We start from the raw sequence: 72,089 nt of genomic DNA, 5'->3' as shown, positions 1-72,089 counted from the left end.
TGCTGCATTAAGTGCTGCTATGACAATAGTTAAATTTTACTATGGTAGGTCATGCGACGTCAGCATTATTTAATCTATTAAAATAGGTTTTTAACAGAATAAATTCATTACAAGAATTTTTTATAGAGACATTTATTTAAATATTGATGGATAAAATCAACAAAAAAAAAAATTGTAGATATTAAAATTGCATCTTAATTTAGTTCTTTAAATTTCAATTATCTCTATTTAATTTTTAAATTTTACAAATGTGACTCACGTTCATTTTTAAGTTAATTTTTGACGCATAAACAATTAACGGAATGTTGACGTGAATAGTCGAGTGTCATACTAGACTCTGTAAAATGACGTTATTTCTATTTTGGCATTCTAATAATCTAAAAAACATCATAAGTAGTATTTATTGAAATTCTTTCCCTTAAAATAAGTGATCTAGCGTTGTTTTTGAACTATTTAAACTATAATGACATTATTTTATAAGTTCCAACACGATATTTAATTGTCTATATCGGTGTTTCATTAATATTTTTGTGCCGGATATTATCTTAGGAACTAATATGAGTAACGTTTTTAAAGTTTAAAAACGAAAAAAAGATAATTAAAATTTCAAAAACAAAATTAAAGTTCGCGTATAAATTTATATTAGAGACCAATTGAGCATGAACTCGATCAAAACCAAAAGATAAGTATTTTATAAGGACAAAATACTCATTTAAACCTTGTTTCAATAGTAAAATGCAATAGTGTTCACTCTCTACCAAAAAATAGTCATTTAAATCTAAAAAATTTTATGAAATTATTTATGAAAATATTGCAATATGATATATATATATATATATATATATATATATATATATAATAAAAAATATTTAATAACAAAAAATAATTAAAATTTATTTTATTTAATATACATTAATTTTTATAATAATCAATAAATATTAAATAAGATAAATGATCTGATTTTTTTTGTCTTCTTAATATTATCAATAAATAATTTTGTGTTACTACGTCAATATTAAAAACATTATTAAAATCAATGTTACATATACAAAACACAAACGTCTTTATTTAAGTAACCCATTTTACACGGATATAAAAACATATACTTGTAATTATTAACTCCTATGATATGAGTTTGCTAACTCACCACATCAAAATCAAAGATAAGATGGACGATGACAGTGGCATTGTTGCATTATTGCATTACATTACTTTATAACTTTTTTGGGCATGCGAAATTTTTGTTGAGTAATTTTAACTGATTTTCGTTATTTCTCTGGCAGATGGTAATAACCCTTACATCAAACATTAAATTAGTTATTTATCAATTCCATTATGGATCCTCAAGACATCAAGCTGTGATTTTCCCTTTAGCTCTTGGGATAGATATCCTTCCAAGAAATCTCGTACACTAATTTTCTTGAACGTTGCAGGCCTTTCAGGTGTAACAAGGCTTGGTGCCGGACCTATAACACACTCATGTCTAGGATTGAGAAATGTAGCTATGGAAATTCTCTCCTTCTCTGAGTTAACTATTGCTCGATGTTCAATACTCCGATAAATTCCATTGGTCAATACCTACCACCAAAATATCGATCAAAATGGCTTAGGAAGTCAACAAATTTGACTTGTGTAATAATTTTGATAGTGTTCAAACTTAGAAATGATAAAAGGTTTTGTGCATAGTTTTGTGGCGTTTTTTACCTCCAAAAAATCTCCAATGTTGATGACGAAAGAATTAGGGAGAGGTTTAATAGGAATCCACATTCCATTATTTCTTACTTGAAGGCCTACCGTTTCATTGACTTGGAGAAGAATAGTCAAGGTGGAAACGTCAGAATGAGGATTTAGGCCAATTACTTTCTCCGGTTGAGGACATGGAGGATAATAATTCATCCTCATTGCTTCAACTCCTTCTTCGCTGAACTCTAGTAATTCATTGGGTTCAATTTTAAGAGCCTTTGACATAAGCTCAATGATTGTATCACCCAATTTTTTCATTTCCAAAGAATATTTGTCTAACACATCTCTGCGAGATCCAAAACGAGTTAGTGAGTTACCAATAAAATCAGTATTTTGGACATTAATTATGTTATGCGTATACCAATATTAGTTACAAATTAGTTGTTCATATAAAATATATGTTAAAATACTTTTTAAAATATAAACTATATACTAAAATTGAGTTAAAATAACACATATTTATATATAAATACATAATAATTAATTTAGTAAATAATTTGACGTACATATGATGTTTTTGTTTGTAGATAGGAGAGAGCTAATTGTGGCCAAATCAAGCAAACCCCCCTCTAATTTGAAAACTTTGTTATAAATATATGGAATCAATTTAGCATCATAAAAAAATAATTAAAAATATTTAAAAATACATCATAATATTATCAATTATTAAATTTTGTTCCCTTAACAAATTTTTGACCCCCTTTTAAAAATGGTCTAGTTCTGATCTGTTCGTGCTTGTAGATATTTGATGATATAGTAACTTAGCAAGGATGTTCTTCCAAATATATAATTAAAGATATATAAAAATAAGATTGGATAACCTGAATGGTTGCGGAATACGAGGGAATAAGTGAGGCTTTCTTATGTACGATGGAAGAGTCACGATGTGGAATAGATCAGCCCATTCTAACTTGTGTTCTCCTGATACAACAAACATTTGACCAAACCCTTCCATCTCTCCTGGTTTCTGCCAGAATTCCTTCTTCTTTTCTATCGGCAGATTAAAAAACTGTTGAACTTCTTTCTTGAAATTTTCCACCAACGCAGGGTTGACTCCATGGTTGATAAGCTGTCATTAATTTTCATGTTCAGAAACTTTCATGTTGTATATTGATTAATTTTTTTTTTATGAATCGAATGGATCGTAATATTATTTCTCCCAAAAACTAAAATTATGTTCCGTTAACAAAGAATTTTTTTTAAATTTATTTAATTTTTTTTTATATAGATTTTTTTTCTTTTTATTTACTTTATGTTATTTATTTTCTCTTTTTGTAATTTATCAATAACCAAACTGTAAATTATTTAAACATTAAATTTTAATATTATATCATAATACAATTTTTAAAAAAATTTATGTTAATAAAAAAAATAAATAATTATATCTTTCATATCATGCATATAATCATATACAGTCAAGTGAATGCATAACCAATTTAACAGATAGGTTTAATGTTTGAAGATTTAATCACTCTTATTCTAATTTAATATATATATATATAATATGTGGGTTATTCTAATATTTATTAGAGTGATTATAGTATTTTAAAAAATGTTAAAAAAAATATTACTAACATATAAACAAAAAGTGACTCAAATTTTAACAATATTTACAAAATTATCATAATTAGTATAACATAATCATACTAAAATCATATATTGGTGTATTTTTGTGTGTATGCATTATTTTATGTAATCATTGAATATAATAATAATAATAACAATAATAATAATAATAATAATAATAATAATAGGTACGTGTCATATAAACTATGAGAAATATTGACGAAAACTAATTATAACATACATAGAATGCTTTGTATGTTTTGCTAGAGCAGAAGGTAGATCAATTTTATCTATAACAAAAAGACCAACTTTACCACCAATTAATAGAAAGTGACTTTCGATAAATGCTACAAGTGCAAAACCGTAAAAGTGGATATATAATTACGTATTTATTTTTCTAATTAAAGTATATTTTTTTTCTTGGTCTTGAGACTTTTCTTTTTTTCTTTTTAATGTGCAGTAAGAAATTTCTTTAAGGGGATATTTTCCGTTTTTCTAGAGAATTATCTGAAATTGAGTTGTGGCTGTTACCGATTCAGCTGAGAAAGAAGCAGCAGCATAATCATGAGTGATCAGCTTGAAAAGTATAATAAAGGAAAAGAAAACTTCAAACCTGAAAGAAACCCCATTCTTTGCATGCATGGTCAAGCTTCTCTAACTCATCAGATGAATCATGTGACAATAATTTACTAAGGTCTATGACTGGAACTTGTGGCAAAGAGGTTGTGTTTGATACAATTATAGGATCCTGATTTGGACGAACATATCGTTCTGGAACTTCCGTTATTGGCTGCTTTGCCAGTTCCTGCACTGAAGGTACTATGATTGAGGATCCAATGTTCCTGGCCGTTTCGAACTCCATAGCTACAAAATGAGATAATAAACTTGATGTAATTGTAAAGTTTGGTTTGATTTGTCGAGTGTTGCTGAAGTATATATACAGCAAGTTTCTATATGGAATTTGGAACTGCCATATAAGTTTTTAGGAAATTTCTTAGTCAAACAATCAAACTTAATGGAGACATGACTTATTCATTGATAAATGAGTAAGCTTTCAATTAATTAATACTCTCAAACTAGTTGGTTCAAAGTGTTAGGTGTTGAAATACTCCTATAAAAATTTATTTACTCAAGTTTTTCTCTCTAATACAGTTTCACCATAAATATTTACTAGGATCATAATTCTTTGAGTTCTTTGTTTCTTTTTTAGATTTTTTAGTAATTGATACTCAGAGTCTTGGGTCTTAATTTTTTTTTACTTGTGCTATTACTTTTTAGTTGTATAGATATTTGAAAAACTCTGTAACATTTCTCCAAATGTCCTCTGATGCACGAATTCCCACACTTTCGTGCAGCTGTACCAGCAAGAGCATTGGGTCGTCCAAGTAATACCTGAGTGAGTCAGGGTCGATCTCACGAAGATTGTGGTTTGAAGCAAGTTATGGTTATCTTGCAGGTCTTAGTCAAACAGATCAGAAGGTTGATGGATTAAAGGAAACTATTCATAATTTGTATTTGTAAATAAATACAGTTGGATTGAGACAAGGGCAATCAGTAATAGGAATATGGTTGAGGATTGGAGTTGCTTTGTCTTTCTGAATTAACTCTAGTACTACTGCTCTCCTTGCTTGTGAGTGATTTCTTTAATGGCAAGCTGTATGTGATTGACACTGGTTTGAGCAGCTGCCAATACTCCTCCGGATCTGAACCCCAGGTTTAGTGTGGATCAATCTCTACTTGAGGGTGAAGCTGTAACACCCTAACTACCAAAGCTCACGCTTCCGGCTGCGTAACTCTGATAGCTCGGACATTACGACGACACTTATACTATTTAATACTAAAATATGAGCCTGTTTAAAACTTTAAACCGCAATACCGCTCCCAAAGATACTTTCGTTCGATAACGTACATCCATAAATACCATACAACTTACAAAAACTCATAAAGAGTACATCCATATATATACATACATATATATATAAATAATATTACAAACATAATCCAATACAATTCCTATCCCTCTTACAGATTATATCAAGATAAAGGCGAGGGTACAAATAACCATAACTAAAACAATATAGAGCATCACAACAACAATTAAATAAGCTCTTCGTAACTTCTGCGCCCATAACCTGAAAGGGGAAAAATGTAGGGGGGTGAGAACATCATCCTCGAAAGGGTTCTCAGTAGAGGGTTTTTGGGAATTACTGTAATAGGATACATGAAGATAATCGCACCAGTGATTCATAACCGTCTTATGCCTCTTTTCAAAAACAACGATTTACGATGAAAGTAAAGTCGGAAATCTTTTCGGAAAGAGAACGGTTCAATTTTCAAAAAACTCAAAAGCCTTTCAAAACGGTTTATCTATGCGGAACCAAAATAGTCTCTCATAATTTATTCCAAACCAGAAACACAAAAGTGAAATCAACCATCGGTTCACCTCATTCCAACCACGGCCCTAGGCCCAAACAATCCAACCAGCAACCAATCACCACAGTCCAACAGAGTCCCAGTAGCAAACACAAATAGAAGGATGCAAGCACAAACAAACAGTTATTACAAGTAGAGCAGTTAGCAATTAATCACATAGGCAAACCAAGTATAATATGCACACCCAACCAATGTCACACAAATGCATATGATGCATGCCTGTCCCTAGTGGCTGATGATATCATCTGTCGGTTATAGAGCCAACCCGACAAGTCCTGGTAGCTAACCATTGGACTGTCCCTCTGTCGTGCATCCCCAACTCGAGTTATACTCATCATAAACTTGATCATAATCATGATCCATATCCATCACCCTCACTGGTGAATATTTACGGGGGCGAGCTCATCCGGGACTTTCACAGTGCCCGGCCACACTTACGACATAGGGTCAACAGAGTATCAAGTCTCAACCTGGAGCACGTGGTGGCTAGCCACTGCTACTACCCAGGGAAACTCGTATCTCAGATAGTGGAAGTGCAACATTTACATTTATCAATGATTCAGCATAAACATGCATTCAATCTCATCCATGGATCAACATCCATCTCAGCCATCCGGCTCACGGTTCAGTCCAGAACCAGCCAATACTCATATCATACACAGCCATTCCGGCTCACGGTTCAATCCAGAACCAACCAATATGTATAATCATACACAGCCATTCCGGCTCACAACAAAACAGCACTTCCACCATTCAACATCATTAAATTCATAAAGTCGGCATTTAAGCCATAAATCATTTTCTCAATTCATTTCACTTTGAAATCGAGTTTCAACTCTTTTCAGCCCTGGCTTCAGAAATCTCATTTCTCAAATCATCTCGGGCTCATAAGCCGAATTTACTCAAAGTGAGTTCCCTTTTTAAAACAAAGCCACTATCGGCATTCTCTTTCCAAAACTTCCAAAACCATGGCAAGTTAAGGATTTGTTTCACAGTATTCAAAATCATCCATCCAACGATGGGATTTTATAACAAAAGTTTTTCGGCAGAGTCCCAAGTCTTTAGGGAAGGTCATCTTACATCAATTCTTTAAAATTCATTGAAACTCTTAAAATCATAGATTCTCGGTTCAAGTAAATAAAACTGAATTTATTATGAAACTGAACCATACGAAATCACAAGTTCCAACCCGGTCCAAAAATCAACTCATTTGCAACGGAACCAGTTTATTTGAATCAAACCGCTTTCAGATTTCTTTTTGGAACCCATTTTTCCAACTCTTTTAAAATGCCTCAAACTTGATTACTCAATCAAAAATCTAGGTTCCTTTAAAATCACTAAAAAAACTCCTTTTTATATTGAAATCGATATTATAGCATCATTCTTTCCTTCAGTGATTCAAACGGTAAACATAGTTCAGTTCTAAATAAACCGAACTCGACGTATAAGGTTCATCAAATAAATTAAGCTGGAAAGCATAATTATCCTCTTAATAAATAAAATAATATAATTTCTCAAATCCAAATCTTTTAAATAACCTTTCAAACAAGACTTAGATTTTATAGAAATTTCGGCAGCACCTCCCCTAAAACTTGGACTTTTGCCACCCGGTTCGGGTCCTAACTAAACCGTTTTCTCATTCCTTTTTAACAGCTCAAACCAGAAATCAATTCAACAGCAAGCTAAATCCAACAGTTGCCTCAGTGGCATATCTCAAGGAAACCATTTCAAAATCAACTCAATATCAACCAATTTAACTCATTTCCAAATCTTTAAAGAATCGGTTCACTAACAAATCATTTATCAAAACCAAATTAATTAAAGTAACCCAGGCTGGATTTCAAGAGTATTCTATCTTTCACATCATCAAATAATTGACTCAATTCAAACCAATCCTCAACGGATTAAACTCATTTCAAATATTTAAAGAATCAACTCCAAACATTACATTTCACAAGCCACACAACAATTCAGCCAAGCCAACATCCATAATCGTTCGAGTCAATCAAATAATACATAAGGCAGATACAATCACTAATTACACCATATCTCACATCAGTACCCATATGTAATAATTCCAACAATAAACTGTAGTTTTTGGAAAGCGCCCCTACCTCAAAATGCAAATCCATAATCCAAACGCCTCACAGGGTCCTTTCCGCCTCAACCCGAAATCATTGGCAGCTTGAACCACAGCGTTGCTCACTTTTGCAGTAACCACATCAACTCTAATCGCAACACGTAACAAACGAGATCAACCCTCATAACAACGAATGCTACAACACCTCAACGTTTAACAGGGCAGCGACTAAAGGGGCTACCGGAACGTAAACGCTTACCGCAAATAAGAAGTGATTGAACCATGAAGCGGCAGCCCTGGTAGTGATTCCGGCAACGGCAACTTGCAGCAACTCCTAGCACACAGCCGCATCACAACTCTCATGGTAAGGATGAACTTTAATGGAGAAGGAAACTGAAGACGAGTTAAAGCTTACCAAACGACACCGATTCCAGTGGCAGTTTCCAGTGGCAGCAGTGGTGGCGTTTCTCGGCGACCAGAGGCACAGCGGCCATGGCTGACGGCGATGCGAGCTCCATCACTAGTGATCGAGAAACACAGCAGAGGCGTTTACCCCACCCATGAGCTCTTCTCTCGGCGGGCAAGAGAAACAGAAGCGGAGCGCCACCGTGACTTTCTCTCGGAAGCTGGTGAGGACGACGACAGCCCTAATAGCAGCGACGGCGGGAGCGACTTCATCAGTAGCAACCAGGAGCGGCAACGGTATGGTGGTGACGCAGCAGAGACACGCGATGGTGACAGGCGGCAATGGCTTCCCCTGTCGTGCTCCCTCTGCCCTCGATCCCCTGTTCCTGCCCGATCTCTTTCTCCCTCTCTCTTTGTGCTCGCCGACGGTGGCACAAGTGGCGGTGACAAAACCCTTGTGGTGGTGGCGGCGGTTCAACAGGGACGAGCTTCTCCGGCTCGTGTGCAGCAGCGCCGTCGGGGAACACAGAAACAGCGGCGGCGCCAAGTCCTTCTCCCTCTCTTCCTCTTCTCCGCGGTCCCTTCCCTTGTTTCCCCCTTTCTGCCCGATCGCTTCCTCTGGCGGCACGGCTGGCAACGACGCCAGTGATGGCATCGACGGTGATCAGCTGGCGGCGACAACAACCCTCCTGGCCGGCGCACTCTCCTCTGTGGGTGTGTGTTTGCGTTTTAGGGGGAGAAAGGGGTTGGAGGCTTCTGCTGCAGCTCGAGTGTGTTGCTAGGCTGAGGGAGGATGAGGCTGCTGCCTCATTTGGGGGAATGGGCTGCGACGGCTAGGTTTGGGGAAGGCTTAGGGTTTTCTTTTTTTCAAAAATTAGGGTTAGGGGCATTTTAGTAATTTTACATAAAATTGGGAATAATATAGTAATTGAAACCCCAAATTAAATCCAACACTATTTGTACATAGAAAATACTATTTGCTGATCAATTTCACAAATTATTTTCAATAAAATGCCCAAATCTAAAAATTAGAAATAGTATACTTAATTTCTTCATTTTCCAAAATAGCAGTAATAATATTTAAAATATTATTTTATCTAATCCAAATCATATAAAATCCTTATTATTTTCATAACTATCAACCTTATACTTTAAATATAGAAAATAATCTAATAGTTATAAAATTGGATAATAATCATAACTTATCTCAAGTTCAATAAATCAAACTTGCCTTAATTGTCCTTAATAAAATAATCTCTGAAATTAAGGCTATAAATAACTATATGATTTGAGACTTGATCATAAAAAGACTTTTCAAAGATTCTGGGTCTTACATTCTACCCACCTTATAAAAATTTTCGCCCTCGAAAATTGATACAGAATGAAAGTAATTCCATAATAGTTCACCCTTGAACACATTTAAAGAAGAAGCAAAAGTATCTCAAAATATAATCATATATATGATTTTCAAATACTTTGATTATCATAAGCATAAGGATGCAAAGGTAGGAGTGTAACTGCCAGGCAAACGTCACAAGATAGGCTCAATGCAAAAGATAACATGGGTCAATCATGTGATAGAAGGGCAAGGCATCAAAGGCTATCAAACAGGATGGAGTTAAAACGACGTGCTCAACATCCGCACACTAATCTCACACCAACCTCAAAGCTTTAACTTTCCAACTCCATCAAGCACTTTACAAACCCCAAATTTGATCACAAGCCTGACAACCACAAACCCGTTCGCAAGGAACAAAATGCTCACAACTCATAACGTTGCACACCTACCGCTTCAACTTCCGCATACACATATAACGTCTTAAAGAACTAACGCATCGCGTTACTACGTCTACAAGTCGCACGTGATATCAAAATAATTCTCGAGTCTACTCAGAAGGATACAAGACTTTAGAAAGGAGAGTCAAATGTCAAGGATAATACTCAAAGATTTGGGAGAATGTATCTAGGTCCAGATAAACAAGGACTCTCAAGCAATGAAGTTTGCTAGACTCAACTCAAATAACAACTTCAAAGATAACCCTTAGATCAAAGAAGTTCAATAGGATCAATAAGAAGAAAATCATTGCATCAGTTTGAACAAATTCAAGCTGAGTCGAAGAAGTATGAGGTTCACAAAAGAGAATATCTCAAACCCAAGGCAAAGCTCACAAAACTCAAGAGCATAATTAAAAGTACTTCTGAATACATTGTTCTTTAAAGAATTGAAAACTTGCAGAAAAACCACTTCGCAGTCTGAAAGAGAAGTTAAGCAACAACATCCTTCAAAAGAGTAACAAAAGCATAAATGTGGCTTTGCTTTAATACAAGTTTATGTGGAAGTATATCATGTAGAGTTTTAAAAACAAAATGCACACAAGTTTGGCAAAGAGCTAAAATATTTCCTCAAATATTTTAGATAGTTAGGTGCACAATGTAACCAAAAGCAGTTCATAAAAACTCAGAAGTGATCAAATGCTTGTTCAAAAATTCCCAAAGTCCATATTCAAACAAGCGTGTATAACATTTATAGTAAGGACGAAAGAGGAAGTTAAACTCTTTTTAGAAAAGAAACTCCGAAGTAAAAATTTGCTTACAATCTGGTAAAGGAAATAAGTAGTGCATTACAAACGAACCGATTTTCACTAAACAAGGAAGCTCTCCAAAACCTTATTTAAAATAGCGCATGCCAACTTTAAGAACAATTTTGTCAAAATCGAATAATGGTTTCACTCTCAATCAAGCAACAGAAAGTAAATTCCGTTTAAAACTTCTTACAAGAGAATTCGAAACTTCTTTAAAAGATTCAAAACAAGACTCCAAAAGTGTTCTTGGAATCACCATCTCAGAAGAATATTCAAGAAAATTAGCATTATACTTAAAAGGAGTCAAGCCATGCAAGAAAGAATCTTAAATCAATGTAGTTCAAGCAAGATCCAATAGGTATGAGAAATCAAACAAGCTTTCAATTGATCCAAAAGAATACAAAAGTTATAGGAAAAGGCAACTCAATCATTAGTAGTTTTTTCAAGAATACATCTTTGACTAAAAACTCTGGTAGAGATAATGAGAGGATAAACGATGCACTATTTTGAAACGAATTAAATTGACCCACATAAGGATGAGATTCACAAGAGAGGACAAACCAAGATCAGTGGTAATGTTCACAAGATGTAAAAGATTAGTTAAAAACAGGGTCACGTATGACATTCATAGAGGTGAAAAGCTTAAGAAGGAACGAGTCCGTTCATAAGAAGAAAGCTATGAGTCCAACATTTTCAAAAGAACAACAATGGCATAAACCATGTAGTATGCTAAATCAGGGTCAAATCAAAATAAATTAAGTAAGGTTTATCAAATGAAACTCAACTGGGATAAAAGCGAGAAATTCCCTTTCTTTCCAGAATTTTGAAAAATACCCCAAATACACAATCAAATGAAGATGTGCGTTGGCACTATAGTAAAATTACTAGAAAGTCAAATTGTATTTGAAGTAAATGCAGTTCCGCAAACCAGTAAAAGTACAGGTGATGTATTAGAAATAAATAGTTGTTAAACTGTATAAGAAATCTCCAAAGTTCCACATATAGATAAGTGTATATCTAGTCAACATCAATTTTTTATAAAAATCTTAAAATTAGCTGTAATCACTATCCAATAAGAGGAAAACTGAATCAACAAGTTCTCTAAGAATGAACTCAGAACCCAGAGTTAAAAGTCACAGCACATTAAGACAAGTTCAAGACTATATCAAAGAATACTTGAATCAAGAAGAACTCAAACAGAGGAAGACAGATGCATCAAGGATTCTAAACAAGCATATGCACTTAAGATCATTCAAGAATGCATATGAATAGAAGAATAGAGTGGAAACATCAAATTACTTTTCAAGAGGAGTACCAAACAAGAACTTCAAGTTAGGATATAAAAGAACAGGTCGACTTGAACAGAATTCAAGACACATAACTGAATAGCCTCGAGAAAAAGTTTCTAACGTTCCCAACACCCGCGATTCGCTTTACTCAAAACTCGTATATCATCTATGATAACCCATTAGTGCTCTCATATACATAATTCACTAGTATTAAGCCGGCCGAACTTAATATCAGGAATTATGCAATGCAAGACTAACAGCGTTAATCAATAGATCATCATGTGCATAAAGCTCTAATTCTCGTCATTCGACAAGACCTAATACATGACAAACGCTCAGAGTATGCAACTGAAGCATAGTCAGTCCATTCCTCAGGCTCTACAGGAAGAACTGCTCTGATACCATAATGTAACACCCTAACTACCAAAGCTCACGCTTCCGGCTGCGTAACTCTGATAGCTCGGACATTACGACGACACTTATACTATTTAATACTAAAATATGAGCCTGTTTAAAACTTTAAACCGCAATACCGCTCCCAAAGATACTTTCGTTCGATAACGTACATCCATAAATACCATACAACTTACAAAAACTCATAAAAAGTACATCCATATATATACATACATATATATATAAATAATATTACAAACATAATCCAATACAATTCCTATCCCTCTTACAGATTATATCAAGATAAAGGCGAGGGTACAAATAACCATAACTAAAACAATATAGAGCATCACAACAACAATTAAATAAGCTCTTCGTAACTTCTGCGCCCATAACCTGAAAGGGGAAAAATGTAGGGGGGTGAGAACATCATCCTCGAAAGGGTTCTCAGTAGAGGGTTTTTGGGAATTACTGTAATAGGATACATGAAGATAATCGCACCAGTGATTCATAACCGTCTTATGCCTCTTTTCAAAAACAACGATTTACGATGAAAGTAAAGTCGGAAATCTTTTCGGAAAGAGAACGGTTCAATTTTCAAAAAACTCAAAAGCCTTTCAAAACGGTTTATCTATGCGGAACCAAAATAGTCTCTCATAATTTATTCCAAACCAGAAACACAAAAGTGAAATCAACCATCGGTTCACCTCATTCCAACCACGGCCCTAGGCCCAAACAATCCAACCAGCAACCAATCACCACAGTCCAACAGAGTCCCAGTAGCACACACAAATAGAAGGATGCAAGCACAAACAAACAGTTATTACAAGTAGAGCAGTTAGCAATTAATCACATAGGCAAACCAAGTATAATATGCACACCCAACCAATGTCACACAAATGCATATGATGCATGCCTGTCCCTAGTGGCTGATGATATCATCTGTCGGTTATAGAGCCAACCCGACAAGTCCTGGTAGCTAACCATTGGACTGTCCCTCTGTCGTGCATCCCCAACTCGAGTTATACTCATCATAAACTTGATCATAATCATGATCCATATCCATCACCCTCACTGGTGAATATTTACGGGGGCGAGCTCATCCGGGACTTTCACAGTGCCCGGCCACACTTACGACATAGGGTCAACAGAGTATCAAGTCTCAACCTGGAGCACGTGGTGGCTAGCCACTGCTACTACCCAGGGAAACTCGTATCTCAGATAGTGGAAGTGCAACATTTACATTTATCAATGATTCAGCATAAACATGCATTCAATCTCATCCATGGATCAACATCCATCTCAGCCATCCGGCTCACGGTTCAGTCCAGAACCAGCCAATACTCATATCATACACAGCCATTCCGGCTCACGGTTCAATCCAGAACCAACCAATATGTATAATCATACACAGCCATTCCGGCTCACAACAAAACAGCACTTCCACCATTCAACATCATTAAATTCATAAAGTCGGCATTTAAGCCATAAATCATTTTCTCAATTCATTTCACTTTGAAATCGAGTTTCAACTCTTTTCAGCCCTGGCTTCAGAAATCTCATTTCTCAAATCATCTCGGGCTCATAAGCCGAATTTACTCAAAGTGAGTTCCCTTTTTAAAACAAAGCCACTATCGGCATTCTCTTTCCAAAACTTCCAAAACCATGGCAAGTTAAGGATTTGTTTCACAGTATTCAAAATCATCCATCCAACGATGGGATTTTATAACAAAAGTTTTTCGGCAGAGTCCCAAGTCTTTAGGGAAGGTCATCTTACATCAATTCTTTAAAATTCATTGAAACTCTTAAAATCATAGATTCTCGGTTCAAGTAAATAAAACTGAATTTATTATGAAACTGAACCATACGAAATCACAAGTTCCAACCCGGTCCAAAAATCAACTCATTTGCAACGGAACCAGTTTATTTGAATCAAACCGCTTTCAGATTTCTTTTTGGAACCCATTTTTCCAACTCTTTTAAAATGCCTCAAACTTGATTACTCAATCAAAAATCTAGGTTCCTTTAAAATCACTAAAAAAACTCCTTTTTATATTGAAATCGATATTATAGCATCATTCTTTCCTTCAGTGATTCAAACGGTAAACATAGTTCAGTTCTAAATAAACCGAACTCGACGTATAAGGTTCATCAAATAAATTAAGCTGGAAAGCATAATTATCCTGTTAATAAATCAAATAATACAATTTCTCAAATCCAAATCTTTTAAATAACCTTTCAAACAAGACTTAGATTTTATAGAAATTTCGGCAGCACCTCCCCTAAAACTTGGACTTTTGCCACCCGGTTCGGGTCCCAACTAAACCGTTTTCTCATTCCTTTTTAACAGCTGAAACCAGAAATCAATTCAACAGCAAGCTAAATCCAACAGTTGCCTCAGTGGCATATCTCAAGGAAACCATTTCAAAATCAACTCAATATCAACCAATTTAACTCATTTCCAAATCTTTAAAGAATCGGTTCACTAACAAATCATTTATCAAAACCAAATTAATTAAAGTAACCCAGGCTGGATTTCAAGAGTATTCTATCTTTCACATCATCAAATAATTGACTCAATTCAAACCAATCCTCAACGGATTAAACTCATTTCAAATATTTAAAGAATCAACTCCAAACATTACATTTCACAAGCCACACAACAATTCAGCCAAGCCAACATCCATAATCGTTCGAGTCAATCAAATAATACATAAGGCAGATACAATCACTAATTACACCATATCTCACATCAGTACCCATATGTAATAATTCCAACAATAAACTGTAGTTTTTGGAAAGCGCCCCTACCTCAAAATGCAAATCCATAATCCAAACGCCTCACAGGGTCCTTTCCGCCTCAACCCGAAATCATTGGCAGCTTGAACCACAGCGTTGCTCACTTTTGCAGTAACCACATCAACTCTAATCGCAACACGTAACAAACGAGATCAACCCTCATAACAACGAATGCTACAACACCTCAACGTTTAACAGGGCAGCGACTAAAGGGGCTACCGGAACGTAAACGCTTACCGCAAATAAGAAGTGATTGAACCATGAAGCGGCAGCCCTGGTAGTGATTCCGGCAACGGCAACTTGCAGCAACTCCTAGCACACAGCCGCATCACAACTCTCATGGTAAGGATGAACTTTAATGGAGAAGGAAACTGAAGACGAGTTAAAGCTTACCAAACGACACCGATTCCAGTGGCAGCAGTGGTGGCGTTTCTCGGCGACCAGAGGCACAGCGGCCATGGCTGACGGCGATGCGAGCTCCATCACTAGTGATCGAGAAACACAGCAGAGGCGTTTACCCCACCCATGAGCTCTTCTCTCGGCGGGCAAGAGAAACAGAAGCGGAGCGCCACCGTGACTTTCTCTCGGAAGCTGGTGAGGACGACGACAGCCCTAATAGCAGCGACGGCGGGAGCGACTTCATCAGTAGCAACCAGGAGCGGCAACGGTATGGTGGTGACGCAGCAGAGACACGCGATGGTGACAGGCGGCAATGGCTTCCCCTGTCGTGCTCCCTCTGCCCTCGATCCCCTGTTCCTGCCCGATCTCTTTCTCCCTCTCTCTTTGTGCTCGCCGACGGTGGCACAAGTGGCGGCGACAAAACCCTTGTGGTGGTGGCGGCGGTTCAACAGGGACGAGCTTCTCCGGCTCGTGTGCAGCAGCGCCGTCGGGGAACACAGAAACAGCGGCGGCGCCAAGTCCTTCTCCCTCTCTTCCTCTTCTCCGCGGTCCCTTCCCTTGTTTCCCCCTTTCTGCCCGATCGCTTCCTCTGGCGGCACGGCTGGCAACGACGCCAGTGATGGCATCGACGGTGATCAGCTGGCGGCGACAACAACCCTCCTGGCCGGCGCACTCTCCTCTGTGGGTGTGTGTTTGCATTTTAGGGGGAGAAAGGGGTTGGAGGCTTCTGCTGCAGCTCGAGTGTGTTGCTAGGCTGAGGGAGGATGAGGCTGCTGCCTCATTTGGGGGAATGGGCTGCGACGGCTAGGTTTGGGGAAGGCTTAGGGTTTTCTTTTTTTCAAAAATTAGGGTTAGGGGCATTTTAGTAATTTTACATAAAATTGGGAATAATATAGTAATTGAAACCCCAAATTAAATCCAACACTATTTGTACATAGAAAATACTATTTGCTGATCAATTTCACAAATTATTTTCAATAAAATGCCCAAATCTAAAAATTAGAAATAGTATACTTAATTTCTTCATTTTCCAAAATAGCAGTAATAATATTTAAAATATTATTTTATCTAATCCAAATCATATAAAATCCTTATTATTTTCATAACTATCAACCTTATACTTTAAATATAGAAAATAATCTAATAGTTATAAAATTAGATAATAATCATAACTTATCTCAAGTTCAATAAATCAAACTTGCCTTAATTGTCCTTAATAAAATAATCTCTGAAATTAAGGCTATAAATAACTATATGATTTGAGATTTGATCATAAAAAGACTTTTCAAAGATTCTGGGTCTTACAGAAGCGCATACAGTCCATTCTCCTTCATGATCCCACTCAAAATGCCACAGAAAAGTTCGGATCTTCCGGATTAGAGAATACTGCATCTTTGGTTCTAGCCTCTACCACAGAGACCCTAATCTCCCCAGAAATCGGCTGAACTGAAGACTCGAGAAGTTTCCAATGAAATCGTGGATTAGCCGTCTGAGAAACGTATATTTGACGTGGCGAAAAATTGCCAATTAAGAATTTATAATAAGAACAGCGTTGCAAGTACAGTTCTTAATTGACGAAAGTTCCGCTTATCAATTTAAAAAGGGTTGTCACAAATTTAGAATAAAAATACTGGGAGTAGGAATCCCAGGTCGTCTCCCAACGAGTTGACAAAAGAGTGCTATTTTATTGATCAGGAATTTTTTCGAGAAATTTTAAGAGTTAGAGAATGAAAAAATAAACGATTGTAAATTAAAACAATGAAAATTAGCAAGGGAATTTATATAATCAAAATAAAAAGCCTTGATCGGGAGAAGATTAAGTGAAAGTTCTATCCTTGCTGGATTTTCCCAAGTGTAATAGCAAGAGGTTGTTGTTTTCACTTAGTTAACCCTTACCGAATAAAGGAAAGTCAAGTGATTGAGCTAACTCTGATTCGCAAGTCCTAGTCCTCTCCTACGGAAGGATTAGCGTTAGTAAATAGAAAGTTAGCCAACAACTTACAATTAAAATTAACACTTGAGTATTCCAACTCAAGGGTCTCCTTTTAATCAACTCCCAAGTCAAGTTGGGAGTCTACTCCATTGACATGAATACAACCTTCACTGACATATAAAGGGAATAAAAAGAAGACATGATAAACTAAATAAAATAATAACTGAAAATTAATTAAAGGTAAAAGTAGTTCTTTGCATTAATAAATCCCAAAAATGGAAAATATCCATACTTATATCTGAACAGGGTTAATGGGTGATTAAAAGAGTAAATGAATAAGAAAACAAACTAGAATAATGGAAACTTCAACGGAGGTAGTGACTCTTCTCAATATCCAAATCAAAGCATAAAACTCTAAAACTATGAATGTGAAGAAAACCTAGAGGAAGTAGTGTTTCTCTCTAAGATTCAAATCCAAAAACTAAAAACTATGCGAATGAGAATGTCTCCTGAGTCTCTGCCTGCCCCTGGCTCTAGTCTGTGTTACTGGGCCGAAGACTGGGTCCAAACTCAGCCCAAAATCGCCCGGCCCTCAGCGTCTTCTGCGTTTTCTGCACGTGGCGTATGTCACGCGTACGCATCAGTCAAGCGTACGTGTCGATGGTCATTTTTGTGTGTCACGCGTACGCGTCAGGTACGCGCACGCGTCGCTGTGCGAATCTCCAAATCACGCGCACGCGTGAGCCATACCTGCGCGTCGCTCATCGCTGCTTATCTCCTTTATTTCTTGTGCTCCTTCCATTTTTGCAGGCTTCCTCTCCATCCTCTAAGCCATTCTTGCCCTATTCAGCCTGAAAACACTTAACGCACAGATCACGGCATCAAATGGTATAAAGGGGGATTAAAAATACACAAATTAAAGGCTTAGGAAGCAAGTTTTCAACCATAGAACAAAATTGGGAAGGGATTGTAAAATCATGCAAATTGTATGAATAAGTGTGCAAAGACTTGATAAAAACACTCAATCGAGCACAAGATAAACCATAAAATAGTGGTTTATCAATCTCCCCACAGTTAAATATTAGCATGTCTTCATGCTAAGTTCAAGGAGACAAAAGGAATGAATGGAAAAAAGTAAGACTCATGAGATGCAACCTATGTGTGTGAATGCAACTACATGCTAGGATGTTTCTATTTACTTGGTTAAAAGTATACAAGTTCTCCAAGACAAATATAAATTAGATTCCACTAATTCAAATTACACAATAAAAGACAAGTAAACTTGTATGAAGATAGCTCATAAAAGCAGGGAACATAGAATCAAGCATTGAACCCTCACCGGTAGTGTATATGCACTCTAATCGCTCAAGTGTCTAGGGTTAATCACTCTACTCTTCTCTAGTCATGCTTTCTAAAACTTTGTTCTTTATCTAACCAATCAACAAATATTTAGTATACCAATGTAGACATCATGAGGTATTTTCAAGGTTGTAATGGGGCTAAGGTAAGGGTGAGGATATATGTATGGCCAAGTGAGCTATAATATGAATCTTTGACTAACCTAAGCTCTCACCTCACACACACATACTCTATGTAATTCTAAAATCATGCCTAGCTATCCAAAATTCCCACTTTTGTATATTTCACATACTCATATACCAAATTTTCTTTAATTTCACCATATATGCATTGATCTTTTTATTAAACTAAACATTAGAGTAGTTTTGTCCCCTTATTTATTTATTTATATTGTAATAGAATTGTTTGTTTTTTTTTAACATGAAAGCAAACATAACTTATCAATGCACATGGTTTTTCTGGTCTCACATGAGTATGCACCCAAATTCCCAATACTTTTGTCAATAAAACACAGCACAATTTCATCAACCCAAGTTCCCACAGTTTCCAACACTTAATTGATACACAATCTCTATCTTAAGCTAACCAAAGATTCAATTGGGGTAATTAATTATTTTTCCGCTTAAGGCTAGTGATGTGGTAAGATATAGAACAAAGGGGGATTAAAACGCTCAAAGTGGCAAACGAAGGTAATTGAAATGGTAGGCTATTTGGGATAAGTGAGTGGTGCACGAAATTGTGATCATCAATGGCGCCAACAGCTTGGTACGCACAATTGTGATCTCAACTCTTTGTCACAACTCCGCACAACTAACCAGCAAGTGCACTAGGTCGTCCAAGTAATAAACCTTACGTGAGTAAGGGTCGATCACACAGAGATTGTCGGCTTGAAGCAAGCTATGGTCATCTTGTAAATCTCAGTCAGGCGGATTCAAATGGTTATGGAGAATTGATAATTAAAAGATGAATAAAATATAAAATAAGATAGAGATACTTATGTAATTCATTGGTGAGAATTTCAGATAAGCGTATGAAGATGCTTTGTTCCTCCTGAACTTCTGCTTTCCTATTGTCTTCATCCAATCATTCATACTCCTTTCCATGGCAAGCTTTATGTTGGGTTTCACCGTTGTCAATGGCTACCTCCCGTCCTCTCAGTGAAAATGGTTCAAATGCGCTGTCATCGCACGGCTAATCATCTGTCGGTTCTCGATCATGTTGGAATAGGATCCATTGATCCTTTTGTGTCTGTCACTACGCCCAACACTCGCGAGTTTGAAGCTCGTCACAGTCATCCCTTCCCAGATCCTACTCGGAATACCACAGACAAGGTTTAGACTTTCCAGATCTCAGGAATGGCCGCCAATTGATTCTCGCCTATACCACGAAGACTCTGATCTCATGGAATGGAAGGCTCGGTTGTTAGGCGAGGCAACCATGCATCATGAACCAGGAGGATAAGAGATACACACTCAATCGAAGGTAGAACGGACGTGGTTGTCAGGCACGCGTTCATAGGTGAGAATGATGATGAGTGTCACGGATCATCACATTCATCAGGTTGAAGTGCGAGTGAATATCTTGGAATAAGAATAAGCTTGAATTGAATAGAAAAACAATAGTACTTTCCATTAATTCATGAAGAACAGCAGAGCTCCACACCTTAATATATGGTGTGTAGAAACTCCACCGTTGAAAATACATAAGAACAAAAGGTTTAGGCATGGCCGAATGGCCAGCCTCCCAAAAGCATCTAAGATAGCATAAGGCTAATCAAAGATTAAAGTATGAAAATACAATAGCAAAAGGTCCTATTTATAGAAAACTAGTAGCCTAGGGTTATAGAAATAAGTAATTAATGCAGAAATCTTCTTCCGGGCCCACATGGTGTGTGCTTGGGCTGAGCATTGAAGCTTTCACATGTAGAGACTTTTTTTGGAGTTAAACGCCAGCTTTTGTGCCAGTTTGGACGTTTAACTCCAGCTTTTATGCCAGTTCTGGCGTTTTGACGCCATAATTTTTATGCTGACTTGGAACGCCGGTTTGGGCCATCAAATCTCGGGTAAAGTGTGGACTATTATATATTGCTGGAAAGCCCAGGATATCTACTTTCCAACTCAGTTGAGAGTGCACCAATTAGGCTTTTGTAACTCCAGAAAATCCACTTCGAGTGCAGGGAGGTCAGAATCCAACAGCATCTACGGTCCTTTTTCAGCCTCTGAATCAGATTTTTGCTCAGGTCCCTCAATTTCAGCCAGAAAATACCTGAAATCACAGAAAAATACAAAAACTCATAGTAAAGTCCAGAAATGTGATTTTTATTTAAAAACTAATAAAAACATAATAAAAACTAACTAAAATATACTAAAAACATACTAAAAACAATGCCAAAAAGCGTATAAATTATCCGCTCATCACAACACCAAACATAAATTGTTGCTTGTCCCCAAGCAACTAAAAACAAAGTAGGATAAAAAGAAGAGAATATACAATAAATTCCGAAAACATCTACGAAGATCAGTCTTAATTAGATGAGCGGGGCTCTTAGCTTTTTGCTTCTGAACAGTTTTGGTATCTCACTTTATCCTTTGAAGTTCGGAATGATTGGCATCTATAGGAACTCATAATTCAGATAGTGTTATTGATTCTCCTAGTTCAGTATGTTGATTCTTGAACACAGTTACTTTATGAGTCTTGGCCGTGACCCTAAGTATTTTGTTTTCCAGTATTACCACCGGATACATAAATGCCACAGACACATAACTGGGTGAACCTTTTCAGATTGTGACTCAGCTTTGCTAGAGTCCCCAATTAGAGGTGTCCAGAGCTCTTAAGCACACTCTTTTGCTTTGGACCACGACTTTAACCGCTCAGTCTTAAGCTTTTCACTTGACACCTTCATGCCATAAGCACATGGTTAGGGACAGCTTATTTTAGCCGCTTAGGCCAGGATTTTATTCCTGTGGGCCCTCCTATCCACTGATGCTCAAAGCCTTGGATCATTTTTATTTTACCCTTGCCTTTTAGTTTAAAGGGTTATTGGCTTTTTCTGCTTGGTCTTTCTTTTTCTTTCTTTTTTCTTTTCTTCTTTTTTTTCGCCATTTTTTTCGCAAGCTTTTCACTGCTTTTTCTTGCTTCAAGAATCAATTTTATGATTTTTTTAGATTATCAAATAACATTTCTCCTTTTTCATCATTCTTTCAAGAGCCAAAAATTTTAACATTCATAAAAAAAATTCAAAAATATGCACTGTTCAACCATTCATTCAGAAAACAAAAAGTATTGCCACCACATCAAAATAATTAATCTGTTTTAAAATTCGAAATTCATGTACTTCTTTTTCTTTTTGCAATTAAAAACACTTTTTATTTAAGAAAGGTGATGGATTCATAGGACATTCATAGCTTTAAGGCATAGACACTTAGACACTAGTAATCATGTAATAAGACACAAACATAAATAAAAATAAAGCATAAAAATTCAAAAAACAGAAAATAAAGAACAAGGAAATTAAAGATCAGGTCCACCTTAGTGATGACGGCTTGTTCTTCCTCTTGAAGATCTTATGGAGTGCTTGAGCTCCTCAATGTCTCTTCCTTGCCTTTGTTGCTCCTCCCTCATGACTCTTTGGTCTTCTCTAATTTCATGGAGGAGGATAGAATGCTCTTGGTGCTCCACCCTTAGTTGTCCCATATTGGAACTTAATTCTTCTAGGGAGGTGTTGATTTGCTCCCTATAGTTTTGTGGAGGAAAATGCATCCCTTGAGGCATCTCAGGGATTTCATGATGAGGAATTTCCTCACGTTCTTGTCCATGAATGGGATCTCTTGTTTGCTCCATCCTTTTCTTAGTGATGGGCTTGTCCTCATCAATGAGGATGTCTTCCTCTATGTCAATTCCAGCTGAATTGCAGAGGTGACAAATGAGATGAGGGAAGGCTAACCTTGCCAAAGTAGAGGACTTTTCCGCCACCTTGTAGAGTTCTAGGGATATAACCTCATGAACTTCTACTTCCTCTCCAATCATGATGCTATGGATCATGATAGCCCGATCTATAGTAACTTAAGACTGGTTGCTAGTGGGAATGATTGAGCGTTGGATGAACTCCAACCATCCCCTAGCCATAGGCTTGAGGTCATGCCTTCTTAGTTGAACCGGCTTCCCTCTTGAATCTCTCTTCCATAAGATCCCAACTTGTTGAATGGGGTTGGTGAGAATTTCCCAACCTCTTCTTCGAATTTCATGTCGGATCTCTGGATATTCACCCTTTTTGAGCTTGAAAGGGACCTCGGGGATCACCTTCTTCTTGGCCACAACTTCATAGAAGTGGTCTTGATGCACCCTTGAGATGAATCTCTCCATCTCCCATGACTCGGAGGTGGAAGCTTTTGCCTTCCCTTTCCTCTTTCTAGAAATTTCTCCAGCCTTTGGTGCCATAAATGGTTATGGAAAAACAAAAAGTAATGCTTTTACCACACCAAACTTAGAAGGTTTGCTCGTCCTCAAGCAAAAGAAGAAAGAAAAGAGTAGAAGAGGAAGAAATAGAGGAGATGGAAGGGGTTTAGTGGTTCGGCCAGGGGGAAAAGTAGTGTGTATGATGTGTGAAAATGAAGGAGTGAAGATGGGTTTATATAGGAGTGGAGAGCGGGGTAAGGTCGGCCATGTATGGGTGGGTTTGGGAGGAAAAGTGGTTTGAATTTAAATGGTGAGGTAGGTGGGGTTTTATGATGGATGGATGTGGATTGGTGAAGAGAAGATGGTAGGATTTGATAGGTGAGGGGTTTTGGGGGAAGAGATATTAAGGTGATTGGTGAAGGGTATTTGGGGAAGAGTGTTATAGGAAGATGTGAAGAAGAGAGAGAGATGAGGTAGGTGGGGATCCTGTGGGGTCCACAGATCCTGAGGTGTCAAGGATTTCTCATCCCTGCACCATGTTGGCGTGTAAACGCCTCTTCCTGTGCCAATCTTGGCGTTAAACACCAGGTTGCTGCCCATTTCTGACGTTTAACGCCAGCTTTTCTCCCCTTTCTAGCGTTTAACGCCAGCTCTGTGCCCTTTTCTGGCGTCAAACGCGTGTTTGGTGCCTATTTCTGGCGTTAAACGCCCAGAATGGTGCCAGACTGGGAGTTTAACACCCATTCTGCTACCCTTACTGGCGTTTAAATGTCAGTAAGCTTCTCCTCCAGGGTGTACTGTTTTTAATACTATTTTTTCATTATGTTTTTGCTTTTTTAGTTATTTTTGTGACTTCACATGATCATCAACCTACAGAGAACATAAAATAACAATGGAAAATAAATAGATATAATAAAATTGGGTTGCCTCCCAACAAGTGCTTCTTTAATATCAATAGCTTGACAGTGGGCTCTCATGGAGCCTCACAAATACTCAGAGCATGATGATGGCCTCCCAACACCAAACTTAGAGTTTGAATATGGGGGTTCTATTTGACTCTGCATTGAGAGAAGCTTTTCATGCTTTCTCTCCATGACTACAAAGGGAGATCCTTGAGCTTTAAACACAAGGGAGTCCTCATTCACTTGAAGGACCAATTCTCCTTTGTCAACATCAATCACAGCTTTTGCTGTGGCTAGGAAGGGTCTGCCAAGGATGATGGATTCATCCATACACTTTTCAGCGTCTAGGATTATGAAATCAGCAGGGATGTAGTGGCCTTCAACCATTACCAAGACATCCTCTACAAGTCCATAAGCCTGTTTCCTTGAATTGTCTGCCATCTCCAGTGAGATTCTTGTAGCTTGTACCTCAAGGATCCGTAGCTTCTCCATTACCGAGAGTGGCATTAGGTTTATACTTGACCCTAGGTCACACAGAGCCTTCTCAAAGGTCATAATGCCTATGGTACAAGGTATTGAGAACTTTCCAGGATCCTGTCTCTTCTGAGGTAATCTCTGCCTAGTCAAGTCATCTAGTTCTTTGGTGAGCAAAGGGGGTTCATCCTCCCAAGTCTCATTACCAAATAACTTGGCATTTAGCTTCATGATTGCTCCAAGGTACTTAACAACTTGCTCTTTAGTAACATCTTCATCCTCTTCAGAGGAAGAACACTCATCAGAGCTCATGAATGGCAGAAGTAAATTCAATGGAATCTCTATGGTCTCTGTATGAGCCTCAAATTCCCATGGTTCCTCATTAGGGAACTCCTTGGAGGCCAGTGGACGTCCATTGAGGTCTTCCTTAGTGGAGATCACTGCCTCTTCCTCCTCTCCAGGTTCGGCCGTGTGGGTTATACTGATGGCCTTGCACTCTCTTTTTGGATTCTCTTCTGTATTGCTTGGAAGAGTACTAGGAGGGAGTTCAGTAACTTTCTTACTCAGCTGACCCACTTGTGCCTCCAAATTTCTAATGGAGGACCTTGTTTCAGTCATGAAACTTTGAGTGGTCTTAATTAAATCAGAGACTATGGTTGCTAAGTCAGAGTGGCTCTGCTTAAAATTCTCTGTCTGTTGCTGAGAAGATGATGGAAAAGGCTTGCTATTGCTAAACCTATTTCTTCCACCATTACTGTTGTTGAAGCTTTGTTGAGGCCTCTGTTGGTCCTTCCATGAGAGATTTGGATGATTTCTCCATGAAGGATTATAGGTGTCTCCATAGGGTTCTCCCATGTAATTCACCTCTTCCATTGCTAGATTCTCAGAATCATAAGCTTCTTCTTCAGATGAAGCTTCTTTGGTACTGCCTGTTGCTGCTTGCATGCCAGACAGACTCTGAGAAATCATATTGACTTGCTGAGTTAATATTTTATTCTGAGCCAATATGGTATTCAGAGTATCAATCTCAAGAACTCCTTTCTTCTGATTTGTCCCATTATTCACAGGGTTCCTTTCAGAAGTGTACATGAATTGGTTATTTGCAACCATTTCAATGAGTTTCTGAGCTTCTGCAGGTGTCTTTTTCAGATGAAGAGATCCTCCAGCAGAGCTGTCCAATGACATCTTGGACAGTTCAGACAGACCATCATAGAAGATACCTATGATGCTCCATTCAGAAAGCATGTCAGAAGGACACCTTCTGATTAATTGTTTGTATCTTTCCTAAGCTTCATAGAGGGATTCACCTTCCTTCTGTCTGAAGGTCTGGACTTCCACTCTAAGCTTACTCAATTTTTGAGGTGGAAAGAACTTTGCCAAGAAGGCATTGACTAGCTTTTCCCAAGAGTTCAGGCTTTCTTTAGGTTGTGAGTCCAACCATGTCCTAGCTCTGTCTCTTATAGCAAAAGGGAAGAGCATAAGTCTCTAGACCTCAGGGTCAACTCCATTGGTCTTAACAGTATCACAGATTTGCAAGAATTCAGCTAAGAACTGATGAGGATCTTCTAATGGAAGTCAATGAAACTTACAATTCTGTTGCATTAGAGAAACTAATTGAGGCTTAAGCTCAAAATTATTTGCTCCAATGGCAAGGATTGAGATGCTTCTCCCATAGAAGTTGGGAGTAGGTGCAGTAAAGTCACCAAGCACCTTCCTTGCATTGTTGGCATTGTTGTTGTTTTCGGCTGCCATGGCTTCTTCTTGTTTGAAAATTTCTGTTAGGTCCTCTACAGAGAATTGTGCTTTAGCTTCTCTTAGCTTTCTCTTCAAGGTCCTTTCAGGTTCAGGATCAGCTTCAACAAGAATGCCTTTGTCCTTGCTCCTGCTCATATGAAAGAGAGGAGAAGAAAGTATGGAATCCTCTATGTCACAGTATAGAGATTCCGTGAGGTGTCAGAGGAAAAGATGAATGGAAGGAGGAGGTAGAGAGGAGATAATTTTAACTTATCAAGAGGGATAGGGTTCAAATTGCACATTGAGGAGGAGTGTTAGTCCTTTAAATAGAAAATATTAGAAGGGGGATGAATTTTTGAAAATAATAAAAAAAAATTTTGAAATAATTAAAAGAAATTTTGAAAAAATTGATTGGTGATTTTCGAAAATTAAAATTGAGAAAGTAGTTAAGTGATTTTGAAAAAGATTTTAAAATCAGAAATAAAATAGATATGATTAAAAATTATTTTTGAGAAAGATGTGGTTGAGAAGATATGATTGAGAAAATCTGGTTTTAAAAAGATATGATTGACAAACAATTAAAAAGATTTGATTTTTAAAATTAATGCCTTGGCTAACAAGAAATTTGAAAGATATGATTCTAACATTCAATTATTGAACCTTTCTTAACAAGGAAGAAATTTTTGAATCACATCTCTAATTGTTAGCAAGGATTTTTAAAAATAGTAAAAAAATAAAAAAATGGAAAGAAATTGATTTTGAAAAGATATGATTGAAAATATATGATTTGAAAAAGATTTGATTTTGAAAAATTATGAAAATTTGAAAAAGATTTGAATTAAAAACAAAATCTTCCCTCTTATGCCATCCTGTACTCAAACAAGAAACATAAATTATTTTTGGTTTTATGATTTTATTAATTTTTTTGCAATTTTTCAAAAATTATTTTGGAAAGAGAGAAAGATAAGGAGATTTAAAATTTTTAATAAGAATTTTAGGAATCATGCAATGTTAGTCTAAAACTCCGGTCCAGGAATTAGACATGGCTTACTAGCCAGCCAAGCCTTCAATGAAAGCTTCGGTCCAAAACACTAGACATGGCCAATTGCCAGCCAAGCTTTAGCAGATCGTTACTTTCAATAGCAAAATTGATAGAAATCAACAAGCTCTTGTGATGATAAGTTGAAAACTCGGTCCAAAAGATTAGACATGGCTTCACAACCAGCCAGACTTCAACAAATCATCATGAAACTCTAGAATTCATTCCTAAAAACTCCGAAGAAGAGAATAAAAATATTAATTTTTTTTCTTTTTTTTTTGAAATTTTTCGAAAATAAAAAGAAAAAAGCTTAAACATAAAATAAAATTACCTAATCTGAGCAACAAGATGAACCATCAGTTGTCCAAACTCGAACAATCCCCGGCAACGGTGCCAAAAACTTGGTGCACAAAATTGTGATCATCAATGGCGCCAACAGCTTGGTACGCACAATTGTGATCTCAACTCTTTGTCACAACTCTGCACAACTAACCAGCAAGTGCACTGGATCGTCCAAGTAATAAACCTTACGTGAGTAAGGGTCGATCCCGCGGAGATTGTCGGCTTGAAGCAAGCTATGGTCATCTTGTAAATCTCAGTCAGGCGGATTCAAATAGTTATGGAGAATTGATAATTAAAAGATGAATAAAATATAAAATAAGATAGAGATACTTATCTAATTCATTGGTGAGAATTTCAGATAAGCGTATGAAGATGCTTTGTTCCTCCTGAACTTCTGCTTTCCTATTGTCTTCATTCAATCATTCATACTCCTTTCCATGGCAAGCTTTATGTTAGGTTTCACCGTTGTCAATGGCTACCTCCCGTCCTCTCAGTGAAAATGGTCCAAATACGCTGTCACCGCACGGCTAATCATCTGTCGGTTCTCGATCATGTTGGAATAGGATCCATTGATCCTTTTGCGTCTATCACTACGCCCAACACTCGGGAGTTTGAAGCTCGTCATAGTCATCCCTTCCCAGATCCTACTCGGAATACCACAGACAAGGTTTAGACTTTCCGGATCTCAGGAATGGCTGCCAATTGATTCTCACCTATACCACGAAGACTCTGATCTCATGGAATGAAAGGCTCGGTTGTCAGGCGAGGCAACCATGCATCATGAACCAGGAGGCTAAGAGATACACACTCAATCGAAGGTAGAACGGAGGTGGTTGTCAGGCACGCGTTCTTAGGTAAAAATGATGATGAGTGTCACGGATCATCACATTCATCAGGTTGAAGTGCGAGTGAATATCTTGGAATAAGAATAAGCTTGAATTGAATAGAAAAAAAATAGTACTTTGCATTAATTCATGAAGAACAGCAGAGCTCCACACCTTAATCTATGGTGTGTAGAAACTCCACCGTTAAAAATACATAAGAACAAAAGGTTTAGGCATGGCCGAATGGCCAGCCTCCCAAAAGCGTCTAAGATAGCATAAGGCTAATCAAAGATTAAAGTATGAAAATACAATAGCAAAAGGTCCTATTTATAGAAAACTAGTAGCCTAGGGTTACAGAAACAAGTAATTAATGCAGAAATCTTCTTCCGGGCCCACTTGGTGTGTGCTTGGGCTGAGCATTGAAGCTTTCACATGTAGAGACTTTTCTTGGAGTTAAACGCCAGCTTTTGTGCCAGTTTGGGCGTTTAACTCCAGCTTTTATGCTGGTTCTGGCGTTTTGACGCCAGAATTTTTATGCTGACTTGGAACGCCGATTTGGGCCATCAAATCTCGGAAAAAGTATAGACTATTATATATTGCTGGAAAGCCCAGGATGTCTACTTTCCAACACAATTAAGAGCACGCTAATTGGGCTTCTATAGCTCTAGAAAATCTACTTTGAGTGCAGAGAGGTCAGAATCCAACAACATCTGTAGTCCTTTTTCAGCCTCTGAATTAGATTTTTGCTCAGGTCCCTCAATTTCAGCCAGAAAATACCTGAAATCACAGAAAAACACATAAACTCATAGTAAAGTCTAGAAATGTGATTTTTATTTAAAAACTAATAAAAATATAATAAAAACTAACTAAAATATACTAAAAATAATGCCAAAAAGCGTATAAATTATCCGCTCATCAGTGAGCTAATAACAAATGATGGCTTCAATCGTATGTATGCATGCAAATATACTAAACAATGGACATATAGAATGGAACAAACTATAGATTACAATCATAGAGAAGAAAATACACAAGAATAAAATATTATAGTTAAATAATGTAACCATAGAATTAAGCTCAAATCTCACAGGTTGTGTGTTCTTAGCTATAATTTATGTTCCAAATTACAATCTGCAAATAAGTTTAACACAAAAGTTTTAATTTAAATTAGTAAAATGCTATAAAAAGGGTCTTGAAAAAGAACTCATTACTTCAACCAAGCAAAACATACATGCAAATAATTATTATCATGCAATCTATCCTGTCTAAAAGAAAAAGTCAAATGTTGGTGTTAAGAGAGAGAAGTTACCTCCGAAAGTCAAGGACTGACCTCCCCACACTTAAGGCTTGGCACGGTCCTCCGTGCCGTCAGTAAGGAGTAAGGTAGGGCTGGAAGCGTCGCCTCCACTTTCTGGTTTGCCATGGCTCCCTGTGCTACTGGATGAAGGGGAATTCGGGGTGTCCTTCTGTTCCGGAGGTGGGTGAGCACCAACTATGAGTTCTTTCAGATAGTTGTATCGGCGCTTGTGATGGCGCTCCATTTTCTCCATCTACCGATCTTGCCGGTCGAACCTCTCAAGGATCTGTAGAAACATCTGATGGGTGGATGGTGCTTGTGTTGTGGATGATGGTAGGGTAGAAGAAGGAGGAGTATCCAAAGATGGGCCTGCAGGCCGGCTCGCAGAGGGAACTGGTGGCCTGATGTACTTCTCATTCGGGACATACTGGTCTGCCCTAGGGATCATGACCTTCGTGTTACCTGCCCGATAGGGCACACCTGCCGCAGAGACTAAATCTGAAACCAATGCGGGAAAAGGAAGGTTACCCGCAATCTGTACATGTCCCATTGCTTACCGGATGTGTTGGGACAGGTTGAGGGGTTGCTCTGTCAGGATGCACCATATGAGAACAGCCATGTCCGCTGTGAAGGTGGACTCGTGAGTGCTCGGAAAGATATAGTGGGACATAATCTGTGCCCACACACGAGCCTCCAAGGTGAATGACTGGGCTGAGATGCTCTTGGGTTTTGACCGATGCTGCCCATAGATCCAGGTGCTGCCAGGTTGGGCTATAACTCTAAGGACACTATCCCGGTCAAACTGATATATCTGGCACTTAAGAGAGGCTTCTTGATATGTATCCAATCCCTATAGGCTAGGTGGAAGATCCAGTGCTCTCTGTATGGCACTCTCGGAGACAGGGACTTGCTGCTGACGGACATAGACAGTCTGCAGCGTAAGCGAGTAGAAGTTGGAGTAGAATTCAACTACCCATGATAAGTTGGCCTCCCGCGGCTACCTTCTCAAAAATCCCCACTGTCTCCTCTCAATTCAGGGCTCCACAAAATCAACAAAGTGTGTTGGGACAATGAGTAGATGCTCATTGTTGTAGTTCCTCTTGATGCTCGAAAACTTGTCTCTCAACAATTTTTCTTCGGCAAGTATACCGAATTGTCGTCAAGTAAAAACTCACAATAGAGTGAGGTCGAATCCCACAGGGATTGATTGGTCAAGCAACTTTAATTAGAGGAATGTTCTAGTTGAACTAAGCAGAATTGGATTTGAGATTTGCAGAAAATTAAATGGCGGGAAAGTAAATAGCAGAATCTTAAATGGGAATGGGGAAGATGCTCATAAAAGTAGATTGCAGAATTTAAAGAGAATGGGTAAGATCAGAAATGGGGAATTCATTGGGCTTAGGAGATGTTGCATTCTCCGGATCAAGTTCATTTTCATCTCTTCCTCAATCAATGCATTCATTGATCTCCTTGGCAATCTTAAGTGATCGAATTCCAATTTCTTGGTAATTCAATCTCTTAAATCTTGATCAATAGCCAATTCCTTGGTCAATTGCTCATGAGAAGAGATGAAGTATGGTCACTAATTATACCACATGTATTTCCAAATCAAAGTGTTGGTAGGATTATATGTCACTATATCCATCCAAACCCCAATTTGGTCCAACATGAGAAAGCATTTCTAGCATAATCTCTTCATTCCTCTTCCAAAGTTCTGAAGAGATCCAAGTATGAATAGCTTCTTTTCCAAGATAACTACCCAATTGAATGAAGATTGAGAGCTTTCTAGTAAAATCAAGAGAAAAGATAGAAGAAGAATAATGAAAACTAATATTGATCCATCAAATTACAACAGAGCTCCCTAACCCAATGAAAGGGGTTTAGTTGTTCATAGCTCTGGAAATGGAAAACAAAGATGGAAAATACATTATGAAAAGTAAACTAGAAGTGCAGAGAAAGTAAATTATACAGAGAGTAGTTCTCAAATTTCCAACCCCATTTTCTAATTCAAAACTACCCCTATATATACTACTCTTCTGATCTTCTAGTTGGTTCTTCAAATCTTGGATATGGGCCTTTGGATCTTGAGTTTGAAGCAGTTATCCTCTTCAGTGGGCTTAGCTTTACTTGCAGAGAGAAAGTGTAAAGTAGGCAGGGATTCTAGCTTAGGACGTTAGTGGCGTTAACGTTAAGTGAAAGTGTGGGTTCGAGAGCGTTAGTGGCAGTCACCTTTTTCACTAACGTTCCTAACCCAAGGATAATCCACGTTAACTTCAACGTTAGTGGCACCAACGTGACCACTAACGTTGCCTCTTGGTCCTTCGCACACGTTATTGGGACTTACTTTTTCCAATAATGTTGAGAATCCTCCCTTCCCCTACGTTAGAGTTCACGTTAGTGTGGCTAACGTGACCTTTAACGTAGGCTTACCAAATCTTCGAAAACGTTAGTAACACTTACCTTTGTCACTAACGTTTCAAAACGCCCCTACTTCCCACGTTAGAGTTCACGTTAACTAGGTTAGCGTGGCTTCTAACGTGGTGGTGATAGCCATCTCCAACGTTAGTGACAAAGGTGAGTGTCACTAACGTTGGCTCATCATTCTTCAATCCACGTTAGCTTCCACGTTAACTAAGTTAACGTGGGAGTTAACGTTGCTCATAGTGGCTCATTCCAACGTTAGTGACAAATGTGAGTGTCACTAATGTTGGCGATTCTTGCTCCCTCCACGTTAGCTTCCACGTTAACTAAGTTAACGTGGCAACTAACGTGGCTCAAAGTGGCTTAGTCCAATGTTAGTGACAAAGGTGAGTGTCACTAACGTTGGCCATTCTTTTGCTTCCCCACGTTAGAGTCCACGTTAACCGAGTTAACGTGGCTCTTAACGTGGCCAATATGAGCTTGGTCCAACGTTAGTGACAAAGGTGAGTGTCACTAACGTTGGCTTCAGTTTCTTCTTCCACGTTAGAGTTCACGTTAACTTAGTTAGCGTGACTCTTAACATGGGCTATGATGGCTTCGAGGACGTTATTGGCGATTACTTTTCTCATTAACGTTGCAAGCTAGCTCCCATTCCACGTTAGTGGTTACGTTAGTTAGACTAACGTGGCTGCTAACGTGGTTCTTCCTTGCTTCCTTTGTCCTGAAATCAAGCAATAGAGTGCATCAAAGTTCTAATCCAAATCATGAGACATGCATCCTCCAATTTATCATTCAATTCTTGCATAATTCTCATGAAATCATGTAAAGTGCACAATGTTTGCTTGAATCAAGATGTAAGTGAAATTCTACCCAAAACTTGCTTATTTCCTAAGAAAATGCATGAAACTACCCTAAAACAATAAAAAAAAGGTCAGTAAAACTGGCCAAAATGCCCTGGCATCACCTCTCGGCTAGGATGGGGAACATCTATTGGCAATAACGGTTAGTGAACCGTGTAGAGTCCCGTGCGGGAAAGGCTTTTTCTGCTTCATCAACTTTAATGATCCTCTTTACCCGCTTTGTTGGCGGCTTGACACTGGTAGATGGAGGTGCCTTAGCTGGTGTTCTCTTGGTTCCTCTCCTTGCCGGTGGCTTGTCAGTGGCCTTCTCTTTTCCTTTCTTGGTACCCATCTAAGGAAGAAGGGAAAAGGGAGAGTGTTAAATATAGATAACCAAATAACCGGAAGGAAGAAATTCCAAGTGATAATGAATGCCAAAGAAAAGATACTAGCTTAAATACATGGTAGCTACAACATGTAGGTAAGACATCAATTAAGAGCAAAAAGGCAATTCATAATAATTAGATGCAAGATGGTAAAAACATGCAAGTAATTGGCATGAGAAGCATAACTCAAGCATCAATTATTAAATGTTCAAATTAAAGAGCACGTGTTATGATGACAATTGTGAATGATAATCCCAATACATGTGGAATGCAAGTGTTGTGAAAAAGAGGCATTTAAGTAAAAGAGTAAAAGAAAATAGGATTCAAAATGCCATAAGAGCTTTTTCACAAACACTTGGTGTGCAAGTTATAATAGGAATGAAAATAATGTATCCAAATGTATTTGAGAGCCAAATTTAAATGTCAATTATCAAATTACTCCTCATTAAATCCACAAGCTCAAGAATAATAAGGTACTACCTAAATAAAGTTCCAACACCAACATAAAAATGCATGAAAAAGAATGCAAAAGAAATTACAAATAACTACACTAATAAAAATTTAGAGGGAAGATAAATTATTAATATACAATAATGAAAGAAGAATAAAAGAATAGATAGGAGGGAGAAAAGAAACCTGATGGAGAAGATGAAGGGAAGAAGAAAGCAACAGATAGTAAGAAAGAACAAGGAAGAAAGAAGGAAGAAGAAATAAGGGAGAATTAGGATTGGGGGAGGGGATAATTGAAATCAGGCGGCGAACAGGTTTAATTGTGCGTCGCATGCAACTTGTACGCGTAGGACACGCGTACGCGTGGGTTGCGCAAGTTGTAAGCGACGCGTATGCGTCTGGGGCGCATACGCACGACTCTCTGTTCAGTCTGGGTTTGGGGCCAAAAAGGCATATGACACGTGCGCGTGAGGCATGCGCACTCGTGGACGGCCATGAAGTGACAATGACGCGCACGCGTCAGGGACGCGTACGCGTGATGGGGTTGTGCTTCCAGCATAGTTCCAGCCCCACACCAACACAACTCGCTGGGACGCTTACGCGTGGTGAGCTGAAAGCGCAAGCAACGTGTACGCGTAAGGGATGCATATGCGTGGGCTTGCTTGTGCACAAGGCAAGGTTCCAGAGCCACTCCTGCCAAGCTTTCTGTTCAATTCCTTGGTGGTACGAATTCACGCATGACGCGTACGCGTCAGCGACGCTTGCGCATCGCACACCCCATTTTTTTATGTAGAATGCAGAATGTAAAATGCAGAATGCAGAAGATCATGCAAAAATTATGAATGAATACTATGAAAAATAAAATAAAATAAAACTAGGAATAAAAGGAACGATCATACCATGGTGGGTTGTCTCCCACCTAGCACTTTGCTTTTACGTCCTTAAGTTGGACGGTCTACAAGCTCAATATGCTTCTGTTGGTGGATCCTCCAAGAGGAAGATCTCTAGCTCTTTATTGTCCTTCATTTTCTCACCAGGATACAGCTTCAAGCAATATCCATTGACCTTGATGAATTTGGAGCTTGAAGGATGGCTCAGGTGAAAGACTCCGTATGGCTCTGCCTTCTCTACTCTATAGGGGCTTCCCACCTTGACCTCAGCTTGCCTGGCATGTGCCTCAACCTTGAGTTGTAAAGGAGAACTAGCTCCTCAGGTCTGAAATGTCTTCTTTTGATATGCTTGTCATGCACAGCCTTCACCTTCTCTTTGTATAGCCTGGAGTTGTCATATGCTTCGAGTCGAAGGTTCTCCAGTTCTTCCAGTTGCAGCTTCCTTTCAGCTCCAGCCTTCTCAAATCCCATGTTGCATTCCCTTCCAGCCCAGAAAGCTTTGTGTTCCACCTCCACTGGGAGGTGGTAAGCCTTTCCGTATACCAGGCGGAAGGGACTCATGCCGATGGGTGTCTTGTATGCTGTCCGATAAGCCCAGAGCGCATCTACAAGTCTGGTGCTCCAGTCCTTCCTACGAGGCTTGACTATCTTCTCCAATATACATTTTATCTCTCTATTGGACACCTCAACTTTCCTATTGGTCTGAGGGTGGTAAGCTGTGGCTACCTTGTGAACAATGCCATGTTTCTCTAGTAGTCCTGTTAATCTCCTGTTACAAAAGTGAGTGCCTTGATCACTCACGATTGCTCGTGGTGATCCAAAGCGACAGATAATATGGTTTCTAACAAAGGAGACAACAATGTTAGCATCATCAGTACGGGTAGGAATTGCTTCTACCCATTTAGAAACATAATCTACAGCTAACAATATATATAAGAAACCATTAGAGTTTGGGAATGGACCCATGAAGTCAATGCCCCAAACATAAAAAATTTCACAGAATAGCATAAGCTGTTGGGGGAATCTCATCCCTCTTGGATATATTTCCAAACTTTTGGCATGGGGAATAAGATTTACAGAAGGCAATAGCATCCTTAAAAAGAGTGAGCCACCAGAATCCACAGTCTAAAATTTTTCTAGCTGTTCTTTGAGGGCCAAAATGTCCACCACTCTCAGAGGAGGGGCAGGCCTCTAAAATTGACTGAAATTCTGATTGAGGCACACACCTTCTAATTATCTGGTCAGCACCATACCTCCATAAATATAGGTCATCCCATATATAATATTTGGACTTGCTTTTCAATTTGTCCCTTTGATGCTTAGTAAAATTAGGAGAAAAAGTGTGACTAACTAGATAATTAGCTACAGGTGCATACCAAGGAACTACCTCAGATATTGGGTGCAAGCTATCAAATGAAAAAGCATCATTGATAGGAGTGGAGTCATCCTTAATGTGCTCTAGGCAACTCAAGTGGTCCGCCACTAATTTCTGGGAACCACTCCTATCTTTGATTTCAAAATTAAATTCTTGCAGTAACAATATCCAACGTATTAACCTTGGTTTGGACTCTTTTTTAGCTAATAAATATTTTAGAGCTGCATGGTCTGAGTATACTACCACTTTAGAACCAAGTAAATAGGCTCAGAATTTATCCAGAGCAAAAACAATAGCCAGAAGCTCTTTTTCAGTGGTTGTATAATTAGACTGAGCAGCGTCTAAGGTCTTAGAAGCATACACAATTACAAAAGGGTCCTTACCTTCGTGCTGAACCAGCGCCGCTCCTATTGCATGGTTGGAGGCGTCACACATAATCTCAAATGGCTGGCTCCAGTCTGGTCCTCTCACAATCAGAGCTTGAGTCAAAGCGATCTTCAGCTTATCAAACGCTTCCATGTAGTCCTCACTTAGCTCGAACTCAACATCCTTCTGCAGTAGTCTAGATAAAGGCAATGCTACCTTACTGAGGTCCTTGATAAATCTTTGGTAGAAACCTGCATGACCAAAGAACGAACGGACTTCCCTCATGGAGGAGGGGTAAGGTAAACTAGAAATCACATCTACCTTTGCTGGGTCTACAGAATACCAGTATTGGAAATAATGTGTCCTAGAACAATACCTTGTTTTACCATAAAATGACACTTTTCAAAATTTAATACAAGTTTGAACTACACACCTGTCTAATACTCTAGCTAAACTATCCAAGCAAAGGTTAAATGAATCACCATACACACTAAAGTCATCCATGAAAACTTCCATACAACTTTCAATAAGATATGAGAAAATACTCATCATGCATCTTTGGAAAGTAGCCGGTGCATTACATAAGACAAAAGGCATCCTCTTGTATGCATACGTTCCAAAGGGACATGTAAAAGTATTTTTTTCCTGATCTTCAGGAGCTATATGAATTTAAAAATAGCCAGTGTAAGCATCTAGAAAACAGTAGTGTGATTTACCTGACAGGCGATCAAGCATCTGATCAATAAAAGGCAGGGGGTAGTGATCTTTGCGAGTGGCCTAGTTGAGGCGCCTGTAATCAATGCACACCCTCCAGGAATTCTGCACTCTAGTTGTCAGGAGCTCTCCATGCTCATTCTTCACTGTTGTGACTCCAGACTTCTTGGGCACCACTTGCACTAGACTGACCTATTCACTATCTGAGATGTGGTAGATGATATCGGCTTCAAGCAGTCAGGTCACTTCCTTCTTGATAACTTCTAAGATGGCGGGGTGATGAGAGAAAATCGGTTCCACACAAACTCGTCGGCAAGTGTACCGGGTTGCATCAAGTAGTAATAACTCACAAGAGTGAGGTCGATCCCACAGGGATTGATGGATTGAGCAACTTTATTTTGGTGATGAATTTAGTTAAGCGAATATTTAATGATTTGAGTGAAATTTGATTAACAGAGGTGAAATTGCAAGTAAACTAAAGTGCAGAATGAAAATTGGCAGAATTTTAAAGTGCTGAAGGAGTAAATTGTAGAAACTTAAAGTACAAGAAATTAAATGAGCAGAAATTTAAAATGCAAGAAAGGTAAATAACTAAAACTTAAAGTGCAAGAAATTTAAATTGCTGAATTTAAACTGCTGATAAACATAAATTGCATGAATATTAAAGGGATTTGGGTGTTGGGAATCAAAAAAGAATTAGAAGAAAGTAAATTGTATGAAACTAGAGAACTCTCAGATAAAGAAATTTAAGTCAGGATTTGATGAGCGGATAATTTATACGCTTTTTGGCATTGTTTTTAGGTAGTTTTTAGTAGGATCTAGCTACTTTTTAGTATATTTTTATTATTTTTCAAGCAAAATTCACATTTCTGGAATTTACTATGAGTTTGTGTGTTTTTCTGTGATTTAAGGTATTTTCTGGCTAAAATTAAGGGATCTGAGCAAAAATCTGATTCAGAGGCTGAAAGGACTGCAGATGCTGTTGGATTCTGACCTCCCTGCACTCGAAATGGATTTTCTAGAGCTACAGAAACCCAATTGGCGTGCTCTCAATTGCGTTGGAAAGTAAAGATCTTGGGCTTTCCAGCAATATATAATAGTTCACACTTTGCATGAGTTTTGATGACTCAAACTGGCGTTTAAACACCAGTTTCCTGCCCTATTCTCGCGTTAAACGCCAGAACTGAATTACAAGCTAGAGTTAAATGCCTAAACTGGCACCAAAGCTAGTGTTTAACTCCAAGAAGAGTCTCTACACATGAAAGCTTCAATGCTCAGCCCAAGCACACACCAAGTGGGCCCCGGAAGTGGATTTCTGCACTATCTGCACTTAGTTACTTATTTTCTGTAACCCTAGCTACTAGTTTAGTATAAAAACTACTTTTAGTGATTTATTTTATATCTTTGATAAATTTATGCTATCATAGATCATTGTACACATTTGGAGGCTAGCCTCACAGCCATGCCTAGACCTTTCACTTATGTATTTTCAACGGTGGAGTTTCTACACCCCACAGACTAAGGTGTGGAGCTCTGCTATTCCTCATGAATTAATGCAAAGTACTATTATTTTTCTATTCAACTCAAGCTTATTCTTATTCTAAGATATTCATTCGCACACAAGAACATGATGAATGTGATGATCAAGTGACACTCATCACCATTCTCACTTATGATCGCGTGCCTGACAAACACTTCCGTTCTACATGAAAACAAGCTTGAATGCATATCTCTTAGCCTCCTGGTTCACGATCAGAGTCTTCGTGGTACAGAATAGAATTATTGGCAGCCATTCCCGAGATCCAGAAAGTCTAAACCTTGTCTGTGGTATTCCGAGTAGGATTTGGGAAGGGATGACTGTGACGAGCTTCAAACTCGCAGGTGTTGGGCGTAGTGACAGACACAAAAGGATCAAAGGATCCTATTCCAACATGAGTAAGAACCGACAGATGATTAAGCTATGCGGTGACAGCACATTTGGACCATTTTTACTGAGAGGACGGACGGTAGCCAATAACAACGGTGATCCCAACATACAGTTTGCCATGGAAAGGAGTACGAATGATTGAATGAAGACAGTAGGAAAGCAGAGGTTCAGAAGGAACAAAGCATCTTCATAGGCTTATCTGAAATCCCACCAATGAATTACATAAGTATTTCTATCTTATTTTATATTTTATTTATATTTTAATTCCCAAAACCTCATAACCATTTAAATCTGCCTGACTGAGATTTACAAGATGACCATTTCAATCTACGTGGGATTGACCCTTACTCACGTAAGGTTTATTACTTGGACGACCTAGTGCACTTGCTGGTTAGTTGTGTGGAGTTGTGAAAAAGAGTTGAGATTACGATCGTGCGTACCAAGTTTTTGGCGCCGTTTCAGAGATCACAATTTCGTGCACCAAGTTTTGGCGCCGTTGCCGGGGATTGTTCCAGTTTGGACAACTGACGGTTCATCTTGTTGCTCAGATTAGGTAATTTTATTTTATTTTAAAGCTTTTTATTTTTGAAAAAAGTCAAAAAAAAATTCAAAAAAAAATTTTGTTCTTCAGAGTTTTTTAAGAATGAATTCTAGAGTTTCATGAGATATGTTGAATCCTGGCTGGCTGTTAAGCCATGTCTAATCTTTTGGACCGAGGTTTCACTTATCCTTAGAAGAGCTTCTTTGTCTTTCTCATCAATTTAGCTGTTGTATGTAATATTTTACTAAAGCTTGGCTGGCTATTAAGCCATGTCTAAATTTTTGGACCGGAGCTTTGGACTAACATTGCATGATTCCTGGAATTCGTATTAAAAATTTTGAAATCCTTATTTTCTCTTTTTCCAAATAATTCTCGAAAAATACAAAAAAAATTAATAAAATCATAAAACCAAAAATTTTGTGTTTCTTGTTTGAGTCTAGTGTCAAATTTTAAGTTTGGTGTCAACTGCATCGTTGTAATTTTTCTTAAAAATTTTCAAAAATTCATGCATGTGTTCTTCATAATCTTCAAGTTGTTCTTGATGATCTTCTTTGTTTGATCTTTGCATTTTTATGTTGTGTCTTTTCTTGTTTTTCATATGCATTTTTGAATTATTAGTGTCTAAAAGTTTAAAAATTTTTAAGTTTGGTGTCTTGCATATTTTTCTTTTCTTAAAAATTTTCAAAAATAAGTCTTGATGTTCATCTTGATCTTCAAAGTGTTCTTGGTGTTCATCTTGACATTCAAAGTGTTCTTGCATGCATTAGTTGTTTTGATTCATAATTTCTATGTTTTGTTTCAATTTGGTGTTTTTCTCTCTCTTTACTAAAAATCCAAAAATAAAAAATATATCTTTCCTTGTTTTACTCATAAATTTCAATTTCAAAATTCTATCTTTTCAAATCTTTTTCAAAAATCAAATCTTCTTCATTTATTTTTACATATTTTTGAAATTTTTTAAATTGATTTTCAAAATCTTTTTCTTATTTTTAATTCATATTTTTGAAAATCTCACTAACATTTAATGTTTTAATTAAAAATTTTTAAAGTTGTTACTTGCATATTAAGAAAGGTTCAATCTTTGAATTTTAAAATCATATCTTTTAATTTCTTATTAGTCTAGTAATCAACCTTAATTTCAAAAATCAAATCTTTTTAATTTTCTTTTCAAATCTTTTTTTTTAAAAATGATTTTCAATCATATCTTTCAATAATATCTTTTTCAAAATTTGATTTCAAAACCTTTTCTAACTTCTTATCTTTTCAAAATTGACTTTCAAATCTTTTTCAATTAACTACTTGACTTTTTGTTTGATTTTAAAAGTTTTTCATTTCAATAATATATTTTCTTTAAAATTTAAAAACTAAATAAATTAGTTACTATTTCTTATCTTTTTCAAATTTTATTTTGTTTCTCTTTTTAATTTTCGAATTATAACTGAATTTTTTTTGAATAAAAACAAAAATATTTTCCTTTTCTTTTTAATTATTTTCAAAAACTCTCCCTCTCATATCTCTCTATTTATTTATTTATCCACTAACACTCCTCTGCTACTCATAATTCGAACCCCCTCTTTTTCTCTGAGTTCGAATTTTTCTCTTCTCCTTCTTCTATTCTTCTCTTCTTCTACTCACATGAAGGAATCTCTATACTGTGACATAGAGGATTCCTCTTCTTTTCTGTTCTCTTCTTTTTCATATGAGCAGGAACAAGGATAAAGACATTCTTATTGAAGCTAATTTGGAACCTGAAAGGTCTCTTAAGAGGAAACTAAGAGAAGCTAAAGCACAACCCTATGGAGAGGACCTGACAGAAATTTTCGAAAAAGAAAGAGACATGGCCGAACCCAACAACAATGGTGGAGATGTAAAGAAGATGCTTGGTGACTTTATTGCACCCTCTTCTGACTTCTGTGGAAGGAGCATCTCAATGCCTGCAATTGAAGCAAACAACTTTGAGCATAAGCCTCAATTAGTTTTTCTAATGCAGCAGAATTGCAAGTATCATGGACTTCCATTGGAAGATCCTCATCAGTTTTTAGCTGAGTTCTTGCAAATCTGTGACACTGTTAAGACTCATGGGGTTGACCCTGAGATCTACAAACTTATGCTTTTCCCTTTTGCTGTAAGAGACAGAGCTAGGACATGGTTGGACTCACAACCTAAGGACAGCCTGAACTCTTGGGAAAAGCTGATCAATGCCTTCTTGGCAAAGTTCTTTCCACCTCAAAAATTGAGTAAGCTTAGAGTGAAAGTTCAAACCTTCAGACAGAAGGAAGGCGAATCCCTCTATGAAGCTTGGGAAAGATACAAGCAATTGATCAGAAGGTGTCCTTTTGGTATGCTTTCAGAATGGAGCATCATATGCATATTCTATGATGGTCTGTCTGAATTGTCCAAGCTATCATTGGACAACTCTGCAGCTGGATCTCTTCATCTGAAGAAGACGCCTGAAGAAGCTCAGGAACTCATTAAAATGGTTGCAAATAACCAATTCATGTACACTTCTGAAAGAAATCCTGTGAATAATGGGACAACTCAGAAGAAAGGAGTTATTGAGATTGATACTCTGAATGCCATATTGGCTCAGAATAAAATATTGACTCAGCAAGTCAATATGATTTCTCAGAGTCTGAATGGATTCCAAGCTGCATCCAACAGTACTAAAGAAGCATCTTCTGAAGAAGAAGCTTATGATCCTGAGAACCCTGCAATGGCAGAGGTAAATTACATGGGAGAATCCTATGGGAACACTTATAATCCTTCATGGAGAAATTATCCAAATTTCTCATGGAAGGACCAACAGAAGCCTCAAAAAGGCTTCAACAATAATGGTGGAAGAAATTGGTTTAGCAATAGCAAGCCTTTTCTATCATCTTCTCAGCAACAGACAGAGAATTTTGAACAGAGCTATTCTGGCTTGGCAACCATAGTCTCTAATCTATCTAAGACCACACTAAGTTTTATGAATGAAACAAGGTCCTCCATTAGAAATTTGGAGGCACAGGTGGGTCAACTGAGTAAGAAAATTACTGAAACTCCTTCCAGTACTCTCCCAAGCAATACAGAAGAAAATCCCAAGAGAGAGTGCAAGGCTATAACCATGACCAACATGGCCGAACCTAGAGAGAGTGAGGAGGACATGAGTCTCAGTGAGAAAAGCCTCATGGGACTCCTCTGGACAGAAAGGAGTTTCCCTTTGTGGAACCAAAGGAATCTGAGGCTCATACAGAGACCATAGATATTCCATTGAACTTCCTTCTGCCATTCATGAGCTCTGATGAATATTCTTCCTCTGAAGAGGATGTAGACATCACTGAAGAGAAAGTTGCTAAATATCTAGGAGCAATCATGAAGCTGAATGCCAAGTTATTTGGTACTGAGACTTGGGAGGTTGAACCCCTCTTGTTCACCAATGAACTGAATGCATTAATGAGGCAGACATTACCTCAGAAGAAACTGAATCCCAGAAAATTCTTCATACCTTGTACCATAGGCACCATGACCTTTAAGAAGGCTCTATGTGACCTGGGGTCAGGGATAAACCTCATGCCACTCTCTGTAATGGAGAAACTGGGAATCTTTGAGGTACAAGCTGCAAGAATCTCACTAGAGATGGCAGACAAATCAATGAAACAAGCTTATGGACACGTAGAGGATGTGATAGTAAAGGTTGAAGGCCTTTACATCCCTGCTGATTTCATAATCCTAGACACTGGAAAGGATGAGGATGAATCTATCATCCTTGGCAGACCCTTCCTAGTCACAGTAAAAGCTGTGATTAATGTTGACAGAGGAGAGTTGGTCCTTAAGTTGAATGAGGACTACCTTGTATTCAAGACTCAAGGTTCTCCTTCTGTAACCATGGAGAGGAAGCATGAAGAGCTTCTCTCAATACAGAGTCAAACAAAAACCCCACATTCAAACTCTAAGTTTGGTGTTGAGAGGCCCCAACCATGTTCTGATTATCTGTGAGGCTCCATGAGAGCTCACTGTCAAGCTATTGACATTAAAGAAGCACTTATTGGGAGGCAACCCAATGTTATTTAATTATATCTATTTATTTTCCATTGTTGTTCTATGTTTTCTTTAGGTTGATGATCATGTGAAGTCACAAAAACAACTGAAAAATAAAAAATAGAATGAAAAATAGCATTAAAAATAGCTCACCCTGGAGGAAGAGCTTACTGGCATTTAAACGCCAGTAAGAGTAGCAGAATGGGCGTTAAACGCCCAGTCTGGCACCATTCTAGGCGTTTAACGCTAGAAATGGGCACCAGACTGGCGTTTAACGCCAGAAATGGGCACCGGACTGGCGTTTAATGCCAGAAACAGGCACCAGTCTGGCTTTTAACGCCAGAATAGAGCACCAAGTTGGCGTTCAACGCCAAAAAAGGGAGAAAAGCTAGCGTTAAACGCCAGAAACAAGCAACAATCTGGTGTTTAACGCTAGAATTGCACTCTAAGGGCGTTTTGCACGCCTAAATGGAGCAAGGATGATAAGTCCTTGACCCCTCAGGATCTGTGGACCCCACAAGATCCCCACCTCTTCTTCTCTCCTCTTCATACCTTTCCACAACACTCTTCCCCAAATACCCTTTACCTATCAAATCTTACCCTCTTCCCCAAATACCCTTCACCAATCACCTCATTCACTTTTCCCCAAAACACCACCTACCTTCAAATTCAAAACTCTTTCCCTCCCAAACCCAACCCCATATACACGAACCTAACCCTACCCCACTCCTATATATATCCCTCATCACTCCTTCAATTTCACACATCACACATACCTTATACACCATTGGCCGAATTCACCCTCTCCCTCCACCTCCTCTATTTTCTTCTTCTTATCCTTCATTCTCTCTTCTTTGCTCGAGGACGAGCAAACACTCTAAGTTTGGTGTGGTAAAAGTATTTCTTTTTGTTTTTCCATAACCATTTATGGCACCTAAGGCCAGAAAAACCTCTAGAAAGAGGAAAGGGAAGGCAAAAGCTTCCACCTCCGAGTCATGGGAGATGGAGAGATTCATCTTAAAGGTCCATCAAGACCACTTTTATGAAGTTGTGGCCAAGAAGAAGGTGATATCTGAGGTCCCTTTCAAGCTCAAAAGGAGTGAGTATCCGGAGATCCGACATGAGATTAGAAAAAGAGGATGGGAAGTTCTCTCCAATCCTATTCAACAAGTCGGGATCTTAATGGTTCAAGAGTTCTATGCAAATGCATGGATCATTAGGAACCATGATCAAAGTATGAACCCGAATCCAAAGAATTGGCTTACAATGGTTCGGGGGAAATACTTAGATTTCAGTCCAGAAAATGTAAGGTTGGCGTTCAACTTGCCAATGATGCAAGAAAACACACGCCCCTACACTAGAAGGGTCAACTTTGATCAAAGGTTGGACCAAGTCCTCATCGACATATGTGAGGAAGGAGCTCAGTGGAAAAGAGACTCAAGAGGCAAACCGGTGCAATTGAGAAGACCGGACTTGAAACCTATGGCTAGAGGATGGTTGGAATTCATCCAACGCTCCATCATTCCTACTAGAAATCGATCCGAAGTAACTGTGGATCGGGCTATCATGATCCATAGTATCATGATTGGGGAGGAAATGGAAGTTTATGAGATTATACCTCAAGAACTCTACAAGGTGGCTGACAAGTCCTTCACTTTGGCAAGGTTAGCCTTCCCTCATCTCATCTGTCACCTCTGCAATTCAGCAGAAATTGACATAGAGGAAGACACCTTCATTGATGAGGACAAGCCCATCACTAAGAAAAGGATGGAGCAAACAAGAGAGCCCACTCATGGACCTCAACAAGAACATGAGGAAATTCCTCATCATGAAATCCCTGAGATGCCTCAAGGGATGCACTTTCCTCTACAAAACTATTGGGAGCAAATTAACACCTCCCTAGGAGAATTAAGTTCCAACATGGGACAGCTAAGGGTGGAGCACCAAGAGCACTCCATCATTCTCCATGAGATTAGAGAAGATCAAAGAGCTATGAGGGAGGAGCAACAAAGGCAAGGAACAGACATAGAGGAGATCAAGAGAACCATTGGTTCTTCAAGAGGAAGAAGATGCCACCCTCACTAAGGTGGACTCGTTCCTTAATCTCCTTGTCGACTTATTTTTTTTCGTTCTCTATGCTTTATGTTTATTTATGTTTGTGTCTTTATTACATGATCATTAGTATCTTAGTGTCTATGCCTTAAAGCTATGAATGTCCTATGAATCCATCACCTTTCTTAAATGAAAAATATTTTAATTACAAAAGAACAAGAAGTACATGGTTTCGAATTCTATCTTGAAATTAGTTTAATTATTTTGATGTGGTGACAATACTTTTTGTTTTCTGAATGAATGTTTGAATAGTGCATATTTTTGAATTTGTTGTTTATGAATGTTAAAATTGTTGGCTCTTGAAAGAATGATGGAAAAGGAGAAATGTTATTGATAATCTAAAAAATCATAAAATTGATTCTTGAAGCAAGAAAAAGCAGTGAAAAGCTTGTGAAAAACTGAAAAAAAATGGCAAAAAAAATATAATAAAAGAAAAAGAAAGAAAAAGAAAAAGCAAGTAGAAAAAGCCAATAGCCCTTTAAACCAAAAGGCAAGGGTAAAATAAAAAGGATCCAAGGCTTTGAGCATTAATGATAGGAGGGCCCAAAGGAATAAAATCCTGGCCTAAGCGGCTAAACCAAGCTGTCCCTAACCATGTGCTTGTGGCGTGAAGGTGTCAAGTGAAAAGCTTGAGACTGAGCGGTTAAAGTCGTGATCCAAAGCAAAAAGAGTGTGCTTAAGAACCCTGGACACCTCTAGTTGGGGACTCTAGCAAAGCTTAGTCACAATTTGAAAAGGTTCACCCAGTTATGTGTCTGTGGCATTTATGTATCCGGTGGTAATACTGGAAAACAAAGTGCTTAGGGCCACGGCCAAGACTCATAAAGTAGCTGTGTTCAAGAATCAACATACTGAACTAGGAGAATCAATAACACTATCTAAATTCTAAGTTCCTATAGATGCCAATCATTCTAAACTTCAATGGATAAAGTGAGATGCGAAAACTATTCAGAGGCAAAAAGCTACTAGTCCCACTCATCTAATTGGAGCTAAGTTTCATTGATATTTTGGAATTTATAGTATATTCTCTTATTTTTATCCTATTTGATTTTTAGTTGCTTGGGGACAAGCAACAATTTAAGTTTGGTTTTGTGATGAGCAGATAATTTATACGCTTTTTGGCATTGTTTTTAGGTAGTTTTTAGTAGGATCTAGCTACTTTTTAGTGTATTTTTATTAGTTTTCAAGAAAAATTCACATTTCTGGACTTTACTATGAGTTTATGTGTTTTTCTGTGATTTCAGGTATTTTTTGGCTGAAACTGAGGGACCTGAGCAAAAATCTAATTCAGAGGCTGAAAGGACTGCAGATGCTGTTGGATTATGACCTCCCTACACTCGAAATAGATTTTCTGGAGCTACAGAAACTCAATTGGCACACTCTCAATTGCATTGGAAATTAAACATCCTGGGCTTTCCAGCAATATATAATAGTTCACACTTTGACCGAGTTTTAACGACGCAAACGGGCATTTAAACGCCAGTTTTTTGCCTTATTCTGGCGTTAAACGCCAGAACTGAGTTACAAGCTGGAGTTAAATGCCCAAACTGGCACCAAAGCTGGCGTTAAACTCCAAGAAGAGTCTCTACACATGAAAGCTTCAATGCTCAGCCCAAGCACACACCAAGTGGGCTCCGGAAGTGGATTTCTGCACTATCTGCACTTAGTTACTTATTTTCTGTAACCCTAGCTACTAGTTTAGTGTAAAAACTACTTTTAGTGATTTATTTTATATCTTTGATCAGTTTTATGCTATCATAGATCATTGTACACGTTTGGAGGCTGGCTTCACGGCCATGCCTAGACCTTTCACTTATGTATTTTCAACGGTGGAGTTTCTACACCCCACAGACTAAGGTGTGGAGCTTTGCTGTTCCTCATGAATTAATGCAAAGTACTATTGTTTTTCTATTCAACTCAAGCTTATTCTTATTCTAAGATATTCATTCGCACACAAGAACATGATGAATGTGATGATCAAGTGACACTCATCACCATTCTCACTTATGAACGTGTGCCTGACAAACACTTCCGTTCTACATGAAAACAAGCTTGAATGCATATCTCTTAGTGTCCTGGTTCACGATCAGTGTCTTCGTGGTATAGACTAGAATTATTGGTGGCCATTCCTGAGATCCGAAAAGTCTAAACCTTGTCTGTGGTATTCCGAGTAGGATCTGGGAAGGGATGACTGTGATGAGCTTCAAACTCGCAAGTGTTGGGCGTAGTGACAGACGCAAAAGGATCAATGGATCCTATTCCACCATGAGTGAGAACCGATAGATGATTAGTCGTGCGGTGACAGCGCATTTGGACCATTTTCACTGAGAGGACGGACGGTAGCCATTGACAACGGTGGTCCCCCAACATACAGTTTGCCATGGAAAGGAGTACGAATGATTGAATGAAGACAGTAGGAAAGCAGAGGTTTAGAAGGAACAAAGCATCTTCATATGCTTATCTGAAATCCCACCAATGAATTACATAAGGATTTCTATCTTATTTTATATTTTATTTATATTTTGATTCCCAAAACCTCATAACCATTTAAATCTACCTGACAGAGATTTACAAGATGACCATAGCTTGCTTCAAGCCGACAATCTCCGTGGGATTGACCTTTACTCACATAAGGTTTATTACTTGGACGACCCAGTGCACTTGTTGGTTAGTTGTGTGGAGTTGTGAAAAAGAGTTGAGATTACGATCGTGCGTACCAAGTTCTTGGCGCCGTTTCAGAGATCACAATTTTGTGCACCAAGATTTCAGTACCAAAATAGAAGTGTGAAATTGCAGAAGAATCAAATTCGAATGAAAACTTAGATCAACTTTAAAATCCTAAAAGAGAAGTTGACAATTGTAGAAGAAAGATAAAACAAAAAGGAAACTAAAATCTCAATTGCTCTCTTAACAAAACAAAAAAGAAGAAATTGCAGAAGAAAGAAAACTAAGATCAGATCTCCAATTCTTAGAACTATCAAAGGAAAAGTAAAAGATGATTCTTAGATGAAGAAATTCAGCAGAATTTTTCAATCCAAGTTCAAGACCCAAGAACAGAAAAGTAGAGGTTGCAAAAGAAAGAAAACAAAACAGAAGGAGAAAATTCAGATCTGATCTCCAATTCTAAAATTCTAAAAATGAAAATTCAAAAAGAGCCCCAATGAAATCAAATTCCTATCTATTTATACACTTTCCAATTCTGGCTTCCCGTACTTGAAGTGGGCTTTTTAGCCTTGTATGAAGTGGATCAGAATCGCCATTTGTTGCAGCTTCTAGGGGAACGTTGTGTTCTCAAAGTGAGCGCAGTGTTCACTTTTCCACGTGTATACCTCCCATACGCGTGCGCGTCCTTTTACGGTTTTTCCTCATCGACGCGTACGCGTCATGTACGTGTACCGTCACCATCAATCTTCCGCTCCAAACACGCCCGTGCGTCCCTTTCTCGCGTACGCGTCGTTGGTAGCATTCTCTTAATGAGCGCTACGTTGGCTTAGTGAGTGCTGCCCATGCGTGCACATCTTCCACGCGTGCACGTGGGTAGCAAAATACCACTTCCATGCTTCAACTTCACTCACGCGTTCGTGTGATTCCTTCCAAGTCCACAATCAACGCGTGCGCGTCATGCACGCGTGCGCGTCGACTTCAAAATTTTGCCTCCAAACTTAAATCTTGCCCGAAAATGCTGGCTTGCTGAACGTAGCGCTTTCTTTTGAAACAAGTGCCAAACACTTCCACATGTATGCGTCGGTTTTTAAAAAGTGCCCCTAACGCGTAAGCGTCCCATGCGCGTGCACTTCGCTTACTGAGCGTGGCGTTCTTTATTTGAACGCAACATTATACTGCAGTGCTTCCCATTTTCTTCATTTTCTCACCTAAAATCAACCAAACAAGCAATCAAAGTCTCACCAAAATCATTAGAATTTGCATCATTCATAATAATCACTTAATTCTTGCATAAATCTCATGATTTTGTATAAAATAAATGATGTTTGTTTGAATTAAAATAATCATGAAATTCCACTCCAACTACTTACTTATTGTGCAAAAAAGTGTATAAAACCTAATGAAACAAATGAAAAATGCTTATGAAACTAGCATAAGATGACTTGTCATCACAACACTAAACTTAAATCTTGCTTGTCCTCAAGCAGCACTAAAACATGAGAAGAAATGAAAGAAAACATAGAAGCATATATGTCCTTATTTAGCAGGTAATTGAATTTGGTTCATTGGGTTTTATGCAGATGCAATTGAAGCTCTTCTTTCATTTAGGTTTCAGGATTGAAATGTCCCTTTAAATGATTGCCAGAGTTGCTGCTGTGAATCTTGTCATTCATCCATCCTTGGTATTTTCATTTTCTTTTGTTTTTTTGCCAGGAAGCTTACATTTTGATTCACAGCTGACTGTTATGTGTTGCAGCAGCTCTTTAGCTTTGTTTTTCAATCAACACATCTCCACCACAAACACTTGGCTCATAATTCATCCTAAGACATTGATGCCCAACACCTCTTTGGGTCACTAAATGCTTTGTAATTAGGTTACTCTTGATATTGGTGTCTAGCCTTATTATTTGTTTCTTTCATTTTTGTTGCCAATTCTTGGCTTTTCTTCCTTTTCTTATCTTATTCTTTCTTTTTCCAAGGATAATTATTAATAGAAAGCCTTACAACAGCAACTAAGTTCACACTACAAGAGATCATCCTAACCTTTATCCTTTATTAATGAGCTTACTTTAACAATCAAACATACATACCACCATTGAACTTTATTATCATTCCTACCACATTGGACATTTACTTTCTATTTTGCTCATCTTCTCTTATTTATGCAGATGAGGAACAAGATATGTATTCAAATAAGATGAGTAATGCAGACTCTTATACCTAGATCACTTAATTGAATAAAATCAAGACAGTGAACTAGCAGAGTGTAGCTAAGGGTAAAATTATTAGCAAGGAGAACACTTAAACTTTCAACTACAGCATAGCAGATATAAACCGTTGAGTAACAATACAACCTTTTGGTATCTTCCTGCTTTGTCTTTCATCCTCCTTCTTAGCTTTTATTCTTTTCTTACTAATGATGTATAGTCCTTCTAAAAAGTTGAATGGTTTTCTGTACTGGTAGTGAAAGTTGCTTGTCTCCCAAGCACTTGAAAAATGGTTAATATAGGCTTGTGAACTTACTTTGGTGTGTGAACACCAAACTTAGTCCATTGCCATTACCTCTTATACAACAGATCAACCATATATATATAAAACCTTGTGCTTTTGCAAAAAGGGAACAAAACTAAAAACTAGAAAGCATACAATGGTTGAGTAGTTTTTCTGATTGTTTGGAGCAAGTAACCATTTATGCAGAGGGTTGAAATGTGTTTTTAATTGAAAAATTTTGGTGGAACACCAAACTTAACATCCTTCGTTCACCCTTAAATTATTTTGGTGTGCAAGACCAAACTTAGCTCTTTGCAATATAGATAAACCTACTTAACCCTTTTATTGAAATAGTTAAGAAAAGAAACTACCTTTGGTTGGGTTGCCTCCCAACAAGTGCTTATTTATCGTCATTAGCTTGACGTCTTCCTTCTTTGTTCATCCTAGCTCCTGAACACTCTCTTCTTTGTTCCAAGATCCTCCCAGATAATGCTTAGCTCTTTGGCCATTTGCTGTGATTATTTCTTTTGTGGCTTCATTCAGAAGTTCAAGGCTTCCATGTGGGAAAACTTTAGTTATCAAATAAGGGCCAGTCCATTTAGACTTGAGTTTGCCAGGGAAAATCTTGAGCCTGGAATTGTATAGGAGTACTTGCTGTCCTGGTTTGAACTCTCTTTTCAAGATTTTCTTGTCATGCCACCTCTTAGTACTCTCCTTGTATATTTTTTCCTTCTCATAAGCTTCCAATCTGAACTCATCTAGCTTATTGAGTTGTAGTAACCTTTTCTCTCCTGCTACTTGAGAATCAAGATTGAAGAGTTTAGTGGCCCAGAAAGCTTTGTGTTCAAGCTCCACAGGGAGGTGACAAGACTTTTCATAGACTAGCTAAAATGGTGACTTCCCAATTGGAGTTTTGAATGCTGTTCTATATGCCCACAAAGTATCATCCAATTTTCTTGACCAGTCTTTCCTTGTGATTCCCACTGTCTTTTCTAGAATTTTCTTCAGCTCTCTGTTTGCCAATTCATCCTGGCCATTGGTCTGAGGGTGATATGGTGTGGCCACTTTATGAATTACTCCATATTTTTGGAGTAACTTTTCCATCTGTCTATTGCAAAAGTGGCTGCCACCATCACTGATAAGACATTTAGGTACTCCATACCTAGTGAAGATATGTCTCTTAAGAAATTGTAGAACAATTGGTGCATCACAGGTAGTTGTTGCTATAGCTTCCACCCATTTGGAGACATATTCTACAGCTATTAGAATGTATTTGAATGAATAGGATGGAGGAAAGGGACCCGTGAAATCTATACCCCAGAGATCAAACAGTTCCACTTCCAAAATGACGTTTTGAGGCATTTCATTCCTCTTTGTCAACCCTCCAGATCTTTGACATTCATTTCATTGGTGCACAAACTCTCTGGCATCTTTGAATATAGTTGGCCAATAAAATTCACTTTGAAGCACTTCAGCTCCTGTTCTTTCTAGCCCAAAATGTCCACCATAAGCTGAACCATGACAGTGCCACAATATGTCTTTCATCTCATTTTCAGGGATACACCTTCTAATCATCCCATCTGGACACCTTTTGAACAAGAATGGATCATCCCAAAATAATTTCTTGGCTTCATTGCACAGCTTCTTCACATGTTGCTTGGTGAACTCTTGAGGAATCTTCCTCCCCACCTTGTAGTTTGCAATGTCAGCAAACAAAGGTGCTTGCTGGATTTGCAGAAGGTATTCATCTGGGAATTTTTCATTCACTGGTTGTGGTGTATCTTGGTTAGCTTCTTGTGATAGTCTTGATAAATGGTCTGCCACTTGGTTCTCATTTTCTTTCTTATCCCGCACTTCAATGTCAAATTCTTGTAGTAGCAACACCCACCTAATAAGCATTGGCTTTGAATCCTGTTTAGACATGAGATACTTGAGAGCAGCATGATCCGTATATACTATAACTTTTGAACTAATCAAGTATTGTCTAAATTTGTCAAATGCATATACAATTGCCAAAAGCTCTTTCTCAGTGGTGGTATAATTTTTCTGTGCCTCATTCAACACCTTACTTGCATAGTATATAACATGATGCAACTTGTCTTTCTTTTGCCCCAATACAGCACCAATTGCAAAGTCACTTGCATCATGCATGAGTTCAAAAGGTAATTTCCAATCTGGGGGTGTGATGATTGGTGCTGTAGTGAGTTTTTTTTAAAGATTCGAAGGCATGCTTGCAATTGTCATCAAATATGAAAGGATTGTCAACCACTAGCAGATTGCCCAATGGTTTAGCTATTTTTGAAAGGTTTTTGATAAATCTCCTATAAAAACCAGCATGTCAAAAAAAACTTCTTACTGCTTTCACATTAACAGGTATAGAAAGTTTTTCTATGATTTCTATTTTAGCCTTATCAACTTCTATATCTTTGCTTGAAACTTTATGCCCAAGAACTATCCCTTCAGGAACCATGAAATGGCATGTCTCCCAATTCAAAACCAGATTAGTTTCTTGGCATCTTTTCAAGACAAGAGTTAAATCTACAAGCAAGTATCAAATGAATTGCCAAAGACAGAAAAATCATCCATGAAGACTTCTAAAAATTTTTCCACCATGTCAGAAAATATAGAAAGCACACACCTTTGAAAAGTTGTAGGGGTATTGCATAGCTCAAAAAACATCCTTCTGTAGGCAAAGACTCTGAATGGACATGTGAAGGAGGTCTTCTCTTGATCCTTGGGATCCACCACTATTTGATTGTAGCCAAAATACCCATCCAGGAAGCAGTAATATGCATGGCTTGCCAATCTTTCTAGCATTTGGTCAATGAAGGGGAGAGGGAAGTGATCCTTTCTCGTGGCATCATTCAGTCTTCTATAGTCAATGCACATTCTCCACCCTGTCACTGTCCTTGTGAGAATGAGTTCGTTCTTCTAATTGAAGATGACAGTCATGCCACGTTTCTTTTGCACCACTTGAACTGGGCTTACCCAAGAGCTATCAGAAATTGGGTATATAATTCCAGCATTCCACAGCATCATCACTTCTTTTTGAACCACCTCCTTCATGGTTGGGTTAAGCCTTCTTTGAGGTTGTACTACAGGCCTTGAATCTTCCTCCAGCAAAATTTTGTGCATACAGATAGCAGGGCTTATGCCCTTAATGTCATCAATAGTCCAACCCAAGGCTGTCTTGTGAGCTTTCAATATTTTAATCATCTTTGTTTCTTCTTCCATGTTTAATGAAGAATTAATGATCACTGGCAGGGCCTCATCTTCTCCAAGAAGTACATACTTGAGATGAGGGGAAAGAGGCTTTAATTCTTGTTTTGGCCTCTCCTTTGTCTTGCCTTCAGAGGAGATTTCTGCTACTTCCTCTTCTATGAAATCTTGCTCCACTTCTCTTTCCTCTTCTTATTCTTCCTGATCATTTGCTTTAAGTAACATCCCTTCTACTTCTTCTACCATTTCTACTCTCATATGCTTCTCTTTCTCAGGGGGGTATTACATGACTTTAAAGACATTGATGATCATTTTTTCATCATGCACCCTGAGGGTCATTTCTCCTTTCTCCACATCAATTATAGCTCTTGCTGTGGCTAAAAAGCGTCTCCCCAAGATGATTGAGTTATGTCCTTCTTCCTCCCTGTCCAAAATGACAAAGTCAGCAGGGAATATGAATTTTCCTACTTTCACTAACAAATTTTCCACAACACCATTAGGTATCTTGAGTGATCTATCGGCCATTTGAAGTGACATTCTGATGGGTTTGACTTTATTTATTACCATCTTTTCCATCAGTGAAAGTGGCATCAAATTGATGCTGGCACCTAGATCACAGAGAGCTTTTTCCAAAGTCATATTTCCAATGGTGCATGATATGATGAAACTCCCAGGATCTTTGAGTTTTGGTGGGAGCTCTTTTTGAATCACTGCACTGTATTCTTGTGTCCGGATCACAGTCTCCTTTTTATTCCAACTTCTCTGCTTGTTGATAAGCTCTTTAAGGAACTTAGCATAAAGGGGCATCTATTCTAGAGCTTCAGCAAGGAGAATGTTAATTTCCAGCTTCTTAAACACCTCTAGGAACTTCAGAAATTGTTGATCCTTGAGCTCTCTCTACAATCTTTGAGGGTATGGCAGAGGAGGAGTATAAGGTTTCACTTCCTTCCTCTGTTCTTGTGAATGCTCCTCCATAATTTTCTTTCCCTTCTTTGAAGATTATGGTTCTTCATCTTTCTGCTTGAGATCTTCCTGGTTTTTTCCTCAATTGTCACTTCTTCCTTGCTATTGGCGTTATCATTCTCTGCTGGCTTCTTGTGAGCTTCTTTATCATCCTTCAATGTTTTTCCACTCCTGAGTTGAATTGCTTTGAATTCTTCTATGGGATTTGGAATGGTATCACTAGGGAGAGTATTGGTTGGTCTTTCAGGCTGTTTAGATAGTTGGCCTATTTGTCTTTCCGGGTTTCTCAATGAAGCTTCATGATTATTGTTAGCTAACTCTTGATGCTTTATCATCTTCTCCATCATTATCTCCAGATTGGAGATTCTTTGAGCTTCTTGGGGTTGTTGTGGTTGAGTGTGGGGTGCAGGTGGTTGGTGGAGATTATTTTGGTTGGTTGATGGGTTGTAAGGTGAATAGAAGTTAGAATTGGGGTAGTTATTTTGTGGTTTTCTGTATGGATTTTAGTTAGTGTTTTGATGATTCTGGTGGTTTGTGTTGCGTGAGTTGTTTTGGTTGGAGCTCCTTTGCCATGAATTTTGGTTCTGGTTGTCTCCCCACCTTAGATTGGGATGGTTTCTCCAAGAGGAGTTGTAAGTGTCTCCATGAAATTCATTTTGTCTGCTACTCTTCATAAACTTTTTCATTCTGCCCCCATCCAACTAATGGTTGATTTGGAGTGCTCACTACTGTAATTTGAAGACCATCAATCCTCTTAGCCATCATCTCTATTTGCTGCTGGATCTGTTGGTGCATCACCTTATTTTGTGCGAAGATAGTGTCTACACCCTCAAGCTCCAACACACCCTTCCTTTGAGCTGGTTGGCGTTGCCTTTGATGACCATAAAAGTATTGATTGTTGGTCACAGTGTCTATGAGATTCAGCTGTCTTCATGTGTTGTAATGAGCCTCCTATTGAATAATCAAGGGCTTCTTGAGCTTTCAGTGTCAATCCTTCATAAAAATTTTGGAGTTTATCCCATTCATTGAACATCTCTGCTGGACACTTTCTGATCAAGGCCTTGTATCTTTCCCAGGCATCATACAGTGATTCTCCATCCGTTTGAGTGAATGTTTACACCTCTGTCTTCAATCTAATGATCCTCTGAGGTGGATAAAATTTGGCTAGGAATTTGCTCACTAGATCTTCCCAATTGTTGATGCTTTCCTTGGGAAATGTCTCTAGCCTTTGAGAAACCTTGTCCCTCAAGGAAAATGGGAACAGCAGCAGTTTGTAGATATCTGGATGCACAGCATTGGTTTTGATAGTTTCACAAATCCTCAGAAAGATGGATAAGTGTTGGGTAGGATCTTCAAGTGGACCTCCTCCATAGGAACAATTGTTCTGCACCAGAGTTATAAGTTGAGGCTTTAACTCAAAATTGTTTACATGAACATTGGGAGTCAGTATACTACTCGCATAAATTTCTTGGATTGGGGAAGGTATAGGAAGTTAGAACTCTCTTTTGAGGTGAGCCATTGTTGTTAGCCACTTCCTCTTGTGGATTAGGGAGATTTCCCTCCATCTCTTGGTCTTTCTCTTCTGATTCTTTTTCCCTAATAACACCCTTCCCTCTTGCTTCTCTTCTTAATCTCAGTAATGTCCTCTCTGGCTCAGAATCAAAAGAGATGGATTCACCTCTCCTTCCTCCTGGCATACAACACAAATAAAACCAGAAACCAAAACAAAGTACTCTAGTGCTAGAGTGTGGTTAAGATTAGTCGAAATAGAACCTCAAACAGTTAGAATGCTTACAAAAATAAAGAAAAAGTGCTTAATCTAGATTATCACCTACTTAATCATTGTCAATCTAAATCAATCCCTGTAACGGTGCTAAAAACTTGATGAGGGAAAATCTATTCCACACAAACTCACCGGCAAGTGTACCGGGTCGCATCAAGTAGTAATAACTCACAAGAGTGAGGTCGATCCCACATGGATTGATGGATTGAGCAACTTTAGTTTGGTGATGAATTTAGTTAAGCGAATATTTAATGATTTGAGTGAAATTTGATTAACAGAAGTGAAATTGCAAGAAAACTAAAGTGCAGAATGAAAATTGGCAGAATCTTAAAGTGCTGAAGGAGTAAATTGCAGAAACTTAAAGTACAAAAAATTAAATGAGCAGAAATTTAAAATGCAAGAAAGGTAAATAACTGAAACTTAAAGTGCAAGAAATTTAAATTGCTAAATTTAAACTGCTGATAAACTTAAATTGCATGAATATTAAAGGGATTTGGGTGTTGGGAATCAAAATAGAATTAAAAGAAAGTAAATTGTATGAAAACAGAGAACTCTCAAATAAAGAAATTTAAATAAGGATTTCAGTACCAAAACAGAAGTGTGAAATCGCAGAAGAATAAAATCAGAATCAAAACTTAGATCAACTTTAAAATCCTAAAAGAGAAGTTGACAATTTCAGAAGAAAGATAAAATAGAAAGGAAACTAAAATCTCAATTGCTCTCTTAACAAAACAAAAAAGAAGAAATTGCAGAAGAAAGAAAACTAAGATCATGTCTCCAATTCTTAGAACTATCAAAGGAAAAGAAAAAGATGATTCTTAGATGAAGAAATTCAGTAGAATTTTTCAATCCAAGTTCAAGACCCAAGAACAGAAAAGTAGAGGTTGCAGAAGAAAGAAAACAAAACAGAAAGAGAAAACTCAGATCTGATCTCCAATTCTAAAATTCTAAAAATGAAAATTCAAAGAGAGCCCCAATGAAATCAAATTCCTATCTATTTATACACTTTCCAATTCTGGCTTCCCGTACTTGAAGTGGGCTTTTTGGCCTTGTATGAAGTGGATTAGAATGGCCATTTGTTGCAGCTTCCAGGGGAACGTTGCGTTCTCAAAGTAAGCGAAGCGTTCATTTTTTCCACGCGTACGCGTCCCTTACGCGTGCGCGTCCTTTTGCGCTTTTTGCTCATCGACGTGTATGCGTCACCATCAATCTTCAGCTTCAAACACACCCGTGCGTCCCTTTCTCGCGTACGCATCGTTGGTAGCATTTTCTTAATGAGCGCTACGTTGGCTTAGTGAGCGCTGCCCACGCGTGCGCGTCTTTCACGCATGCGCGTGGGTAGCAAAATACCACTTCCACACTTCAGCTTCACTCACGCATTCGCGTGATTCCTTCCATGTCCACAATTGATGCGTGCGTGTCCTGCACGCGTGCGCATCGACTTCAAAATTTTGCCTCCAATCTTAAATCTTGCCCGAAAACACTGGCTTGCTGAACGTAGCGCTTTCTTTTGAAACGAGCGCCAAACACTTCCACACGTACGCGTGGGTCTTTAAAAAGTGCCCCTGACGCGTAAGCGTCCCATGCGCGTGCGCGTCGCTTACTGAGCGTGGCGTTCTTTATTTGAACGCAACATTATACTGCAGTGCTTCCTCTTTTCTTCATTTTCTCACCTAAAATCAACCAAGCAAGCAATCAAAGTCTCACCAAAATCATTAGAATTTGCATCATTCATAATAATCACTTAATTCTTGCTTAAATCTCATGATTTTGTATAAAATAAATGATGTTTGTTTGAATTAAAATAATCATGAAATTCCACTCCAACTACTTACTTATTGTGCAAAAAAGTGCATAAAATCTAATGAAACAAATGAAAAATTCTTGTAAAACTAGCATAAGATGACTTGTCATCACAACACCAAACTTAAATCTTGCTTGTCCTCAAGCAAGCACTGAAACATGAGAAGAAATGAAAGAAAACATAGAAGCATATATGTCCTTATTTAGCAGGTAATTGAATTTGGTTCATTGGGTTTTATGCAGATGCAATTGAAGCTCTTCTTTCATTTAGGTTTCAGGATTGAAATGTCCCTTTAAATGATTGCCAGAGTTGCTACTGTGAATCTTGTTATTCATCCATCCTTGGTATTTTCATTTTCTTTTGTTTTTCTGCCAAGAAGCTTACATTTTCATTCACAGCTGAGTGTTATGTGTTGCAGCAGCTCTTTAGCTTTGTTTTTCAATCAACACATCTCCACCACAAACACTTGGCTCACAATTCATCCTAAGACATTGATGCCTAGCACCTCTTTGGGTCACTAAATGCTTTGTAATTAGGTTGCTCTTGATAATGGACTTTCGGTTGATAATCCCGGATTGATTAACCCAAGTTACCAAGTTTTGAAATAATCCTCTGAACCTAATAATCCAAGTAGATCCTAATACAATAGCATCACAGGCATGTGTCCTAAGGTCCAAGCTATTGGTGTCTAGCCTTATTATTTGTTTCTTTCATTTTTGTTTCCAATTCTTGGCTTTTCTTCCTTTTCTTTTTTTATTCTTTCTTTTTCCAAGGATAATTATTAATAGAAAGCCTTACAACAGCAACTAAGTTCACACTACAAGGGATCATCCTAACCTTTATCCTTTATTAATGAGCTTACTTTAACAATCAAACATACATACCACTACTGAACTTTATTATCATTCCTACCACATTGGACATTTACTTTCTATTTTGCTCATCTTCTCTTATTTATGCAGATGAGGAACAAGACATGTATTAAAATAAGATGAGTAATGCAGACTCTTATAGCTAGATCAATTAATTGAATAAAATCAAGACAGTGAACTAGCAGAGTGTAGATAAGGGTAAACTTATTAGCAAGGAGACACTTAAACTTTCAACTATAGCACAGCAGATATAAACAGTTGAGTAACAATACAACCTTTTGGTATCTTCCTGCTTAGTCTTTCATCCTCCTTCTTAGCTTTTATTCTTTTCTTACTGATGATGTATAGTCCTTCCAAAAAGTTGAATGGTTTTCTGTACTGGTAGTGAAAGTTGCTTGTCTCCCAAGCACTTGAAAAATGGTTAATATAGGCTTGTGAACTTACTTTGGTTTGTGAACACCAAACTTAGTCCATTGCCATTACCTCTTATGCAATAGATCAACCATATATATAAAACCTTGTGCTTTTGCAAAAAGGGAACAAAACAAAAAACTAGAAAGCATACAATGGTTGAGTAGTTTTCCTAATTGTTTAGAGCTAGTAACCATTTATGCAAAGGGTTGAAATGTGTTTTTAACTAAAAAATTTTGGTGGAACACCAAACTTAACATCCTTCGTTCACCCTTAAATTATTTTGGTGTGCAACACCAAACTTAGCTCTTTGCAATATAGATAAACCTACTTAACCCTTTTATTGAAATAGTTAAGAAAAGAAACTACCTTTGGTTGGGTTGCCTCCCAACAAGCGCTTATTTATCGTCATTAGCTTGACGTCTTCCTTCTTTGTTCATCCTAGCTTCTGAACACTCTCTTCTTTGTTCCAAGATCCTCCCAGATATTACTTAGCTCTTTGGCCATTTGCTGTGATTATTTCTTTTGTGGCTTCAATCAGAAGTTTAAGGCTTCCACGTGGGAAAACTTTAGTTATCAAATAAGGGCCAGTCCATTTAGACTTGAGTTTTCCAGGGAAAATCTTGAGCCTGGAATTGTATAGGAGTACTTGCTGTCCTGGTTTGAACTCTCTTTTCAAGATTTTCTTATCATGCCACCTCTTAGCTCTCTCCTTGTATATTTTTGCATTCTCATAAGGAGTTTAGTGGCCTAGAAAGTTTTGTGTTCAAGCTCCACAGGGAGGTGACAAGACTTTTCATAGACTAGCTGAAATGGTGACTTTCCAATTGGAGTTTTGAATGCTGTTCTATATGCCCACAAAGCATCATCCAATTTTCTTGACCAGTCTTTCCTTGTGATCCCCACTGTCTTTTCTAGAATTTTTTTCAGCTCTCTGTTTGCCAATTCATCCTGGCCATTGGTATGAAGGTGATATGGTGTGGCCACTTTATGAATTACTCCATATTTTTGGAGTAACTTTTCCATCTGTCTCTTGCAAAAGTGGCTACCACCATCACTGATAAGACCTTTAGGTACTCCATACCTAGTGAAGATATGTCTCTTAAGAAATTGAAGAACAATTGGTGCATCACAGGTAGTTGTTGCTATAGCTTCCACCCATTTGGAGACATATTCTACTGCTATCAGAATGTATTTGAATGAATAGGATGGAGGAAAGGGACCCGTGACATCTATACCCCAGAGATCAAACATTTCCACTTCCAAAATGAAGTTTTGAGGCATTTCATTCCTCTTTGTCAACCCTCCAGATCTTTGACATTCATTGCAATGTTGCACAAACTCTCCGGCATCTTTGAATATAGTTGGCCAATAAAATTCACTTTGAAGCACTTTAGCTGCTGTTCTTTCTGGCCCAAAATATCCACCATAAGCTGAACCATGACAGTGCCACAATATGTCCTTTATCTCATTTTCAGGGATACACCTTCTAATCATTCCATCTGGACACCTTTTGAACAAGAATGGCTCATCCCAAAAGAATTTCTTGGCTTCATTGCACAGCTTCTTCACCTGTTGCTTGGTGAACTCTTGAGGAATCTTCCTCCCCACCTTGTAGTTTGCAATGTCAGTAAACCAAGGTGCTTGCTGGATTTGCAGAAGGTATTCATCTGGGAATTTTTCATTCACTGGTTGTGGTGTATCTTGGTTAGCTTCTTCTGATAGTCTTGATAAATGGTCTGCCACTTGGTTCTCATTTTCTTTCTTATCCCGCACTTCAATGTCAAATTCTTGTAGTAGCAACACCCACCTAATAAGCATTGGCTTTGAATCCTGTTTAGACATGAGATACTTGAGAGCAGCATGATCCGTATATACTATAACTTTTGAACTAATCAAGTATTGTCTAAATTTGTCAAATGCATATACAATTGCCAAAAGCTCTTTCTCAGTGGTGGTATAATTTTTCTGTGCCTCATTCAACACCTTACTTGCATAGTATATAACATGATGCAACTTGTCTTTCTTTTGCCCCAATACAGCACCAATTGCAAAGTCACTTGCATCACGCATGAGTTCAAAAGGTAATTCCCAATCTGGGGGTGTGATGATTGGTGCTGTAGTGAGTTTTTTTTAAAGATTCAAAGGCATGCTTGCAATTGTCATCAAATATGAAAGGATTGTCAACCACTAGCAGATTGCTCAATGGTTTAGCTATTTTTGAAAGGTTTTTGATAAATCTCCTGTAAAAACCAGCATGTCAAAGAAAACTTCTTACTGCTTTCACATTAACAGGTATAGAAAGTTTTTCTATGATTTCTATTTTAGCCTTATCAACTTCTATATCTTTGCTTGAAACTTTATGCCCAAGAACTATCCCTTCAGGAACCATGAAATGGCATGTCTCCCAATTCAAAACCAGATTAGTTTCTTGGCATCTTTTCAAGACAAGAGTTAAATCTACAAGCAAGTATCAAATGAATTGCCAAAGACAGAAAAATCATCCATGAAGACTTCTAAAAATTTTTCCACCATGTCAGAAAATATAGAAAGCACACACCTTTGAAAAGTTGTAGGGGCATTGCATAGCTCAAAAAACATCCTTCTGTAGGCAAAGACACTGAATGAACATGTGAAGGAGGTCTTCTCTTGATCCTTGGGATCCACCACTATTTGATTGTAGCCAAAATACCCATCCAGGAAGCAGTAATATGCATGGCTTGCCAATCTTTCTAGCATCTGGTCAATGAAAGGGAGAGGGAAGTGATCCTTTCCCGTGGCATCATTCAGTCTTCTATAGTCAATGCACATTCTCCACCCTGTCACTGTCCTTGTGGGAATGAGTTCGTTCTTCTCATTGAAGATGACAGTCATGCCACCTTTCTTTTGCACCACTTGAACTGGGCTTACCCAAGAGCTATCAAAAATTGGGTATATGATTCCAGCATTCAACAGCATCATCACTTCTTTTTGAACCACCTCCTTCATGGTTGGGTTAAGCCATCTTTGAGGTTGTACTACAGGCCTTGAATCTTCCCCCAGCAAAATTTTGTGCATACAGATAGCAGGGCTTATGCCCTTAATGTCATCAATAGTCCAACCCAAGGCTGTCTTGTGAGCTTTCAAGACTTTAATCAGCTTTGTTTCTTCTTCCATGTTTAAGGAAGAATTAATGATCACTGGTAGGACCTCCTCTTCTCCAAGAAATACATACTTGAGATGCGGGAAAAGAGGCTTTAATTCTTGTTTTAGCCTCTCCTTTGTCTTGCCTTCAGAGGAGATTTCTGCTACTTCTTCTTCTATGAAATCTTGCTTCACTTCGGTTTCCTCTTCTTATTCTTCCTAATCATTTGCTTCAAATAACATCCCTTCTACTTCTACCATTTCTACTCTCATATGCTTCTCTTTCTTAGGGGGTATTGCATGACTTTAAAGACCTTGATGATCATTTTTTCATCATGCACCCTGAGGGTCATTTCTCCTTTCTCCACATCATTTATAGCTCTTACTGTGGCTAAAAAGAGTCTCCCCAAGATGATTGAGTTATGTCCTTCTTCCTCCATGTCCAAAATGACAAAGTCAACAGGGAATATGAATTTTCCTAGTTTCACTAACAAATTCTCCACAACACCATTAGGTATCTTGAGTGATCTATCGGTCATTTGAAGTGACATTCTGATGGGTTTGACTTTATCTATTGCCATCTTTTTCATCAGTGAAAGTGGCATTAAATTGATGCTGGCACCTAGATCACAGAGAGCTTTTTCCAAAGTCATATTGCCTATGCTGCATGATATGATGAAACCCCCAGGATCTTTGAGTTTTGGTGGGAGCTCTTTTTGAATCAATGCACTGCATTCTTGTGTCAAGATTACAGTCTCCTTTTCATTCCAGCTTCTCTGCTTGTTGATAAGCTCTTTAAGGAACTTAGCATAAAGGGGAATCTGTTCTAGAGCTTCAGCAAGGGGAATGTTAATTTCCAGCTTCTTAAACACCTCTAGGAACTTTGGAAATTGTTGATCCTTGAGCTCTCTCTACAATCTTTGAAGGTATGGCAGAGGAGGAGTATAAGGTTTCACTTCCTTCCTCTGTTCTTGTGAATGCTCCTCCATAATTTTCTTTCCCTTCTTTGAAGATTGTGGTTCTTCATCTTTCTGCTTGAGCTCTTCTTGATTTTTTCTTTAATTGTCACTTCTTCCTTGCTCTTGGCATTATCATCCTCTGCTGGCTTCTTGTGAGCTTCTTTGTCATCCTTCAATATTTTCCACTCCTGAGTTGAATTGCTTTGCATTCTTCTATGGGATTTAGAATCGTATCACTAAGGAGAGTGTTGGTTGGTCTTTCAGGCTGTTTAGACAGTTGGCCTATTTGTCTTTCCAGGTTTCTCAATGAAGCTTCATGATTCTTGTTAGCTAACTCTTGATGCTTCATCATCTTCTTCATCATTATCTCCAGATTGGAGATTCTTTGAGCTTCTTGGGGTTGTTGTTGCTGAGTGTGGGGTACAGGTGGTTGGTGGAGATTATTTTGGTTGGTTGATGGGTTGTAAGGTGGATAGAAGTTAGAATTAGGGTAGTTATTTTGTGGTTTTCTGTATGGATTTTGGTTAGTGTTTTGATGATTCTGGTGGTTTGTGTTACGTGAGTTGTTTTGGTTGGAGCTCCTTTGCCATAAACTTTGGTTCTGGTTGTCTCCCCACCTTAGATTGTATGGTTCCTCCAAGAGAAGTTGTAAGTGTCTCCAAGAAATTCATTCTGTCTGCTGCTCTTCATAAACTTCTTCATTCTGCCCCCATCCAGCTAATGGTTGATTTGGAGTGCTCACTGCTGCAATTTAAAGATCATCAATCCTCTTAGCCATCATCTCTATTTGCTACTGGATCTGTTGGTGCATCACCTTATTTTGTGCCAAGATAGTGTCTACCCCCTCAAGCTCGAACACACCCTTCCTTTGAGCTGGTTGGCTTTGCCTTTGATGACCATAGAAGTATTGATTGTTGGTAACAGTGTCTATGAGATTCAGCTGTCTTCATGAGTTGTAATGAGCCTCCTATTGAATAATCAAGGGCTTCTTGAGCTTTCAGTGTCAATCTTTCATAAAAATTTTGGAGTTTATCCCATTCATTGAACATCTCTGCTGGACACTTTCTGATCAAGGCCTTGTATCTTTCCTAGGCATCATACAGTTATTCTCTATCCGTTTGAGTGAAGGTTTCCACCTCTGTCTTCAATCTAATGATCCTCTGAGGTGGATAAAATTTGGCTAGGAATTTGCTCACTAGATCTTCCAAATTGTTGATGCTTTCCTTGGGAAATGTCTCTAGCCATTGAGAAACCTTGTCCCTTAAGAAAAATGGGAACAACAGCAGTTTGTAGATATCTGGATGCACACCGTTGGTTTTGATAGTTTCACAAATCCTCAGAAAGATGGATAAGTGTTGGGTTGGATCTTCAAGTGGACCTCCTCCATAGGAACAATTGTTCTGCACCAGAGTTATAACTTGAGGCTTTAACTCAAAATTGTTTACATGAACATTTGGAGTCAGTATACTACTCCCACAAATTTCTTGGATTGGGGAAGGTATAGGAAGCTATAACTCTCTTTTGAGGTGAGCCATTGTTGTTAGCCACTTCCTCTTGTTGATTAGGGAGATTTTCCTCTATCTCTTGGTCTTCCTCTTCTGATTCTTTTTCCTCTATCTCTTGTTAGCACTCTACTGCTAGAGTGTGGTTAAGATTAGTTGAAACAGAACCTCAAACAGTTAGAATGCTTACAAAAACAAAGAAAAAGTGCTTAATCTAGATTATCACTTACTTAATCATTGTCAATCTAAATCAATCCCCCGTAAAGGTGCCAAAAACTTGATGAGGGAAAATCGATTCCACACAAACTCGCCGGCAAGTGTACCGGGTCACATCAAGTAGTAATAACTCACAAGAGTGAGGTCGATCCCACTGGGATTGATGGATTGAGCAACTTTAGTTTGATGATGAATTTAGTTAAGCGAATGTTTAATAATTTGAGTGAAATTTGAGTAACAGAAGTGAAATTGCAAGAAAACTAAAGTGCAGAATGAAAATTGGCAGAATCTTAAAGTGCTGAAGGAGTAAATTGCAGAAACTTAAAGTACAAGAAATTAAATGAGCAGAAATTTAAAATGCAAGAAAGGTAAATAACTGAAACTTAAAGTGCAAGAAATTTAAATTGCTAAATTTAAACTGCTGATAAACTTAAATTGCATGAATATTAAAGGGATTTGGGTGTTGGGAATCAAAACAGAATTAGAAGAAAGTAAATTGTATGAAACCAGAGAACTCTCAGATAAAGAAATTTAAATAAGGATTTCAGTACCAAAATAGAAGTGTGAAATCGCAGAAGAATCAAATCAGAATCAAAACTTAGATCAACGTGAAAATCCTAAAAGAGAAGTTGACAATTGCAGAAGAAAGATAAAATAGAAAGGAAACTAAAATCTAAATTACTCTCTTAACAAAACAAAAAAGAAGAAATTGCAGAAGAAAGAAAACTAAGATCAGATCTCCAATTCTTAGAACTATCAAAGGAAAAGAAAAAGATGATTCTTAGATGAAGAAACTCAGTAGAATTTTTCAATCCAAGTTCAAGACCCAAGAACAGAAAAGTAGAGGTTGCAGAAGAAAGAAAACAAAACAGAAAGAGAAAACTCAGATCTGATCTCCAATTCTAAAATTCTAAAAATGAAAATTCAAAAAGAGCCCCAATAAAATCAAATTCCTATCTATTTATACACTTTCCAATTCTGGCTTCACGTACTTGAAGTGGGCTTTTTGGCCTTGTATGAAGTGGATTAGAATGGCCATTTGTTGCAGCTTCCAGGGGAACGTTGCGTTCTCAAAGTAAGCGCAGCGTTCATTTTTCCACGTGTATGCGTCACCATCAATCTTCAGCTCCAAACACGCCCGTGCGTCTCTTTCTTGCGTACGCATCATTGGAAGCGTTCTCTTAATGAGCGCTAAATTGGCTTAGTGAGCGCTGCCCACGCGTGCGCATCTTTCACGCGTGCGCGTGGGTAGCAAAATACCACTTCCACAGTTCAGCTTCACTCACGCGTTCGCGTGATTCCTTCCAAGTCCAAAATTGACGCGTGCGTGTCATGCACGTGATAAACCCCAATTTTGTGGTTTATCTCGTGCTTATTTTGGGGGATTTTATCACCTTTTCTCACATTTATTCAATGAAATAGCATGGTTTTGCAATTCTCCCTTGTTTTGTGCTTAAATGTGAAAACATGCTTTTTAGGCCCTAAAATTGGTGATTTTAATTCACTTTAATTCCATTCGATGCCTTGATGTGTTTGTTGAGTGATTTCAGGTTCATAGGGCATGTATTGGATGGAAGAAGTGAGGAGAAAAGCATGCGAAGTGGGAGAACTCATGAAGAAATGAAGGAACCGTAAAGCTGTCAAGCCTGACCTTCTGGCACTCAAACGACCATAACTTGAGCTACAAAGGTCCAAATGAGGCGGTTCTAGTTGCGTTGGAAAGTTAACATCCGGGGCTTCAAAATGATATAAAATTTATCATATGTTACTTCGCGCTCAGGGGCACGCACGCGCCATGTACGCGTGCGCGCCGATGCTGCTCGTGGGTCCACTTTAGTGAAATCGCCCCCAGCGATTTCTAGCTCATTTTGGGCCCAATCCAACTCATTTCTGATGCTATTGAACCCAAGGATTGAGGGGGGAATGAACCAAGTAGTCATAGTTTAGTTTTCATCATGTTTTAGGCTAGAATTCTAGAGAGAGAAGCTCTCCCTTCTCTCTAGAATTTAAGGTAGTTTAGGTTTAATTTTCTTAAATCCAACTTTTAATTCTTGTTTTAATTTAGTTTCTCCTTTTAATTTCTTGTTGTTACATCTCTACTCTTCTAGTTTTACTTTTCATTTCCTTTATTTTGTTACTTTTATGTTTATGAACCATTGTTGGATCTATATGTTTCTATGTTTCTTTTATGTTGATCATGATTGCTATTGTTGATTTCTTGTTTCCTTGCAAATTGTAGTTGGTAGATTTTACTATTCTTGCTCATTTACCATGCTTTCCCTTTGTACCCACCAAGTGTTTGACAAAATGCTTGGTTGGGCTTTAGAGTAGATTTTTGAGCATTCTTGGCTTGGAAAGAGTAATTAGGCAATCTTGAGTCATAAAAACCCAACTCATGTTGGCGATCTAGAGTTATTAGCTAATATTGTTTCCATTGATGATAATCTTTTGCTAATTTAATTAGTAAGTTGATTAGGACTTTTGGATTGAGATTAGCTAGTCTTGTTAGACTTTCTCTCATGGAAGATAACCTATATCTTCTTCCAATGTTGGAGATAACGTAATAAGATAAATTCTTGTTTATTATTGTGGTATGATTGATTAGTCTTGTTTGACTTTCTCCCTATTTGTTGGAGTTGACTAAATAAGATGAATTAATCATTGCATGACTAGGATAGAAAGCCTATGATCTCAATACTTGTCATGAATGTCTCTCTTTATTACTTGCTTTATTTAGTTACTTGTTTGATTTACTTTTCTTGTCATTTATTTTGTTGCCCCTCTTATCAACCAAAAATCCCCTTGCATCTTCATAGCCAATAATTGAACACTTCATTGTAATTCCTCGTGAGACGACCCAGAGTCCAAAATACTCCGGTTATTTTTTATTTGGGGTTTGTTACTTGTGACAACCAATATTTTTGATTGGGAGGATTGTTTATTGGTGTAGAACTATACTTGCAACGAGAATTCATTCATTTGAGGAAATTCTATACCATCAAAGAATTCGTTCATCAAAATGGCGCCGTTGCCGGGGAGTTACAATTGTATTATGTTATTGGCTATTGTGAATATTGTGAATATGTTTGCCTTTTGCTTATTTGTTAATTTTTGCTAGCTTTAGGAATTTGTTGCTTATTTTTATTAGCTTTTGTTTTTATTTATTCTTTCACTATGAATTCTCATCACTTTGGCTATGAGTTTGGCTCAAATTATGTTGTAGGAAATGGGAACTACAATGAGGATGTGCATCAAGGATGGAACAATCAAAGGTGGGAGGAGCCTCAAAGGATTGATCACCCTTCTTGGCAACAACAACCTCCGGATTCTTATGGGTATAATTCTAATCCTAATGCATATCAATTTAATGGATGTGGTGACTGGTGGACAAAATTGTGATTACAGTTTGATTATGTAAAATTCATTGCTCTTTCTTTCCCTGGTAATGGCGCCAAAAACATGATGCCAATACCATGGTTCAAAACTTCGCACAACTAACCAGCAAGTGCACTGGGTCGTCCAAGTAATACCTTACATGAGTAAGGGTCGAATCCCACGGAGATTGTTGGTATGAAGTAAGCTATGGTCACCTTGTAAATCTCAGTCAGGAGGATATAAAATAGTTATGGAGTTTTCGAAAATAAACAATAAACTAAGGATAGAAATACTTATGTAAATCATTGGTGAGAATTTCAGATAAGGGTATGGAGATGCATTCGTTCCTCTGAACCTCTGCTTTCCTGCTGTCTTCATCCAATCAATCTTACTCCTTTCTATGGCTGGCTTTATGTAAGGATGTCACCGGTGCCAATGGCTACTTTCGATCTCTCTCGGGAAAATGGTCCAAATGCTCTGTCACAGCACGGCTAATCGTCTGGAGGCATCACCCTTGTCGTTGGTTGCATCCTATTCCTCCCTGTGAAAATGGTCCGATGCGCTGTCACTGCATGGCTAATCATCTTGGAGGTTCTCGATCATACTGGAATAGAATTTACTATCCTTTTGCGTCTGTCACTACGCCTAGCACTCACGAGTTTTGAGTTTGTCACAGTCATTCAATCATTGAATCCTACTCGGAATACCACGGACAAGGTTTAGACTTTTCGGACTCTCATGAATGCCGCCATCAATCTAGCTTATACCACGAAGATTCTGATTAAGAGATCTAAGAGATACTCATTTAATCTAATGTAGAACGGAAGTGGTTGTCAGGCACGCGTTCATAGGGAATGATGATGATTGTCACGTTCATCACATTCAGGTTGAAGTGCGAATGAATATCTTAGAAGCGAAATAAGATGAATTGAATAGAAAACAGTAGTACTTTGCATTAATCTTTGAGGAACAGCAGAGCTCCACACCTTAATCTATGGAGTGCAGAAACTCTACCGTTGAAAATACATAAGTGATAGGACCAGGCATAGCCGAATGGCCAGCCCCCAAAACGTGATCACAGGATCAAAATACAATCCAGGATGTCTAATACAATAGTAAAAGGTCCTATTTATAATAAACTAGCTACTAGGGTTTACAGAAGTAAATAATTGATGCATAAATCTACTTCCGGGGCCCACTTGGTGTGTGCTTGGGCTGAGCTTGAGTTTTACACGTGTAGAGGTCCTTCTTGGAGTTGAATGCCACCTTTTGTGCCATTTTGGGCGTTGAACTCCACTTTGCAACTTGTTTCTGGCGCTGGACACCAGAATTGGGCAGAGAGCTGGCGTTGAACGCCAGTTTGCGTCATCTAAACTTAGGCAAAGTATGGACTATTATATATTTCTGGAAAGCCCTAGATGTCTACTTTCCAACGCAATTGGAAGCGCACCATTTTGAGTTCTGTAGCTCCAGAAAATTCATTTTGAGTGCAGGGAGGTCAGAATCCAACAGCATCAGCAGTCCTTCTTCAACCTCTGAATCTGATTTTTGCTCAAGTCCTTCAATTTCAGCCAGAAAATACCTGAAATCACAGAAAAACACACAAACTCATAGTAAAGTCCAGAAATGTAAATTTAACATAAAAACTAATGAAAACATCCCTAAAAGTAACTAGATCCTACTAAAAACATACTAAAAACAATGCCAAAAAGCGTATAAATTATCCGCTCATCACAACACCAAACTTAAATTCTTGCTTGTCCCCAAGCAACTGAAAATCAAATAGGATAAAAAGAAGAGAATATACTATAAATTCCAAACTATCAATGAAACATAGCTTCAATCAGATGAGCGGGACTTGTAGCTTTTTGCCTCTTGAATAGTTTTGGCATCTCACTTTATCCATTGAGGTTCAGAATGATTGGCATCTATAGGAACTCAGAGTTCAGATAGTGTTATTGATTCTCCTAGTTCAGTATGATGATTCTTGAACACAGCTTCTTTATGAGTCTTGGCCGTGGCCCTAAGCACTTTGTTTTCCAGTATTACCACCGGATACATAAATGCCACAGACACATAATTGGGTGAACCTTTTCAGATTGTGACTCAGCTTTGCTAAAGTCCCCAATTAGAGGTGTCCAGGGTTCTTAAGCACACTCTTTTTTTGCTTTGGACCTTGACTTTAACCGCTCAGTCTCAAGTTTTCACTTGACACCTACACGCCACATGGACATGGTTAGGGACAGCTTGGTTTAGCCGCTTAGGCCAGGATTTTATTCCTTTAGGCCCTCCTATCCACTGATGCTCAAAGCCTTGGGATCCTTTTTATTTGCCCTTGCCTTTTGGTTTTAAGGGTTATTGGCTTTTTTCTCTTGCCTCTTGGTTTTAAGAGTTTTTGGCTTTTTCTGCTTGCTTTTTCTCTTTCTTTCTATATATTTTTTTTCGTCCCTTTTTTTTTCTGCAAGCTTTGTTCTTTGCTGCTTTTTCTTGCTTCAAGAATCATTTTTATGATTTTTCAGATTATCAAATAACATGTTTCCTAGTCATCATTCTTTCAAGAACCAACATATTTAACATTCTTAAACAACAACTTCAAAAGACATATGCACTGTTCAAGCATACATTCAGAAAACAAGAAGCATTGTCACCACATCAATATAATTAAACTAAGTTCAAGGATAA

The 72,089-nt window shown here is 38.1% G+C and overlaps 2 protein-coding genes and 1 non-coding gene across 3 annotated transcripts; all 3 read right to left on the bottom strand.

The window, feature by feature from the left end:
• Positions 1-1,044: 1,044 nt before the first annotated feature.
• On the bottom strand, positions 1,045-4,396 carry LOC107643747 (protein SRG1). The gene is made up of 4 exons (XM_016347477.3): positions 3,923-4,396; positions 2,565-2,812; positions 1,705-2,029; positions 1,045-1,578 (listed from the first exon to the last, which is right to left on the bottom strand). Exons 1-4 carry the CDS (start codon positions 4,169-4,171, stop codon positions 1,318-1,320), a joined length of 1,083 nt encoding a protein of 360 aa, XP_016202963.1. The 5' UTR covers positions 4,172-4,396; the 3' UTR covers positions 1,045-1,317.
• Positions 4,397-42,136: 37,740 nt separating this feature from the next.
• Positions 42,137-42,244, bottom strand: LOC148565259 (small nucleolar RNA R71). The gene has a single exon (XR_015885181.1). It is a non-coding gene; the product is annotated as a small nucleolar RNA R71 (small nucleolar RNA).
• A 12,437-nt stretch (positions 42,245-54,681) lies between these two features.
• Positions 54,682-55,206, bottom strand: LOC107640786 (uncharacterized). The gene has a single exon (XM_016344286.1). The coding sequence runs from the start codon at positions 55,204-55,206 to the stop codon at positions 54,682-54,684; it is 525 nt and encodes a 174-aa protein (XP_016199772.1).
• Positions 55,207-72,089: the final 16,883 nt, after the last annotated feature.

This window comes from Arachis ipaensis, chromosome B5 (genome assembly GCF_059453495.1).
Source record: "Arachis ipaensis isolate K30076 ecotype BB chromosome B5, ASM5945349v1, whole genome shotgun sequence".
Taxonomy (NCBI): Eukaryota; Viridiplantae; Streptophyta; class Magnoliopsida; order Fabales; family Fabaceae; genus Arachis; species Arachis ipaensis.
The sequence above is the reverse complement of the archived record's forward strand: the minus strand, read 5'-3'. Positions and strand labels throughout refer to the sequence as shown.

Bases quoted from the DNA above. Each gene is read 5' to 3' on its own strand.
- LOC107643747 (XM_016347477.3), bottom strand. From the start codon at position 4,171: ATGGAGTTCGAAACGGCCAGGAACATTGGATCCTCAATCATAGTACCT. The intron at 2,030-2,564 runs GTTATCCAATCT...TGGATCTCGCAG, and splicing joins CGTATTCCGCAACCATTCAG to AGATGTGTTAGACAAATATT. The intron at 1,579-1,704 runs GTAAAAAACGCC...TTTTGGTGGTAG, and splicing joins ACATTGGAGATTTTTTGGAG to GTATTGACCAATGGAATTTA.
- LOC107640786 (XM_016344286.1), bottom strand. From the start codon at position 55,206: ATGCCCCTTTATGCTAAGTTCCTTAAAGAGCTTATCAACAAGCAGAGA.